Here is a 72,089-nt window from a genome sequence, read left to right as displayed (position 1 = left end):
TTTTTGTGAAAAAAAGTTAAATGTTCATTTTTTTTAAACATTCACAAAATTCCTGTGAAGCACCCGAAGGGTTAATAAACCTCTTGAATATGGTTTTGAGCACCTTGAGGGGTGCAGTTTTTAGAATGGTGTCGCTTTTGGGTATTTTCTATCATATAGACCCCTCAAAGTGACTTCCAATGTGATGTGGTCCGTAAAAATAAAATGGTGTTGCAAAAATGAGAAATCGCTGGTCACCTTTTGACCCTTATAACTTCCTAACAAAAAAAAATTTTGGTTCCAAAATTGTGCTAATGTAAGGTAAACATATGTGAAATGTTATTTTATTAATTTTTTTGTGTGCCATATCTCTGTGATTTAAGGGCATAAAAATTCAATTTTGGAAAATTGCAAAATTTTTAAAATTTTTGCCAAATTTCCATTTTTTTCACAAATAAACGCAAGTTATTTGAATGAATTTTTACCACTAACATGAAGTACAATATGTCACGAGAAAACAATGTCAGAATCACCTGGATCCAAGGAAGCGTTTCAGAGTTATTACCTCATAAAGGGACAGTGGTCAGAATTGTAAAAATTGGCCCGGTTATGAACGTGCAAACCACCCTTGGGAGTTAAGGGTAAAGCCCCCGTCGCACATAACGATGTCCCAGTGATCCCACCAACAATCCGACATGGATGCGATCTCTGGGACATCGTTAGGCTGATCGCTGTGAGCTGTCACATAGACAGCCCCAGCGATCAGTAGCAGCGACGCTGGACGCTGGTTTCTAACGTAAACATCAGGTATCTAGGAGCCGCGCGACTCCTGGATATCCGCTGTTTACCTTGGAAACTAGCTTGTATGCCGCGCCTCCTGGATACCCGACGTTTACATTAGAAACCAGGCCGCTGATCGCTGGTCTCTCGCTGCCACACGCAGCGATGCGTGCTGGGCAGTGGGAGACCAGCGATGGAAAAATGGCCCAGGCCGCTCGAGCACGATCAGCGATAACCAGCAGATGTTTTGTGATGTGTCACAAAATCAGCGATCTTGCTAGCGAGATCGCTGTGTGTGACGGGACCTTTAACTGTGATGGACATTGAAGATGTCAGTAATGTTGATAATGTGAATTGCCTGACAGTAGGGATAGCAAGAGCTAACGTTTGGAACTAGGCCAGGGTGGGTGAGATACATTGAAGGGAAAGTGACAGTTTCCTTGTAGTGAGTCAGATAGGATTCAGAGTCCATAGTAAAAAGACCTAAGGTGCAGAGTGAGCAGTGCTACAGTTCGTGGATGTCCCCTAGTCTTGAGAGGAAACCGAGAAATAGGGATAGTGTGATGAGGAAGAGAAACGAGAAGAGCAATTAAGAGACAGAGTGATTCTCCAAAGAAGGGTCCTGGGAGAGGACGCCTAGCAGTAAGGCATAGAATTTATAACTCCTGAAGGCAACAGGCCTAGACAGGACTGAGTAGGCAAGATGAATTGATTGCCCCTTGTGGGAGTTCAAGAGCATCATCATTAGAGAAGAAAGATGAAAAATAAAGAAAGTAAAGAGGAAGAAAATGAAACTGTGTGGAAAATGCTCTGTGTTGGAAGGGAAACGTTCATGAAATTGTGTGACTGCTATCTCCTGTATATATTCCTTACCAAGCTCCTATTCAGTAAAATGTTTATTTTTGCATGGTGGTCTCCCTCATTAAACTGTGAAACATCTGGTCCTAGCAAACCAGTGTCAATGGTTACATGTGGCCTGCCAGCCAGGTCCCGCACTTTCTTGTAATGTGCCACTGTGTATGAGATGAGTATGGGTCGCCCCTCACACCCAGGGCAGCGAGGTACTCGGTACCGGGCCGGTGTCAGGGGGATGTGTCACAGCAGCGGTGACCCGGTCCGTGGTCCTGAGCGCCCAGTATCAATGGCGGTGATGTCAATAGTGTTATAGCTTAGTTGAATAGTTCGTGACGCCACCCGTGGTGTTTGGCAAGTAAGATGTTGAGCCAACGCTGCATGCAGATCCACTCGGACTGATGGTGTGGTGCAGCAAAGATGGTGTAGCTCCCCACAGGTGGAGCTGTAGTCCCAGGGCAGTGTGGGTGCAATGGATGAGGAGAGGCGCAGAATGGTATAGATGCTGGTACCCAGATGTAGCGGTGCTGAAGGTGTTAGCGACGAATGAATGGAGGACACCAGGGCCTGTAGTTTCAAAGCTTTACTCACAGTTCGTGGTACCCACTGGTGCCCGCCTCCGTGCCGTGTCCTCCGGGGTAGAGACTCAATCAACCTCCCGGGCAAGTCAGGGTTCTCCTATCCAACACTCCGCCAACATGTGCCTTTCCTGAACGACTCCTCTATTGCGCCTTTTAATGTGAAGAGCTCCAGTACCGTAGTTCTCTGGAATTCCTCCTGTCAGATGTTCCTAGAACCTTACTTGTATGACAGACAGCTGTAGCCTCTATCGGGGACTCCTCTCAGAGTCCTGGCTCGCAAATCGGTTGCTGTTGTGTCCCAAGTCTTGGATGGGAGTAGTGCATTTACAGCCAACTATTCCACCAGTGTCTGCTGCAGAACCATAAGTGTCCATACAACCTCGGGGACCGGGCCCTGGCCTTGCGCTGAGAACCTATAGGCAAGGTACTCTCTCAACCCACAACTCCTCTCTGTTTTCCGACTCCTTCGTTCCGCGCTGTTCCTTCTCTCTCTTATGGAAGCTTAGGTTGCAGGTCTACGTCTTTCTCCTTCTCTTCTCTTTCCCGTGCCAGCTGGCTCAGATCACTGAGGCAGCTGCAGCACTCTCTTTCTAAACTGAACTCAAACTGAACTCAAAACTGAACTTCAGAACTGAACTTCTCTCGCCTGACCTACACTTCTCCACTTTCTTGCTCTTTTATACTAACTCCACCCACCTCCCAGCACATCTCGTGTTACGAAGCAGGGTTCCACGAAGGGTGCTCTGCTACCCCCAGCCTGAAGCTGCTAGGCGGACCTACTGAACTATCCTGTGTGTGGGATGCAGGTGTTGGAGTGTGGAAAGGAGTTCCCAACTTACCTAGTTGGTGGGGCACTACACCTTAGGAGAAGGTGCAGTACCTCTGTGGCGACTGAGCCTCGGGGGCGCCACAAGTACCTTGACCACAACTTTGCAGGCTGTCAATAAGGTGTGATTAAAACTAGTCAGTCCCTGCTGGACTTATCCTGTTTCAATATGATATTGGAAGGAGGTGGTGGGGACTCCTCTCTCCTAGTAGCTACTCAAAGGATTGCGTGCGGCACCTCTTTGTTTATTAATGTGAAATGTAAAGTTTATGTACTGTAATGTCATGTGTCTGTCAGGTACTGTGTATAGGCTTAGGGCTAGGATAGGATCTTAGATAGTATAGGACCGTAGGGGATTAGAATAGAGGGGTGCACATTAGAGATAGAGACTAGAATAGACAGGAGAGTTAGTGATGGGTCGTTCGTGAATGATTCCGTACAAAAAGCCGGCTCCCTCCTCTGAATGATGGGAGCCAGCACGTCAGTGAGAGCCACTAAATTTTCTGAATGGCTCTCACTGGGCATAAAATCCCAGTGTTCAGCAGACATAAATCCATCCACCCAAAAAACTCTACCCACTCAACAATTTCACTGGTTACTAGCAAGTGGGCGGAGTTTATGCTGTAGGTGGGCGGAATTTTGGATACATTATCGTCAGCATAAATATGTGTTCACCTATTTAATAGGGATCCATTCAGGATCCAAAAAGAGCCAGACTGCACATCACTAAGGAGTGTTAGCAAGATACAGGCAGCCTAGGGGTTAAGCAAATGGGAGCGGTCACAGAGCAGAGCAGCACAGAGGAGGGAAGTATAGAACGGGCACTTCCTGATTAGAGGCAGAAGCCCGGGCATCTTTGCCCAGGGCAGGGTACATACAGTATTGAGTCCGGACGGATTGCTGACTGTGGAGATAAAGCTGTGATGGTAGTAAAGGCCCCCAGGTGGAGAATAATGCAGTTGGGCACCAGCTCAACAGGACCATCCCCAAGAAGGATCCAGCGTCTAAGACCGGGGAGCAACTGAGATGGCACCTTTCCCAATTGGAACCAGACGAGGGGCTAGCAGGGAGCTGGTGACGTGGAAGGCACAGATGGGGCATGGACTGTCCAAAGAGACTGCTCATATGGCAGGGAAAAGGAAGGCACCAAAGGACAGAATGGAGTTTGACTAGAGGTACTGCAGCGAATGCCGGGAGGAAAGAAAAAGGTTACAGAAAGAATAGAGCCTGCCTGGAAGGCAGTGAAAGTGCAGAATACGTGACTCTGTGTGAATTGTGCTGCCCGTGTGATCAATATACTGCTGTCTAGTAAAGATAAGCTGTTGGAAAAAGACCTCGTCTCTGAAGTGGCTTGTGGAGCTCATGGATGAGGAGCGGACGTGACAGCAGCTGAGGGGAATCTGACAGAGCCTGTAAGTGTGCTGTAACACTGGCTGCATGTGCAGCAGAAAGGACTTTCCAGTTCATCTGTGGGGCTCCAGGGTGTGGGAACACTACAGCCTGCTGCCACGACTACCACCCTGGTCGCCTTACAATATCATATGTGGTGCTACAAAATAATAGTTAATTGCAGAGAGATTGAACTATTAGAAGGTTACATCAAGCACCTTGTTAGAATAAAGAAAGTGGCATGTACAGTCACAGTTGGGAACTGTCAGGGGACGTGAACCGTTAATGTTAAGGAATTGGCATTTTTTTTTTTTTTATTAATTCTCCAAAAAATTAGTAATAGATTTACAGGAAATATGACATTGAAAATAGTACAACAAAAGATTCCTAATCAGACAAAAGCACAGTTTAATTAACACACAAATTAAATGCAATGACGCATAGTGGATGTCTTCTCAGATTGTTGAAGATTGCTTGTTTCCTTTATCCAGCCCAAATTCTCATAGCAGCTTCATCAAGCACTGAATAGAATTTGTCCCGTGGGCATCTTTGGTTTCTCTTTTTTGCAGTCCATCTTCCCCTCTGGCTGGGTTCCTGCTCTGTCTCTATATGCTTATATAAGATGTAGGTCACTTTCTGCTCCAGCTACCAGAGAGATGTGGTCAGCGGGTAATTCCTTGAAACCCCTTTATTCTAATTTTCACCTGTTCTGAAATGTAAAACTCCTGCTTTTCCTTATATTTCTAATTCATAGTATTAAAATATGTATTTAATATAAAAATAACAAAATATATGTGAGCGTTCACAGTACATTGAAAGCTAGTACATAGTTGTTAACCTAAGATTTGGCCTGTAAGGTAAAAGTCTCCCAATTTTGCTTCCTAAAATCCGGTACATAACAATTCTGATACACATGAGCACATATCACATCTATACTCTAGATGCGGTTGTACAATATTTGCATTTCTGCATCGAATGTAAGATAAAATGCAACAGGCAAATAGTTAACCAATTGTTAATCATCACGTCTACAGTCGAAATGGTCATAATTATGAGGGGTACTTTATCAAAGGTATGAGCATGATTGCATCCATGGGGTATGGTTGTCATGGAAACTACACCTTCTGTCTAATGATAGAACTGAGTACCATCATGGCTACATGACAATGTGATTGAGATATGTAGAAGGCAGACCCCTCCTGGTGGCAAGCAAGTGACAGTGCAGCCATGAACTTTATTGCTCTTATCTCACTTATTCCATAATGTCCTCTCTTCCTCATTATTGACATAAACATCAGCTTAAGCTAAACCATTTTCATTCACATCTGAAAAATATGTAGTCAATTTCCAATTTTATTTACGCTTTTTCCAACCAATATTGTACAATACTTGTATATTTCTGAAATTCAAGATATAAAAGCAACCTGTCATGACATCAAATGCTACAACTCTGCATATATAGGGTTAATCTGCAAGTTAATATTCTTACAATTCTGTTTGGCTGCCTTATTGAAAGTGCGACTGCCTGGAGAAAATTAACTTTACTCTTCGTGAGGGCCGCCAGCTTTCAGTCATAGAGCAGCTACAGTCACTTGCCAGTGAGTGGCGGCTGTAAGCATGTCCTGGCAGTTTGATTGACAGTTTGCTGTGCAATGCATCTGTGCAGAGCAAGCTGTCAATCAAAGTTCAGGGGGCAAGTTTAAAGCTGTAACTCACAATGCTGTGAATGATCACTTTTTCCCAGTAGCCATACTTTCAGTAAGGCTACCAAAGAGCATTGTAATGCTATTAACCCTATATGTGAAGGTCAGTAGCATTTTGGGATAAAACACCTTCAACCACGTGATGTAAGGGGAAGAAAGGGGAAGAATTAAATGTCAGAGCAAAATAAAATCCATATGGTATGAGCTAGTGCCTCTGGGAACATTTTCCATCCTGATGCCAAGTGTTAATCAGGGTAAAAATATCTTGCATGCTCATCTTTTTATTAGCCTTTTTTGGTGTATTATTTGTTTTTTAAGGAATAATTTTTAGTCCTTCTAACTTTTGTCACTTCAGACTAATTATATGAAGTCAATTGGGTTTTTACATAATTATTTAAATAATGTCTGTAAAAAATTTAGAAAAATGCTTCCTAGGTGCAACACCTAATTATTAAAACAATGGGATGGGTTCCATCGCGGAGTCCTCTTTTTGTTGTGAACTGGGAAAGGCATAGCACTATCAGCTCTTCTCTTTTGCTAAACCCATTTTCATGCATAAATATTTATAATAATAAATGTATTTATACCTATAGCTATGACTGCTGTAGAAAATGCAGATCATTTCACACCTCAATTCACGTTAAAACTTAAAAATCTAAGGATGAAGACAAAATTCTTCTGAAACAGTTTAAACTGAGTCACATGATTGCGCACAAAAAAAGAGTATGGTAGAGAGGCAGAGTCTCTCAGAACAAAAGATGGTCAGAGGTTAATCATCTGAGAATAAATGTTCCTCAATTTAAAATTTCAAAGATTTTGAATATCTCATCATCTACACTATATAATATCAAAAGATTTATAGATCCTGGAGAAATCCATATGCACAAGAGACGGTCAATATTGGAAGCTGGTAATCTACGAGCCCTCAGGTGCCACTGCTTTAAAAACAGGCATGATTTGGTCATGCAGATCACTGCATAGGCTCAGGAATGCTGTCTGTGAACACAAGTTGCCATGCAATCCACAAGTGCAAGTTAAAGCTTTATCATGCAAAGAAGAAGTTTTATCTCAAGAGAATCTTCCCCAGTCCAAAGCTCTTTTAAAATGGGCTGACTCAAAATGAAAACTGTTCTGTGATCAGATGAATCAAAATATGAAAAACTTTATGGAAACCATGGATGCTATATCCTACAGTCCAAAAGGAAAAGGTACATACAGCTTGTTATCAATGCATAGTTCTAAAGCCTGCATCTCTGATGGTATGTAGTTGCATTAGTGCCTATGACATGGGCCGCTTTCACAGTTTGAGAGGCATCGAGGATTACATAGAGGTTTTAAAACAACATATGCTCCCATCCAGATAATGTCTACTTCAGAGAAAGCCTTGCATATTTCAGCAAGACAATATTAAACCACATAGCAGAAGAAAAGTTTAAGTGATGACCTGGCCTTCCTATATTCCAGAACTTTCATTGATAAATAATATTCAGTGCATTATGAAATGAAAAATCGAGCAACGTAGGCCCAGGATTGTTGAGCAGCCAGAATCTTACATCAGACAAAATGGGACTCCTCTCAAAAAACTACAGCAATTGGTCTCCTCATTTTCCAAATGTTTACAGACTGTTGTAAAAAGAAGTAAGCTACACAATGGTAGACATTGCCCTGTCTCAAGTTTTTTCAAATGTGTTGCTGCCATTGATTTCTTAAAGGAAATCTGTCAGCAGGTTTTTGATATGTAAGTTGAAGACAGCTAGAGGTAGGGGCTAAAACACAGATTTCAGTGATGCCTCTCTTATCAAGCTCCTGTAGTTTTGTTTGCTTGAGTGATTGTTTTAGCATCAAGAACTTATCTTTGCTAGGACACAGCAGTGCTGCATGGGAGTCCAACAATTCCCCTGACATAGGCACCTCACTGTCTATGGACAGTGTATATACAGAGTCTGGTGGGGCGGGGGCAGCTTCACCAGCTCTGCTGTATTGCTAAATCTAAAAATGCTGATTGTATCAGAACCGCTGCACACATTAATCTATGTGATACATCATTGGATTTGGCTTCTCTTTGCCTACATCAGGCTGCTTTTAGATAACGTAGCTTTTAGATAACGTAGCAAAAAAAGCTGACAGATTCCATTTAATTAGTTATTTTTTTTCAAATGAAATGGAAACTATAGAATGTTCTACTTCTGATCTGTGTCATATTTTCTGTGAATCAATTTGTCTATAAGAGATTTTCAAAAATTGCATTCTTATTTTATAATTTTACACAGCGATCCAACTTTGGAATTGGGGTTGTATTACTGGTATACATATTATATTTTTCAATAAGGTAAAATTTAGTAGAACATGTTGTACTTCACATGGGAATTTGGACATTTAGAATGTAAGGATATTTTGATTGGGAATTTTTTCTTAAAAATTACAGGTATTTAGAGTAGTGAAATAAAAATGTATAAAAATAAATATATCCAGCCTGAAAATGAAATGACTTGTGATTCTGCCTACATAGTGTGATTAGAGAAGATATGGGATATTACTTTGACCAGAAAAAGACTCTATGAAAAATATCAGTTAAGTTACTGTATCTTGATATTTGAGTCTGATTAATGGATTACACAATTACTGGGATCATTTTAAATGACTGCAGCATTGCCCAGGAGCTGTCTGCTCAATCACAGCTCTTTATCCCCTGATTAACTGATGCAGATTTATTCCCAGGCAACCTTGTATTACAGAAGATTAGCGAGCCACAAATCCAAGCAAGACACTTTGCAAGTTATTTATCAAGTGAGACAAAAAGGGCACTCAGAGCAAATGCTTCCTGGAAAATTTGCTTGCACTTGTCAATGACAATTTAACAATGTTCTTCTCACCACATTTATTTATGTACTGAAAAGGACAAATGGGAAATTATAAAATTCAGTGTAAACGTAAAGGAACTAAAATACCATAGCTTTAAAGTAGAAATATAAATAATGTGTATAAATACAAGCATATTGTATTCAGTGTTGCAATTGTGCCTGAACAAGAACACACAAGGTGTAATGGAAAAAAAGAATCACACAACTTCTAAAGCAATTTCTCTTTAGCATTGCCAAAATCCAAAATCCCATTTGTGTTCGAAAACAACTATTTGAACAACTCTTGAACAGCAAAGGAGCTGATGACATACAAGTAAAACTGGTGCCTGCACATTAGATGACTTCATGCTGCTGGTCTCTGATACCTCTGTGCAGGTGCGAGGCTTCAAGACATAAAAGGCGGTGTTTAAAGGGACCGGCTCGGTGCTGAGTCAGTTAAATGACAAACCTCCGATACCTCTGCCATTCCCCGGGCCCTTCTGCTCTGTCCCTCGGCCATTGGCGTCATCTTCCTGCAAAAAATAGCAGGCACATGCACAGTGCGTACGCTGAGATCTGCCAACTGGTATCTAGCAACAATATGGAATTTTTCCCATTGATTCCTTTCGATCATTGTGATAGATCCTATCACAGTGATCAAAATAAAAAAAAATAGAAAATCAAGCCTCCTTTGTAATCCCTTAATTACCGTATATCCTCGTGTATATGCTGACCCATGTATAAGCTGACCCCTAATTTTGCCACAAAAAACTGGGAAAACTTATTGACTCGTGTATAAGCCAAGGGTGGAATCCATAGACTATGCCCCCATATGCTGCTCCATAGTTTATGCCCCCATATGCTGCTCCATAGAATATGCCCCATATGCTGCCCCATAGAATATGCCCCCATATACTGCTCCATAGACTATGTCCTCATATACTGCTCCATAGAATATGCCCCCATATGCTGCTCCATAGAATATGCCCCCATATACTGCTCCATAGATTATGCCCTCATATGCTGCTCAATAGATTATGCTTCTCCATAGTTAATGCCCCCATATGCTGCCCCATAGACTATGCCCACATATACTGCTCCATAGACTATGCCCTCATATGCTCCCCCATAAAATATGCCCCCATATGCTGCCCCATAGAATATGCCCCCATATGCTGCCCCATAGAATATGCCCCATATGCTGCTCCATAGAATATGCCCCCATATACTGCTCCATAGACTATGCCCCCATATACTGCTCCATAGACTATGCCCCCACATGCTGCCCCATAGAATATGCCCCATAGGCTGCTCCATAGAATATGCCTCCCATATGCTGCCCCATAGACTATGCCCCCATATACTGCTCCATAGACTATGCCCCCATATGCTGCTCCACAGAATATGCCCCCATATGCTGCAAAAAAAAGCCATACTCACCTCTCCTGGGTCCATCGCCGCTGTCAGTGACTGTTCAGCCAGTAGAGGGGCGGCATGCAATAATCATGTCACCGTGCCCCGTGCTGCCTAAACGTCACTGACACAGGATGCAGCAGAGAAAGCGGTGAGCAGCGATGGACCGGTGGACAGGTGAATATTGCTATACTCACCCATCCTGCCGCGGTCTCTTCAGCCTCGCTCGCTTCTCCACTGTCTCCCTTCCCTTCCTATCTTCAGCGGTCACGTGGTACCGCTTATTACCACTCATGAATATGCGCATATTCATGAGTGGTAATGAGCGGCACCACGTGACCGATGAAGACAGGAAGGGAGACAGTGGAGAAGCGAGCCAGGCTGCAGAGACTGCAGCAGGACAGGTAAGTATGATCTCTGACACCCCCGCTCCCCCTCCACCGCCGACCCCCAGGTATATGACCCATGTATAAGCCGAGAGGGGGACTTTCAGCCCAAAAAAATGGCTGAAAATCTCGGCTTATGCACGAATATATATGGTAGATAAAAATTCTAAAATAAAAAATTGTAGTCAAGCAACAGAGGGGACTACAAGCCTCCCATGTGGCCGCCCCTCCCCCACAAGCCAGGGTTTTCAGCTGACTGGTAACTGACGCTCAATATCTGTGTGTAACCATCATGTATATAGTGTATTGTCTAGTGTGCTATTAAGGTGACTAAATATATAATTTAACCTACTGCTGCTCTTTTATCTCAATCCACACATCTGTTTCTCGGTTTAATATTATATGCTGCAGGGGTTGGTTTCTGGCCCGATATAACCCTTTTAATGGACCAGGCTTATATCAAATGAGAAACTGGTGGCAGTCCTACTTGGCTGAACGGGCATTGTTTCACTGGCGCTAGTGAAAGGGGCCTCTTAGCCTGTCAGGGTTGTGAGCGAGTGTGGTTCCACATCCTCTGACTTCCTGTGCTTCCCTGTGCATTGGGTGCTCAGGTATGCATAGAGTACCTTGGATCCCCACATGTTTTTTTTTTTGGTGTCTAAAACATGGTGTCGAAATATGCGCGGTAGGGACTTGAGCACCAGTAACATTTGGTGCATACCGAGCACCCGATGCAATGTGGAATAGTGAGCACTTGCTCTCAACATGATTCAATGTGACAACTAATGTTATCAAATTCTGTGCCGCACCTGTGGGTTCAGTATGCTCACTATACCCCTGGATAAAATCCATGAGGTGTATGGTTTCCAAAATGATGTCACCTGTGGGGGATTTCCACTGTTTAGGCACATCAGGAGCTCTCCAAATGCAGCATGGTGTCCGCTATCGATTCTAGCCAATTTTGCGCTCAAAAAGTCAAATGGTGCTCCTTCCCTTCTGAGCCATGCCGTGCTCCTAAACAATGGTTTTCCCCCACATATGGGGTATCGGCATACTCAGAAGAAATTGCACAACAAATTTTGTGGTCCAATTTCTCTTGTTACCCTAGTGAAAATAAAAAAGTTAGGTCTAAAATAATTTTTTTGTGAAAAAGTTAAATGTTCATTTTTTCCTTCCACATTGCTTCAGTTCCTGTTAAGCAACTGAAGGGTAAATAAACTCCTTGAATGTGGTTTTGAACACCTTTAGGGGTGCAGTTTTAATAATGGTGTCACCAGAGCATCTCATCTAGAAAAATCAGTTCTCATATTTTGCACGGACTAGGGTCAATAGCCAGAAACACCATGTCTGCAGATTGCAATTCTGATTTGACTTTTTTTTTATAAATACTTTATTTAAGAATGTTAATACAAAAATATTATCAAAGTACAATCAACATAATCAACATTCAGTTTTCTTAATAAGAGGGTTCAAGGGGAAGGTTATGAAAGGGAGTAGGGGAGTAAAAAACATGGTATCAGGAAAGGGGAGAGAAATGGAAGGGGTAGGGTTGGTAGTCCATTAGATGATAGCCTCTGTCTTTTTACTCACAATTATTAGGAGTAGAGCATATATAATCATATAAAGCATAAATAGTATACTATAATAAGGTTCCTTTCATTAGAGTTTAATATTATTTTGATATATAAACCATTGGTGCCATTTTTTTTGTAAGGCCTCTTTCACACATCCGGTTTTCAGCATCAGGCGCGATGCGGCGAAAAGTGTAAAAACCGGATCCGGCGCCGGTTGCCACCGGATCCGGTTTTTCCCCCATTCAGTTTCATTATTGCCGCATCGCGCCGGATACCTATGCGGCGTATCCGGTTTTTGCCTGATCCGGCAAAAACAGCCTGTCCGGCGTCTGGAAAAAACGTTCCATGTAACGTTTTTTTGCAGCGCCGGACCGGCTTTTTCCACAGCGCATGCCCGGACTCTGTGAATGTTAACCCCACAAGTGCCCGGCGAGAGAGAGAGAGAGATCACTCTCTGTCACCCGGACACTTGTGAGAGATCTCTCTCGCCGGGCACTTGTGGGGTTAACACTCACAGTGTCTGGGTGAGAGAGAGAGATCTCTCTGTGGGGTTAACCCCACAAGTGCCCAGCAAGAGAGAGAGATTCTCTTGCCTGGACACTAATATTAACCCCCCATGTCTCTCTCTCTCCACCCCCTCCCCTCTCCTCCCCTCCCCTCTCCTATCCTCCCCTCACCTCCCTTTCAGCAGCTGTCTCATTGGCTGCCTCTGTCCTGCGGCTCCTTTAATAATGTCCGAGCCGTATCATCTCGCCGCACACACATCCGGTGTCACGGCTGCAGGCCGGATCCGGCGGCCCGGCTTTTCGCCGCACGCCGCCGGACCCCACACACCGGATGTGTGAAAGTAGCCTAAGCTGTCCTGTTTATGGTGAACTAGGCAAATTTTTTCAATAGAGTATTCTGATATAGAAGGAGGATCGACATCTTTCCAATGTCTAGCGATGAGGGTTTTAGCTGCATTAACCCCTTCACCCCCAAGGGTGGTTTGCACGTTCATGACCGGGCCAATTTTTACAATTCTGACCACTGTACGTTTATGAGCTCATAAGTCTGGAACGCTTCCATGGATCCCGGTGATTCTGACATTGTTTTCTCGTGACATATTGTACTTCATGTTAGTGGTAAAATTTCATTCAAATAACTTGCGTTTATTTGTGGGAAAAACGGAAATTTGGCAAAAATTTTGAAAATTTCGCAATTTTCCAACTTTGAATTTTTATGCCCTTAAATCACAGAGATACAGCACACAAAAAACTTGATAAATAACATTTCCCACATGTTTACTTTACATCAGCACAATTTTGGAACCAACATTTTTTTTTGTTAGGAAGTTATAAGGGTTAAAAGTTGACCAGCGATTTCTCATTAATACAACACCATTTTATTTTTAGGACCACATCACTTTTGAGGTCACTTTGAGGGGTCTATATGATAGAAAATACCCAAAAGTGACACCATTCTAAACTGCACCCCTTAAGGTGCTCAAAACCACATTCAAGAAGTTTATTAACCCTTTAGGTGCATCACAGGAATTTTTTTGAATATTTAAAAAAAAATGAACATCTAACTTTTTTCACAAAAAAAATACTTCAGGTTCAATTTTTTTTATTTTACCAAGGGTAACAGGAGAAATTGGACTGCAAAAGTTATTGTGCAATTTGTCCTGAGTACGCTGATACCTGATATGTGGGGGGAACGACTGTTTCGGCGCATGGCAGAGCTCAGAATGGAAGGAGCGCCGTTTGACTTTTTCAATGCAAAATTGGCTGGAATTCAGATCGGACGCCATGTCACATTTGGAGAGTCCCTGATGTACCTAAACAGTGGAAACCCCCTACAAGTGACCCCATTTTGGAAACTAGACTCCCCAAGGAACTTATCTAGATATGTGGTGAGAACTTTGAATCCACAAGGGCTTTACAGAAGTTTATAACGTACAGTGGTACAATTAAAAAATCATATTTTTTCCACAAAAATGATCTTTTCACCTCAATTTTTATTTTCCCAAGGGTAACAGGACCCTAAAAGTTATTGTGCAATTTGTCCTGAGTACGCTGATACCCCACATGTGGGGGTAAACCACTATTTGGGCGCATGGCAGAGCTCGGAAGGGAAGCAGCGCCATTTGACGTTTTTGGCTGGAATTGAGATCGGACATCATGTCGCGATTGGAAAACCCCTGATGTACCAAAACAGTGGAAACCCCCCACAAATGACACCATTTTGGAAACTAGACCCCCTAAGGAACTTATCTAGATGTGTGGTGAGAACTTTGAACCCCTAAGGGCTTCACAGAAGTTTATAACATACAGCCGTACAATTAAAAAATCATATTTTTTCCACAAAAATGATCTTTTCACCCTCAATTCTTATTTTTCCAAGGGTAACAGGACCCTAAAAGTTATTGTGCAATTTGACCTGAGTACGCTGATACCCCACATGTGGGGGTAAACCACTATTTGGGCGCATGGCAGAGCTCGGAAGGGAAGCAGCGCCATTTGACGTTTTTGGCTGGAATTGAGATCGGACACCATGTCGCGATTGGAAAACCCCTGATGTACCAAAACAGTGGAAACCCCCCACAAATGACCCCATTTTGAAAACTAGACCCCCTAAGGAACTTATCTACATGTGAGGTGAGTACTTTGAACCCCCAAAGGCTTCACAGAAGTTTATAATGCCAGGGCATGAAAATAAAAAAATCGTATTTTTTCCACAAACATGATCAATTAGTCCCCAATTTTTTTATTTTCCCAAGGGTAACAGGAGAAATTGAACCCCAAAAGTTGTTGTCCAATTTGTCCTGAGTTCGCTGACACCCCATATGTGGGAGAAAACTACTGTATGGACACACGTCAGGGCTCGGAAGGGAAGTAGTGACGTTTTGGAATGCAGACTTTGATGGAATGGTCTGCGGGTGTCATGTTGCCTTTGGAGAGCCCCTAATGTACCTAAACAGTGTAAACCCCCACAAATGACCCCATTTTGGAAACGAGACCCCCTAAGGAACTTATCTAGATGTGTGGTGAGCACTTTGAACCCCCAAGAGCTTCACAGAAGTTTATAATGCCCGGGCATGAAAATAAAAAAATCGTATTTTTTCCACAAACATGATCAATTAGTACCCAATTTTTTATTTTCCTAAGGGTAACAGGAGAAATTGGACCCCAAAAATTGTTTTGCAATTTGACCTGAGTAGGCTGATACCCTACATGTGGGGGTAAAACACTGTTTGGGCGCATGGCAGAGCTTGGAAGGGAAGGAGCACCATTTGACTTTTTCAACTCAGAATTGGCTGGAATTGAGATCAGACGCCATGTTGCATTTGGAGATCCCCTGATGTGCCCAAACAGTGGAAACCCCCAATTCTAACTCCAACCCGAACCCCAACACACCCCTAGCCCTAATCTCAGCCCTAACCCTAGCCCTAACCCTAACCCTAGCCCTAACCCTACCCTAACCCTAACCCTAACCCTAACCCTAGCCCTAACCCTAACCCTAACCCTAATGGAAAAATGGAAATAAATACATTTTTTTATTTTATTATTTTTCCCTAACTAAGGGGGTGATAACGGGGGATTTGATTTACTATTTATGGGGGTTTTTATGTTTGGCAGCTGTCACACGCCAAAAGACGCTATTTATTGTAAAAATGGTTTTTGCATCACCACATATTGAGAGCTCTAATTTTTCCGTATTTTGACCCACCGAGTCATGTGAGGTCTTATTTTTTGCGGGACGAATTGACGTTTTTATTGGTACTATTTTCGGGCATTTCACATTTTTTGATCACTTTTTATTCCGATTTTTGGGTCGCAGAATGAACAAAAACCAGCGTTTCATGAATTTCTTTTGGGGGGGTGCGTTTACACCGTTCCGCGTGCGATAAAATTGATAAAGCGGTTTTATTCTTCAGGTCAGTGCGCTTACAGAAATACCTTATTTAGGTTTTTTTTATGTTTTGTCGGTTTTATGCAATGAAAACTATTTTATATAAAAAATAATTATTTTTGCATCGCTTTATTCTGCGAGCTATAACTTTTTTATTTTTTCGCTGATGATGCAGTATGGTGGCTCGTTTTTTGCGGGACAAGATGACGCTTTCAGCGGTACCATGGATATTTATATGCGTCTTTTTGATCGCGCGTTATTACACTTTTTGTTTGGCGGTATGATAATAAATCATTATTTTTTGCTTCGTTTTTTATTTTTATTTTTTAAGGGGTTCGCTAAAGGGGTTAACTAATGGGACAGTTTTATAGGGCGGGTCGTTACGGACGCGGCGATACCTAATATGTGTACTTTTATTGTATTTTTTTTATTTCTAAAAAATGGATTTATTTGGGGGAATATTTTTTTTTTTTTCTAATTTATTTGGCGAGTTTTTAAAATTTATTTTAACACTTTTTTTATTTTTTTTTTACTTTATTACATAGTCCCAGGTGGGACATCACTGTCCTGTGACAGATCGCTGATCTGTCACATCACAGATCACTGTGACAGATCAGCAATCTGTCACAGGCACTGCAGAAGGCTTCCTCATGCCTGCGCTTTGCAGGCACTGAGGAAGCCAGCTTCCTGCAGGCCCCCGAAGGCCCCCGTCGCCATCTTGGATTCGGGGGCCGGCAGGAAAGGAGCCCCCCCCGCAGCAGCGGTGGACATTGCTCAGGGAAGCAAGGAGGGAGCCCCCTCCCTGCCGATGCTTCCCTTTAACCCCCGGTACACCGCGATCATGTTTGATCGCGGTGTGCAAGGGGTTAACATGTCGGGGGCGGTCTGTGACCGCCCCTGACACATTGTGCCAGGTGTCAGCTGTGATAATCAGCTGACACCCGGCCGCGATCAGCGGCGCTCACCACGTGGGCGCCGCTGATCGCGGTAGACGTACTATCCCGTCCATGGGCATAGGGGCCCGGGTCCCATGGACGGGATAGTACGTCTCATGTCAGGAAGGGGTTAAGTAAGTGAGAGCTTACTATGTAATTGCCTACACAGCTGAGTCTAGGGCGTATATTCAGAAGAATTTGCTTTGGTGTCTAAGGGGGGGGTAATGTTTGGAAAATTTTCTTTATATGGCTATATATCATTTCCCAGAAGGGTACAATTTTGGTGCATTCATACCAAATATGAGTAGGCGTGCCTGGCAAGAGGTTACATCTCCAACAAAGAGAAGAACAGGATTTATCAAATCTATAAAGAGTATCTGGGATTTTATACCAACGAGAGATAATCTTATAATTTAATTCCTTGTATCTTGTTGAAGGAGAAATGGAGTGAATCTCTCTCCAGAGTCTGGAGATTTCTTCTGGTGATAATGATATGTTTAATTCTTTCTCCCATTTGCTGATGAAATTAGGAGGTTCTCCCGAATCACAAAGTATCTTATAAATTTTAGATATAATTTTTTTATTTATTTTAGATTCAAGAAGAGTTTCCCGAATGTATTATCAACAGATGCCGAAAAGGCCTTTGATCGAATTGACTGGGAATATATGGAAAAAACATTGATGAAATTTGGTTTTCCTGAGTTTTTCATAGGGAAAATTCTCGCCCTGTATTCCCACCCAACAGCTCAATTAAAAATTAACAATGACCTTTCTCCTAGCTTCATGATAAGGAAAGGGACAAGACAGGGATGCCCCCTTTCCCCTCTTCTATTTGTACTAATCATGGAAACCTTTTTACAAATAATTAGACAAAACCTCAAAATCCAAGGTGTAAGTTGTGGCGACAAAGAACATAAAATAGCTGCATTCGCAGACGATGTTCTTCTCTACTTAAAAGACCCCTGGCAATCCATTAAACCAGTGGTCCCCAACCTTTTTTGCACCAGGGACCGGCTTGAAGCAACACCATTCTTCCATGGCCCGGCAGGGCGGGGATGGAGGTGTGACAGGGGCAGGGCTTTGGTCATAAGGGGGCGGGGCTATGGACGTGGTTGTAGTTTAGCAGTGCATACTTATAATTTAATTATAACATTTTTAATGTGACTCAACTCACCATAGGTTTTGAATGAGTGGGAGCACCTGGCTTGTTTCTCTGTTTCAGTGGGAGCACTGGGCTACTTCTACTGATGACCGTCACTGCTAATGATGATTGGAACCTACAAGGAGCATTGAGCACTTAAGAAAAATTTGTACTGGACTACTGTACATGCTGATTATTTTCTAATCATCAGAAAATGTATGTGTGGTTCCCCCCGTCCTGTCCAGCTCTGTGTGGCTCCCCCTGTTGTATGCATGACTCCCCTGTCCCAACCTTGTATACATGGCTCTGCTCCCACCCTCCCATTCTGTATACATGGCTCCGCTCCCAGTCTCCCATCCTGTATACATGGCTCTGCTTCCACTCTCCCATCCTGTATGCATGGCTCCGCTCCCAGTCTCTCATCCTGTATACATGCCTCCGCTCCCACTCTCCCATCCTGTATACATGGCTCCGCTCGCAGTCTCCCATTATGTATACATGGCTCTGCTCCCACTCTCCCATCCTGTATACATGGCTCCGCTCCCAGTCTCCCATCCTGTATACATGGCTCTGCTCCCACTGTCCCTCCCATCCTGTATACATGGCTCAGCTTCCACTCTCCCATCCTGTATGCATGGCTCCGCTCCCAGTCTCTCATCCTGTATACATGGCTCCGCTCCCAGTCTCCCATCATGTATACATGGCTCTGCTTCCACTCTCCCATCCTGTATACATGGCTCTGCTCCCACCCTACCATCCTGTATACATGGCTCTGCTCCCACTCTTCCATCCTGTATACATGGCTCCCCTGTCCCATCCTGTATACATGGCTCCGCTCCCACTCTTCCATCCTGTATACATGGCTCCCCTGTCCCATCCTGTATACATGGGTCCACTCCCACTCTTTCTCCCCTGTATGCATGGCTCTGCTCCCACTCTCCCTCCCTTGTATATATGGCTCCGCTCCCACTCTCCCTCCCCTGTATACATGGCTTCACTCCCACTCTTTCTCCCCTGTATGCATGGCTCTGCTCCCACTCTCCCTCCCTTGTATATATGGCTCTGCTTCCACTCTCCCGGCCTCCCTTGTATATATGGCTCCGCTCCCTCTCTCCCTCCCTTGTATATATGGCTCCGCTCCCACTCTCCCTCCCTTGTATATATGGCTCCGCTCCCACTCTCCCTCCCCTGTATATATGGCTCCGCTCCCACTCTCCCTCCCCTGTATATATGGCTCCGCTCCCACTCTCCCTCCCCTGTATATATGGCTCCGCTCCCACTCTCCCTCCCCTGTATACATGGCTCCGCTCCCACTCTCCCTCCCCTGTATATATGGCTCCGCTCCCACTCTCCCTCCCCTGTATATATGGCTCCGCTCCCACTCTCCCTCCCCTGTATATGGCTCCGCTCCCACTCTCCCGGCCTCCCTTGTATATATGGCTCCGCTCCCATTCTCCTTCCCTTGTATATATGGCTCCGCTTCCACTCTCCCTCCCTTGTATATATGGCTCTGCTTCCACTCTCCCTCCCTTGTATATATGGCTCCGCTCCCACTCTCCCGGCCTCCCTTGTATATAAGGCTCCGTTCCCACCCTCCCTCCCCTGTATATATGGCTCCGCTCCCACTATCCCTCCCTTGTATATAAGGCTCCACTCGGCTCCCCCATCCTCCCCCATCATACTTACCCTCACGTCGCTGAACTTCCCTCATTGCTTCTCGCGGGGCTTCAGCTCCTGTGCGGAGCGGTCACATGCTACCGCTCATTAAGGTCATCCTGTATACATGGCTCCGCTCCCAGTCTCCCATCCTGTATACATGGCTCTGCTCCCACTGTCCCTCCCATCCTGTATACATGGCTCAGCTTCCACTCTCCCATCCTGTATGCATGGCTCCGCTCCCAGTCTCTCATCCTGTATACATGGCTCCGCTCCCAGTCTCCCATCATGTATACATGGCTCTGCTTCCACTCTCCCATCCTGTATACATGGCTCTGCTCCCACCCTACCATCCTGTATACATGGCTCTGCTCCCACTCTTCCATCCTGTATACATGGCTCCCCTGTCCCATCCTGTATACATGGCTCCGCTCCCACTCTTCCATCCTGTATACATGGCTCCCCTGTCCCATCCTGTATACATGGCTCCACTCCCACTCTTTCTCCCCTGTATGCATGGCTCTGCTCCCACTCTCCCTCCCTTGTATATATGGCTCCGCTCCCACTCTCCCTCCCCTGTATATATGGCTCCGCTCCCACTCTCCCTCCCTTGTATATATGGCTCTGCTTCCACTCTCCCGGCCTCCCTTGTATATATGGCTCCGCTCCCACTCTCCCTCCCTTGTATATATGGCTCCGCTCCCACTCTCCCTCCCTTGTATATATGGCTCCGCTCCCACTCTCCCTCCCCTGTATATATGGCTCCGCTCCCACTCTCCCTCCCCTGTATATATGGCTCCGCTCCCACTCTCCCTCCCCTGTATATATGGCTCCGCTCCCACTCTCCCTCCCCTGTATACATGGCTCCGCTCCCACTCTCCCTCCCCTGTATATATGGCTCCGCTCCCACTCTCCCTCCCCTGTATATGGCTCCGCTCCCACTCTCCCGGCCTCCCTTGTATATATGGCTCCGCTCCCATTCTCCTTCCCTTGTATATATGGCTCCGCTTCCACTCTCCCTCCCTTGTATATATGGCTCTGCTTCCACTCTCCCTCCCTTGTATATATGGCTCCGCTCCCACTCTCCCGGCCTCCCTTGTATATAAGGCTCCGTTCCCACCCTCCCTCCCCTGTATATATGGCTCCGCTCCCACTATCCCTCCCTTGTATATAAGGCTCCACTCGGCTCCCCCATCCTCCCCCATCATACTTACCCTCACGTCGCTGAACTTCCCTCATTGCTTCTCGCAGCGCTTCAGCTCCTGTGCGGAGCGGTCACGTGCTACCGCTCATTAAGGTCTATGAATATGGACGCCACGCCTATGGGAGATGAGTGGCGTCCATATTCATGACCTTAAATGAGCGGTAGCACGTGACCGCTCAGCGCTGGATGAAGCCGCCGCGGGATGCAGGGTGAGTATCAGCTGCTGCACCGCCGCCAGCTCCCCTTCTGTCCGCGGACCGGCAAGGGCACTACAACGGCCCGGTGCTGGGTCGCGGACCGGTGGTTGGGGACCCCTGCATTAAACCACTAATCGAAGAAATACGCGAATTCGGCCTAGTATCAAACTTCAAGATTAACTTCTCTAAGTCAGAAATGCTAAACATCAATGTCGATCAAGAAAACTGGTCTCAATTATCTAAAAAGTCCCCATTTAGAAATAATTGCTCTCATATCACATACTTGGGAACCAAGATAGACAACTCTATCTCTTCTCTATACAATCTTAATTTTATACCTTTAATCCGTAGCCTGGAACGGGATATTTCCTCTTGGAGGGAGCTACCTATTTCCTGGTTTGGTAGAATCAATATCATTAATTGATTACTCTACCTAAAATACTTTATTTCCTTCAAGTACTACCTATTGACATCCCACAATCCTTTTTCCAGAAAATCAAAACCCTAATTTCCAAATTTATTTGGCAAAATAAAAGTAGTAGGATCAAATATTCAACACTAATAAAAAGGAAATGCAAAGGAGGGCTGGGCTTGCCTGACTTTGAGAAATATAGACTCGCCTCACACTTGGCTAGAATAAGAGAAATAAGATTTTCTCCCCCTAGAAAGCTATGGGTTGACATTGAACTTAATCTCTTAATTAAAAATATTAACCATTATCTTTGGTCAACACCATACAATAAGCTTAAATACTGTGAGATTGAAAATGCTCTAACCAAATTATCAATATCTATCTGGAACAGAACTAATAAAAAATATGACCTTGTCCCTGATATTTGTAGTTATACCCCACTATTACACTTGATCCCAAATAGATATAGAGCCATAAAAAAGAAAATCAAAACCCTACGAACTCTTTCTTACGCACATATTGGCCACTTTATTCATAAAAATGATGTCGTTTCCGCAGAGGGGCTTGAGGACATATTTAGAGGTGCTAAAATGACAGACAGAGCTTAATTATTAAAGAATCAATTAGAATTCTGATTTGACTTTTTTCCTAAGACTGGAATCACACTAGCGAGAAATACGGACGAGTGCTATGCACAAAAACAACGAATTGCACTCGGACCAATGTTAATCTATGGGGCAGCTCCCATCAGCCAATTTTTTCTCGGCTGTATTACCGGGGATGAACTAATAAGCGTGGGAAAGTTTCACAACTTTTTCCCACACTGTCAGTTCACCTCCGGTCAGCCGGGACTCCGCGAAACCTCAGTGACATCAGCGGTAGTCAGTGAGGCTACGTGGAGTCCCCAGCTGACCTGAGGTGAACTCAGGAGCATGGGCAAAAGATCAGAAACTTTACCATGCTTATTAGTTTATCCCCAGTCAGGCGGTATGCCTGCGCAGACATGATTTCATACATTCTGCAGTGGATTACAGTGGGGCCGGTAGCATTAGCACCGGTCCCTGTTGTAAACTAGTTAACCCCTTGTGATGGATTGCAGCGGGGGACCTGACTGAATTGCGGAGAGGTAAGGATATTTTTGTTTTTTTTATTTTTTGTTTTTTTAAAGGACAACAAGGAATTCTGTTGGATTAGCAGAATAATAAATTTTGTCAAAAACTTTGTGTGATTATTTAATTAAAAGACAAAGTCTTTGCGCGCTCCGGCGCGCCGATGACACTGGAGCCCCACAGGCCCCGGCGGAGTCCTTGGACGGATGGGCCGCAATCCCTGGACTGGGGCAAGCAGCAGCGATGTGGGGTGGCAGATGACAGGCCACCTACACAGCTAACGGCTGCGACGAGGAGTCTGCAGTCAGCAGAGGCTCGGCCCCTGCTGCGGACTGGAGCGGGACAGTGGTGGCCGCTGATGGCACTGTACTTGCCGTGGCCACTGGTGAGAGCTGGGCGGCTGCGGGTGGTGGGGAGCGGGCCGCAGCCAAGAGCTGAAATGAGTCGGCCGCTGGCGACCGCAGGTAGGCCGCAGCCGCGGGCTGAGGTGAGGCGGCAGCGGCCGCGGGTCAAACTGGAGCCGCACTGGCCGCAGGCTGGATCGGGGCAGCAAGTCTTGGAGGATCACCTAGGCACCGTCCCTCTGGAGTCCTCAAGGAGCGTCTTCCCTGGAACTGGTAAGTTGCTCTAGCTTTAAGTCGTTCCCGCGGTCTCCCGCTGCCTCTGTCCCGGTCTGCTGACTCATTGTCCCGGGAATTCCCCGCCTCCTTTATACTGGTCCCTCCCCCAGCCCATCTGTCTGTCACAACGGTCCGTCCCCGAACTCTGTCCCCCGGGGACAGTTCCCCCCGGAACCCAGGTGACGGCTCCCTGGGTTCCAGCCCAGACACTCGACGGGAGCCATTCCTCCCACATTGCCATAGCGTACAAGTCCTCTTTCTGTCTGAAGAGGCAATTTGCATATTAAATTTCCCAGAGCAGCATTGCACGGTGAATAAACCTCCTTAACCTGACAAGCCAGAGCCGGTATGTCACTCTCCACAAGGAGAAACCTTACCCCTTATACCTCAGTCCAGAGCCTCTCACCTAGCCAAATCAGTTCTCATACTTTGCCAATAGCCCATAACACCGTGTTGGAAAATTGAGATTCTGATTTGGCTTTTATCCTAAGACATATTGCAAGACTCGTTAAAGGGTTGATAGTGACTTGTAGGATTGTCACTTCCAACAGGTGGGGCTATAGAGTTCAAGTCCTCTTTCTATCTCAAGAGGCAATTTGCATATTAAATTTCCCAGAGTATCATTGCACAGTGAATAAGCTTCCTTACCTTCACATGGAGAGCTAGTATGTCACTCTCCACAAGGAGAAACATTACCCCTTAGACCTAAAATAATTTGTGAATGACGCAGTTACACTCTTTGAGACAGTTTGTTGTCCGAGAAAAAAGCGAACAGCACTAGGGCATATCACATACCATATATACTCGTGTATAAGCTGAGATTTTCAGCCCATTTTTTAAGGCTGAAAGTCCCCTCTTGGCTTATACACAAGTCATATACCGGGGGTTGGTGGGGGAGGGGGAGCGGGGGTGTCAGAGACCATACTCACCTCCTCCTGGCACATCTCTGCAGCCCCCCTGCTTCTCCGTAGATCTCCTGTGCCTGTGTTCAGGGTTATGTGGTACCGCTCATTAAAGCCATGAATATGCACATTCATGACTTTAATGAGCAGTACCACGTGACCGCTGAACGCAGGAAGAAGACGACCGAGGGAGAAGCAGGGGCTGCAGAGAAGACCGTGCGCCAAGAGGGGGTGATTATGATGGGGGGCAGAGCAATATTCACCTGTCCCCATTCCGCCGCCGTGCACCAATTTGTCTCCCGGGTCCTCTGGCTGTGACATTCAGCATAGGACGCGATGATGTAGTCAGTGCACGCCCTCTGTGAACATCACTGCAGAGACCCGGGAGACAGAGCGATGCGCAGCGATGGATCGGGGACCGGTAAATATCACCACTGCCGGGGCCTGAGCAAGCGGCGACACCGGCACCTGGTCCCCAGAGACGATTGGTGAGTAGGTCATTTTTTTTTTAATTGCAGCAGCATATGGGGGGTATTTATGTCACATCTTCTTGGGCCAGCATTAACCCTTGTGCAGCAGCATATGGGGGATATTTATGGAGCATATTCTTTGGCCAACATTAACCCTTGTGCAGCAGCATATGGGAGGTATTTATAGAGCATCTTCTTGGGCCAGAATTAACCCTTGTGCAGCAGCATATGGGGGGTATTTATGGAGTATCTTCTTGGGCCTGAATTAACCCTTATGCAGCAGCATATGGGGGTATTTATGGAGCATCTTTTTGGGCCAGAAATAACCCTTGTACAGCAGCATATGGGGTTTTTTTTATCTATGGAGCATCTTGTTAGGCCACCATTAACCCTTGTGCAGCAATATATTGGGGGGTTTATCTATGGAGCATCTTCTTGGGCCACCATTAACCCTTGTGCAGCACCACCCTCGGCTTATACATGAGTCAATAAGTTTTCCCAGTTTTTTGTGGCAAAATTAGAGGGGTCGACTTATACTCGGGTTGGCTTATACATGATTATATACGGTAGATGTATGAATGTATCCTTAGTCTTATGATAGGTTCACACACAGCATTTTTGCTGCTTTTTTTCTGCTGCCAAACCTACTCTTGGCAGTAAAACTCTGTACTGAAAACATAATTTTTTGGGGGGCGAATTACATGTGTGCATTGTTAACAGTACATGTTTAATAAAGTTGGTTTTATTCACCAAAAATGTTTAAAAAATGTAGCAAAAACGTCCCAGGCAGTCCCTGCTGGAGTAAGATTTGTGGTGTAGCAAATGTCGCTGCTCATGATCAATTTGATGAGCAGCTGTCGTTATGCTCATATCCCACCTTAAAGGGAATCTGTCACCCATTTTTTGTGATATCAGGTAAAGATATCACTCAATTGTGCATTCCATAAGTATTCATAGCCCCTGACCCCCTACCTTTGATGCAAGAATACCTTTTTAATCTGTCTTTCGATGTATGCAAATTGCCATGGCCCGGTCTGATGGGCGGGGTTTATTCTCCCCCCCTCCTGTCTTGCCCTACGCACTTATTTCTTCTTAAGGCCGGGGTCACACTAACCGACGCAAAATACTGTCAGTATTTTACATGTGTAATACGGATGAATGGCCCCTAAACAGTGCTCCGTATGTCATCCATAATCAAGGTGTGGTCGCGTATTTTGCGCATGTAAGCATCCGTATGTAATCCGTATGGCGTGATTTTCTCGCAGGCTTGCAAAATGGACATATAATGGAGCCCTATGACAGGGTTTCTAAACAGAAACCAAAGAATAGATATAGACACATAGAATGTATATATATAGATATATATATATATATATATATGTATTCTATGTGTCTATATCTATTCTTTTGTTTCTTTATTAAAACTATCAGTGTGAGCTTACTGTATAGCGCACTGAATTGCCGGCTTTGCTAAAAGACACCGGGTGCGTATTTCTCGCAAGTCACATGTGTGGTCCGTGTGTAATGCGTATTTTGTGCGCACCCATAGACTTGCATTGGCGTACTGCGGGCGTAGTATGCTGACAATCGCAGCATGCTGCGATTGGCATGGAGCGTAGAATACGGATGAGAAATATACGCCTGGTGCGAGGGACCCCATAGAGAATCATTTGTCCATGTCCAATGCGTGCTTTTAGCGCCTCTCACTCGGCCGTATTCCTCGCCAGTGTGACCCCGGCCTAATACTGCGTTCAGGTAGGGCTTCCGCGCGTGCGCATTGAAAAGAATCCTCGCGCGTGCGCAGTATGCTTTGCCCAACTGTGGGCAAAGCATAAAATTAGTGCTGCGCATGCACCGGTATTTTCTATGCCCCGGAAGTCTTCCAAGTAGTGTTGAGCATTCCGATACTGCAAATATCGGGTATTGGACGATACTGCGAATATCGGGTATCGGCCGATATTCGCTGTATCGGAATTCCGATACCGAGTACCGATATTTTTACAATATTGCATACCGGAATTGGAAGTTCCCATAATGCAATGAGCCACTGTTGTGGCTGTGATTGGCTGCTGAAATGATGTCATCATGATGCGCGGTCTGTGCGCATCATGATGCGCGGTTTGTACGGGCCTGCCGGGGGTCTGTACGGGCCTGCCGGGGGTCTGTACGGGCCTGCCGGGGGGTCTATGCCGGCTGCCGGGGGTCTGTACGGGCCTGCCGGGGGTCTGTGCGGACTGCCGGGGGTCTGTACGGGCCTGCCGGGGGTCTGTGCCGGCTGCTGGGGGTCTGTGCGGACTGCCGGGGGTCTATACGGGCCTGCCAGGGGTCTGTGCAGGCCTGCCAGGGGTCTGTGCAGGCCTGCCGGGGGTCTGTGCCGGCTGCCGGGGGTCTGTGCGGGCCTGCCGGGGGTCTGTTCGGGCCTGCCGGGGGGTCTGTGCCGGCTGCCGGGGGTCTGTGCGGACTGCCAGGGGTCTGTACGGGCCTGCCGGGGGTCTGTGCGGGCCTGCCGGGGGTCTGTGCGGGCTGCCAGGGGTCTTTGTGTGTGTGTGCAGGCATCGTCTGATGGGACTACAAGTCCCATCGGGCTATGCCTGCTACAATGATAGTGATTGACACATTAGCCGATGATGGGACAGTAGTGGTCCCATCATCCGGCTAATGTGTTGAATGTAAAAAAAAAAAAATATATATATATATATATATATACACTCACTGGCCACTTTATTAGGTACACCTGTCCAACTGTGTGTTAAGACTTAATTTCTAATCAGCCAATCACATGGCGGCAACTCAGTGCATTTAAGCATGTAGACATGGTCAAGACAATCTCCTGCAGTTCAAACCGAGCATCAGTATGGGGAAGAAAGGTGATTTGAGTGCCTTTGAACGTGGCATGATTGTTGGTGCCAGAAGGGCTGGTCTGAGTATTTCAGAAACTGCTGATCTACTGGGATTTTCACGCACAACCATCTCTAGGGTTTACAGAGAATGGTCCGAAAAAGAAAAAAATCCAGTGAGCGGCAGTTCTGTGGCCGGAAATGCCTTGTTGATGCCAGAGGTCAGAGGAGAATGGGCAGACTGGTTCGAGCTGATAGAAAGGCAACAGTGACTCAAATTGCCACCCGTTACAACCAAGGTAGGCAGAAGAGCATCTCTGAACGCACAGTGCGTCGAACTTTGAGGCAGATGGGCTACAGCAGCAGAAGACCACACCGGGTACCACTCCTCTCAGCTAAGAACAGGAAACTGAGGCTACAATTTGCACAAGCTCATCGAAATTGGACAGTAGAAGATTGGAAAAACGTTGCCTGGTCTGATGAGTCTCGATTTCTGCTGCGACATTCGGATGGTAGGGTCAGAATTTGGCGTAAACAACATGAAAGCATGGATCCATCCTGCCTTGTATCAACGGTTCAGGCTGGTGGTGGTGGTGTCATGGTGTGGGGAATTTTTTCTTGGCACTCTTTGGGCCCCTTGGTACCAATTGAGCATCGTTGCAACGCCACAGCCTACCTGAGTATTGTTGCTGACCATGTCCATCCCTTTATGACCACAATGTACCCAACATCTGATGGCTACTTTCAGCAGGATAATGCGCCATGTCATAAAGCTCGAATCATCTCAGATTGGTTTCTTGAACATGACAATGAGTTCACTGTACTCAAATGGCCTCCTCAGTCACCAGATCTCAATCCAATAGAGCATCTTTGGGATGTGGTGGAACGGGAGATTCGCATCAGGGATGTGAAGCCGACAAATCTGCGCCAACTGTGTGATGCCATCATGCCAATATGGTCCAAAATCTCTGAGGAATGCTTCCAGCACCTTGTTGAATCTCTGCCACGAAGAATTGAGGCAGTTCTGAAGGCAAAAGGGGGTCCAACCCGTTACTAGCATGGTGTACCTAATAAAGTGGCCAGTGAGTGTATATACATACTACATACATACTACATATATACTACATATATACACCATTCATACAACATACATACTACATACATACTTCATATATATTACATTCATACAACATACATTCATACTACATACATACTACATATATACTACATTCATACAACATACATACTGTACATACTTCATATATACTACATTCATACAACATACATACATGCATACTGCATACTACATACATACTACATATATACTACATTCATACAACATACATACATACATAGTACATACTACATACATACAACATGCTACAGACATACAAAATACATACTACATACATACTTCTTACATACTACAGACATACTACATACAATACATTCATACATTCATACAATACATAAATATAGACATACAGTACATATAACATAGAGTACATACTCACCATCACTTGTCACTTTGTTCCCCGAAGCCAGTGTCATCTATAATAATAATAATAATAATACATTTTATTTTTATAGCGCCGACATATTCCGCAGCACTTTACATTTCAGAGGGGATTTGTACAGACAATAGACATTACAGCATAACAATAATCACATACAGTAGATTATAACAAATAACAAGAGGAGTGAGGGACCTGCTCGCAAGCTTACAGTCTATGAGGAAAGAGGTAGACACGAAAGGTGGGTGGTAACAGTTACTCTGATTGTATGGACCAGCCATAATGTTAAGTGTGTAACAGTACAGACACAGAGGGCTAATGGATGCATAAAGCATGTGGGAACATGATGCTGGGAACCTGGTTATGGTAAAACTTTTGGCTCTGCCACACAGGGATAGGTTAGGTTAATGTGTTAAGGCGATAGGCCAGTCTGAATAAATGCGTTTTCAGGACACGCTTAAAATTGTGGGGATTGGGGACTAATCGTATTGACCTGGGAAGTGCATTCCAAAGAATTGGCGCGGCACGTGTAAAGTCTTGGAGACGGGAGTGGGAGGTTCTGACTATTGAGGATACTAACCTCAGGTCATCAGCAGAACGGAGGGCGCGGGTAGGGTGGTATACTGAAACAAGGGAGGATATGTAGGGTGGTGCTGAGCCATGGAGGGCTTTGTGGGTGAGGGTAATAAGTTTATACTGAATTCTGGAGTGGATGGGTAGCCAGTGTAATGACTGGCACAAGGTAGAGGCATCGGTGTAACGATTGGTGAGGAATATGATCCTGGCTGCAGCATTCAAGACAGATTGGAGAGGGGAGAGTTTGGTAAGAGGGAGACCGATTAGAAGAGAGTTACAATAGTCGAGACGAGAATGAATAAGAGAAACAGTAAGAGTTTTTGCAGAGTCAAAAGTAAGAAAAGGTCGAATTCTAGAAATGTTTTTGAGGTGCAGATGACCAGAGCGAGCCAGTGATCGAATGTGGGGGGCAAAGGAAAGCTCTGAATCAAGTATGACCCCAAGACAGCGGGCATGTTGCTGGGGAGTAATAGTGGAACCACACACAGAAATAGCAATGTCGGGTATAGGTACATTAGTAGCGGGAGGAAACACCAGGAGTTCAGTCTTTGACAGGTTCAGTTTCAGATATAGTGAGGACATGATATTAGACACAGCGTTTAGACAATCGCCAGTGTTTTCTAGAAAGGCTGGCGTGATGTCAGGAGAAGAAGCGTATAATTGGGTGTCATCAGCATAGAGATGGTACTGGAAACCAAATCTACTGATTGTTTGACCAATAGGGGCAGTGTACAAGGAGAAGAGGAGGGGGCCTAGAACCGATCCTTGAGGAACTCCAACAGTAAGGGGAAGGTGAGAGGAGGAGGAACCGGCAAAAGAAACAGTAAAGGAGCGGTCGGAGAGATAGGAGGAGAACCAGGAGAGAACGGTGTCCTTGAGGCCAATGGAATGGAGCATAGTGAGGAGGAGCTGATGATCCACAGTGTCGAATGCTGCAGAGAGATCCAAGAGAATTAGCATGGAGTAATGACCATTTGATTTAGCTGTTAGCAGATCATTAGAGACTTTAGTGAGGGCAGTTTCAGTGGAGTGTAAAGAGCGGAAACCGGATTGGAGAGGGTCGAGAACAGAGTTTTCTGAGAGATGACCAGTCAGCTGCTGGGTTCGTGGGTGTGGCTACAGCCTTATAATGTGGCCTGCTCCTGAACCAGGGAGTTGTATGTGGGGAGGACTAAGCCTCCCATGTGTGCTGAGACTCCTGGTCTGAGTCTACAACCACGGACATTTGTGCTTTTTTGCCTGAGCTAAAGGTTCCTTTTTGGTGTTACGCTGCCTTGTGTGTTTATGACGTGAATAAACCACATGAACTTTGGAAGAACCTGTATCATATTTGTCTCCCGCTGCACCTAAGCGAGTCACATCCCTACAATTGGTGGAGAATGCGGGCAGCGGTCCCAGCAGAGACTTGAGACAGTTGCTGCATGTCCTGGGTGAAGTTTGCAGCGGGGCAACAAGCACAGCCTGGAATAATGGAGGACCTGCTGAAACACCTGCTCCAGTCCCAGGCACTGCAACAGGAAACCAACAAGCTGTTGTTACAGCAGATCCAGCAAAGCCAGCAGGAGCAGTGGCAGCAGTTCCAGCAGAGCCAGCAGGAGCAACGGCAGCAGATGCAGCTTCTGGCAACCGCCATCCAGGAGGGCAGGACAAGTGCCCCAACCCCAGGTCGAGCTGATGCCACCGACATCGAGAAGGCGGTAAGACGCGCATTACAAAAAATGACCCCTGAGGATGATGTGGAGGCCTTCCTGACGGTGTTTGAGAGGGTGGCTGAGAGGGAAAAACTTCAGCCAGAGCAGTGGGCGGAGGTACTGGCCCCATACCTAATGGGGGAGCCCCAGAAGGCATACTTTGACCTGACCGTACAAGATGCTAGAGAGTATCCCAAATTAAAAGCGGAAATTCTCGCACGCTTGGGGGTAACAATGACTACCAGGGCACAGCGAGTTCATCGCTGGGCCTATCACCGGGACAAACCCCCGCGCTCCCAAATGTTTGACCTGTTGCACCTGGTCCAGAAATGGCTGCAGCCAGAGTCGGCTTCCCCTGCACAGATGGTAGAGCGAGTTGTGATGGAATCATAGAATCATAGAATCATAGAATCGTAGAGTTGGAAGGGACCTCCTGGGCCATCTGGTCCAACCCCCTGCTCAAAGCAGGATTCGCTAAATCATCCCAGTTAGATGTCTGTCCAGCCTCTGTTTGAAGACTTCCATTGAAGGAGAACTCACCACTTCTCGTGGCAGCCTGTTCCACTCATTGATCACTCTAACTGTCAAAAAGTTTTTTCTAATATCTAATCTGTGTCTCCTCCCATTCAGCTTCATCCCATTGCTTCTAGTCTTTCCTTGTGCAAATGAGAATAAAGTTGATCCTTCTACAATGTGACAGCCCTTTAGATATTTGTAGACAGCTATTAAGTCTCCTCTCAGTCTTCTCTTTTGCAAACTAAACATTCCCAAATCCTGCAACCTTTCCTCATAAGACAGGGTTTGCAGACCGGTCACCATTCTGGTCGCTCTTTTCTGAACTTGCTCCAGTTTGTTGATGTCTTTTTTAAAATGTGGTGCCCAAAATTGGACACAATATTCCAGATGAGGTCTGACCAAAGAGGAGTAGAGGGAAATAATTACTTCACGTGATCTAGACTGTATGCTTCTGTTAATACATCCTAGAATTACATTTGCCTTTTTTGCTGCTGCATCACACTGTTGACTCATATTCAGTCTGTGATCTATTAGTATACCCAAGTCTTTTTCACATGTGCTGTCACTTAGCCCTATTCCTCCCATTCTATATATGCTTTTTTCATTTTTATTGCCCAGATGTAGTACTTTGCATTTCTCCCTGTTAAAAACCATTCTGTTAGTTGCTGCCCACTTCTCCAGTTTATTTAAATCTTTTTGAATCCTCTCTCTCTCTTCTCTAGTATTAGCTATCCCTCCTAGCTTTGTGTCATCAGCAAATTTAATCAGTTTACCCTCAATTCCTTCATCTAAATCGTTGATAAAGATGTTGAACAATACAGGGCCCAGGACAGAGCCCTGTGGTACCCCACTTGAGACATTCTTCCAACTGGATGTGCAGCCATTTACGACCACTCTTTGGGTCCGATCACTAAGCCAGTTATGAATCCACCTAACAGTTGCCTTGTCCATTCCATACTTAGTCATTTTTTCAATAAGGATTGTATGAGAGACTTTGTCAAATGCTTTGCTGAAGTCAAGATATACTATATCTACAGCATTTCCTTGATCCACCCAATCAGTAATACCATCATAGAAGGAAATTAAATTAGTCTGACATGACTTATTAGTTACAAACCCATGCTGACTCTGTTTAATCACTTCATTCTTATCCAGGTATTGACATACATGTTGTTTAATAATTTGTTCAAAGATCTTTCCTGGTATAGAAGTCAGACTCACCGGCCTATAGTTGCCTGGGTCCACCTTCTTCCCCTTTTTGAAGATAGGAACAACATTTGCTCTTCTCCAGTCTTCTGGCACTTCTCCTGTTCTCCAAGAATTTTCAAAGATTATGGAGAGGGGTTCAAAAATTTCTTCTGCTATCTCCTTCAGTACTCTGGGGTGTAATTCATCTGGACCTGGAGACTTGAATACATTTAGGTTAGCTAAGTGTTTCCTCACTATCTTTCTGTTTATAGATATCCTGGATTCTTCTATTCCCTTAATAGGACAGTGAATAACAGTTGATGTTACATTTCCTTTCTGAGAGAAAACAGATGCAAAATAGGAATTTAAAAGTTCAGCCTTCTCAACATCCTGTCTTACCATTTCATCATTTTCATCCTGTAAAAATCCTATAGCATCTTTGACTTTTCTTTTACTTTTGACATATCCCCAAAATCCTTTATTATTGCTTTATTATTATGGATCGGTTTGTGCATTCTCTGCCGAGACCTCTACAGACTTGGGTTGCCCAGGGTGATCCCCAAAATGCTGATGAACTGGTTGGGCTGGTCGAGAGATACCAGGGGATGGAAGGTTCCTTGGGGAAGCAGCCCATTCCGTATTGGGGGTCCCAGCAGGGGGAGGAGTCACAAAAAGGGGTGGTGCGTCCAAAGTCAAAAGGGACGGGGGAGGCGGTGCCCAAGGTCCCCTCGGGTGATGTTATTTGCTGGAAGTGTCACAGGCCAGGACATATAGCTGCCCGTTGTCCCCAGACCACCAAGCAGATGGACTACAGCATGTGCTTGCAGTGTGAACTCGCTACCTAACAATGGGCCACAAGCGTGTCCCGTGAAGGTGAGCGGTTGAGCAGTAATGGCGCTTCTGGACTTCGGGAGCTTGGTGACCCTTGTGAGGGCCAGTTTTCCTCTCAACATACTCCCGGGTAAAAAGATTGGTGTTCGGTGCATACATGGTGATGCAAAGGACTACCTTATGGCTAGGGTGAATATTGAAACGGCGCATGGCACCGAGTCGCATGAAGTTGGCGTTGTTCGAAACTTGTTGCACCCTATAATTATTGGCCGGGATTTCTGTCTGTTTTGGGATCTGTGGGGGATGGGTTCTGAGTGTGTTAGCAAGAGCAGGGAACCAATCCACTCCACTGAGGTATCGCCACCACCTGAGGCAGATGGGTTTCCTTTATGTGTCCTTGTTGGGGATGAAGAGGAAGGGTCCCCTGTACCTGACATCCCGGAGTTAGGGGTAGCCGGGGAGAATTTTGGGACTGCCCAACATAGGGACCCCACGCTAAGGGAAGCCTTTAACAATGTCACCGTCATTAATGGGGTTGCACAAGAGTCGGGAGCAGACACAAGGTTTCCCTATTTTATGTTGAGTTGGAAATTGTTGTACCGGGTCACGAAAATAAGGGAGGAGGGGGTAGAGCAGTTAATAGTAGCAGGCCCCTATAAACGGAAAGTGTTGGACATGGCCCATTCACACGTCTTGGGGGGGACACCTGGGGGTGGAAAAAACGCTGGAACGGATTGTACAGAGGTTCTATTGGCCTGGGTGTCACCGGGAAATAGCAAACTATTGCAGGTCCTGCCCGACATGTCAGTTAACTGCCCCCACATCTCATTTTCGGAACCCTCTTGTGCCACTGCCCATTATTGAGGTGCCATTTGAGAGAATTGCCATGGACTTGGTCAGTCCCTTAGTTAAATCAGCTCGGGGCCATCAGTATATATTAGTCATCCTGGACTATGCCACACGCTATCCTGAGGCCATTCCCCTGAGAAACTCCTCCGCGAAGAGTATAGCCCGCGAGCTGGTCTATGTGTTTTCCCGGACGGGTTTGCCGAAGGAGATCCTGACCGACCAGGGCACACCTTTTATGAGCAAGGTGATGAGAGAATTGTGCAGAGTCTTGCAAATTTCCCAGTTAAGGACTTCAGTGTACCATCCGCAGTCAGATGGCCTTGTTGAGAGGTTTAACAATTAACTGAAGAGCATGCTGAGAAAAGTCATAGAGGAAGATGGTAGAGACTGGGATTGTCTCTTACCGTATTTACTGTTTTCTAGCCGTGAAGTTCCCCAGGCCTCCACGGGGTTCTCGCCCTTCGAGCTTCTGTACTGCCGGCATCCGCGAGGTCTCCTTGATATAGCCAAGGAAACCTGAGAAGCTGAAGTCACACCCCACAGAAGCGTCATTGAGCATGTGGCACTGATGCAGCAGAGGGTTGCAAAGGTGATGCCCATTGTTAAAGAACATCTCCGCCAGGCACAAGAGGCTCAGGCCAGGGTCTACAACCGGTCAGCCAGAGTGAAGCAGTTCAATCCGGGAGACCGAGTTCTCGTGCTAATCCCGACGGTGGAGAGTAAGTTCTTGGCCAAGTGGCAAGGGCCAGATGAGGTGTGGAGAAGCTGGGAGACGTAAACTACAAGATCCACCAACCCAGAAGACGGAAGCCATACCAGGTTTACCATGTCAACCTCATCAAGCCGTGGCAAGATAGAGAGCCAGCGGTAACTCCGTGCTTGCTGGGCAACCTAGAAGGGGAGGTTGGAGCGGTTACCATAGCGGAGATGCTATCGAAGGCCCAGAAACAGCAGTGCCAGGAGTTACTCCAGAAAAACAGGGACCTGTTCTCAGAGGTGCCGGGGTGCACGAAGGTGCTGGAGCACGAAGTTCTGACCGAGCCACATGTGCGGGTGAACGTGAAACCGTATCGTATTCCTGAGGCCCGGCGAGAGGTAATCTCCAAGGAGGTGCAGCGTATGATGCAATTCGGGGTCATTGAGGAATCCAAGAGCGGCTGGTCGAGCCCGATTGTCCTGGTCCCAAAACCTGATGGTGAATGGAGGTTCTGCAATGATTACCGGAAGCTGAATGAGGTCTCCAAGTTCCCATGCCACGCGTTAATGAGCTCATCGAGAGACTTGGGCCGGCCAGGTACATGACCACTTTGGATCTGACAAAGGAATATTGGCAGATCCCCATGGCACAGGAAGCCAAGGAGAAGACAGCATTCTCCACACCAGACGGGTGCTTCCAGTATGTCAGGATGCCGTTTGGCCTACAGGGAGCTCCGGCAACCTTCCAGAGGGCGATGGATAGAATCCTTGCGCTTCATAAACTATATGCTGCCGCATACCTGGATGATATCGTCATCTTTACCCCGGACTGGGAGACTCACCTGGAAAAGGTCCAAGCAGTGTTTGGCACTCTAAGAGAGGCGGGGTTTACAATAAACCCGAAGAAGTGTGCCTTGGGGAGAGAAGAAGCCAAGTACCTCGGATATGTAGTGGGGCGTGGCGAGATCAAACCCCAAATCAATAAAGTGGAGGCAATTCAAACATGGCCGAGACCTCTGTCAAAGAAGCAAGTTAAAGCCTTCCTGGGGATTGTGGAATATTACAGGAGGTTCATCCCAAACTTCGCCACAATGGCTGCACCTCTAACTGATCTGCTTAAGAGGACAAAGTCAGTGATGGTCAGCTGGTCCGAAGAAGCAGAGTCAGCCTTCCAAGAAATGAAGGGAGCTCTTTGTAAGCAACACATTTTGGTGGCCCCAGACTTTAAACGTGAATTTGTCCTCCAGACAGATGCCTCAGATGTCGGGGTAGGAGCAGTCCTCTCCCAAGAGATACATGGGGAGGAGCATCCTGTTCTCTACTTGAGTAGGAAGTTGACTTCTTGTGAGAGAAATTACTCAGTTGTAGAGGAGTGTTTGGCCATAAAATGGGCAGTGGACACATTACGGTACTACCTAGTGGGACGGAAGTTTAGGTTAATATCCGACCATGCCCCACTCAGGTGGATGAGGGAAACAAAGTGCAAGAATGCTAGGGTCACCCGCTGGTTCTTAGCCCTACAAGACTTCAGCTTCCATGTAGAGCATAGGGCCGGGAAGCTACATGGGAATGCCGATGTCCTCTCCAGAATCCCTTGCCTGGTAGGTGAAAGTGCCAAGCCCCACGGCTTTAGGCAGAGGGGGGAGGTATGTGGCAGGGCTAAAGGTCGTGTAATCAATGGGAGATATATGTCTCATAAATGGCTTGTCTCTATAATGTAAGGCATAAGTAAAGCATACCAGATATTGTTGTTGTTTGAAGGACCTGTGGTGAGGTCACAGTCATGTGACCAGTCAGCTGCTGGGTTCGTGGGTGTGGCTACAGCCTTATAATGTGGCCTGCTCCTGAACCAGGGAGTTGTGTGTGGGGAGGACTAAGCCTCCCATGTGTGCTGAGACTCCTGGTCTGAGTCTACAACCACGGACATTTGTGCTTTTTGCCTGAGCTAAAGGTTCCTTTTTGGTGTTACGCTGCCTTGTGTGTTTATGACGTGAATAATCCACATGAACTTTGGAAGAACCTGTATCATATTTGTCTCCCACTGCACCTAAGCGAGTCACATCCCTACAATATTTAGTATGTATGTATGCTGTATGAATGTAGTATATATGTAGTATGTATGTAGTATGAATGTATGTTGTATGAATGTAGTATATATGAAGTATGTATGTAGTATATATGTATGTTGTATGAATGTTGTATATAATTAGTATGTATGTAGTATTTTTTTTTTTTTTTTACATTCAACACATTAGCCAGATGATGGGACTACTACTGTCCCATCATTGGCTAATGTGTCAATCACTGTCATTGTAGCAGGCATCGCCCGATGGGACTTGTAGTCCCATCGGATGATGCCTGCACACACACACAACCCCCGGCAAGCCCGTACAGACCCCCGGCAATCCGCACAGACCCCCGGGAGGCGGCACAGACCCCCGGCAGGCCCGCACAGACCCCCGGCAGTCCGCGCAAACCCCCGGCAGCCGGCACAGACCCCCGGCAGGCCCGTACAGACCCCCGGCAGGTCCGCACAGACCCCCGGCAGTCCGCACAGACCCCCAGCAGCCGGCACAGACCCCCTGCAGTTTGTACAGACCCCCGGCAGTTCGTACAGACCCCCGGCAGTTCGCACAGACCCCCGGCAGGCCCGCACAGACCCCCGGCAGGCCCGTACAGACTCCCGGCAGGCCCGCACAGACCCCGCCCGCACACACAGACAAGCACAGTGTCCGCCCACGCACCGTCCACACTCTTCCCCCCTCCCGAACTGGATGTGCAAGTAAAGAAAGGGTTTTTTTAATTGCGATATTTCTGTCCCATTGACTTGAATGGGACTTCCGGTATCGGAATCGGCGATACCCAATCCTTTTTTGGTATCGGCCGATCCAATCCGATCCGATATTTCTCAATATCAGATGGTATCGCTCAACACTACTTCCAAGGCAAGCTGTCTGTTTCTGGACGCTGGAAATCTTACTGAAGCTCTGTAGAGAGAAGTTGCCGCTGCTGAAGCTGAGACCGGGGTCTGTGCTGTCATCGGGATGGACTGTATGTGAGAGACTGAACCGGTGGCAGCATTACCATGGACCAGCAGCTTCCCAGCACTTCCTGTCTGCATATACCGGGCTCTTTGGGGAAAGATTTAGTGCTCTCCGATGCTGCACTGGCTTTTACGTCTGGTTAGGATGGTTCTACAGCAAGTAACCCACCACATGGAATCGGCACTTTGGTAAGAAAAATCTTATGGTTCTGTCATGATCCCAGTGTAGGTTTTGACCTGCACGTCAGGGGTTAATTATTGTGGCCTCTCTTTGGTTCAGGGAGAGCTTCTTATAGCCCTGAGAAACTCCAATCCCTGTCAGTTATACTTTTGCCTTTGGCCGAGTGTGTTGACCCCTGTGTGCCTGTGCCTGTTCGTTGTCTTCCAGTTTGCTTATATGGTTCTGACCCGGTTCTGTCCCCATTGTGAGTTTGCCTGTTGATTCTGTACTGTGCTACCATCTCTGTGTATGACTCCTTGCCTGTGACCTGACTATTCTTTGCTCGCCTCTGTTGTACTTTGCAGCTATCTCCGTGTATGACTCATTGGCTACGTCCTGACTCCCCGTTCTGTCTATCTTCTGGTTTTGTCATGCTATCCCGTGCTTTGACCCCAGCCTGTCTATGCCACTTGGTATCTTTGTCCCGTAGTTACCCTGCTAGGAGGTTTTCTGCAGCTCCTAGCTCTCTGAGGTTTAGGCCACGCCCCCAGCAGTCACATGCTTTAGGTCCTGCTGGTCTGAAGCACGCACCTTCTCTGTTGCTGCCCTCTCCACAGGTATCGCTGAGCACAGTTTGTCTTACTCAGGACACGCGCACTGGTTCAGTGAGCAAGTGCAGTGCGGTGTTCCTGACAGGTTCATCTCGAAGTATAGTCTGAAAAATTGGCTCCATCCTTCCCATCATACAGTCCCCGAGAGTTCATTTCCAGCTTATACCATAACCTGTAGCACTGAAATTGACCAGAAGCTGCAAGAAATAATTAAGCAGACAGGGTATCTAGTCATTGATGGGCAGAAATACCAGGCGGATATAAATGACTTGGAAAATTTGGGTTAAATTGGCAGCGGGACTTGCGGACAAGTCTGGAAGATGAGGTTTAAGAAGACTGGACATATCATTGCTGTGAAGCAAATGCGACGTTCCAGTAACAAGGAAGAGAATAAAAGGATCTTGATGAATTTTAATGTTGTACTGAAGAGCCACAACTGCCCCTACATCGTCCAGTGTTATGGCACCTTCACCACAAATACAGATGTGTTCATAGCCATGGAGCTGATGGGAATATGTGCAGAAAAACTGAAGAAGAGGATTCAGGGTCCCATCCCAGAGCGAATCCTAGGAAAGATGACTGTAGCGATTGTGAATGCTTTGTTCTATCTGAAGGAGAAACATGGCGTTATACATTGGGATGTCAAGCCTTCCAATATATTGCTGGATGCCAGTGGGCAGATTAAGCTTTGTGACTTTGGAATAAGTGGCCGCCTTGTGGACTCCAAAGCCAAAACCAGAAGTGCGGGTTGTGCTGCGTACATGGCGCCTGAAAGGATCGATCCTCCAGATCCAACCAAACCAGACTATGACATTCGAGCAGATGTGTGGAGTCTCGGGATCTCATTGGTGGAGCTGGCAACAGGACAGTTTCCCTACAAGAACTGCAAGACAGACTTTGAGGTTCTCACCAAAGTCCTTCAAGAAGAACCTCCAGTTTCCCTCATTGTATGGGTACCCAGTAAGAGATAATATACCTGAGGAGACCTAGAAATCCCTTCTCCGACAATTTGGAGAATAAGCCCCGCCCATCAGACAGAACAGCGGCTATTTGCATACATCTAAAGACAGATTAAAAAGGTATTTTTGCATCAAAGGTGGGGGGGTCAGGCGCTATGAAAGGTACTACTAGAATACTTATGGGATGCACATTTGGATGATATCTTTACCTGATATCACAAAAAATGGGTGAGAGATTCCCTTTAACTCCATCCACTTTATCTGAGTTGGGCAAAAATGGAGTGAGAATGCCAAAAGTTTCATAAGTTTACCGCAGCTTTGAATTTCACAAAAATTTTGAAACTTTTCAAAATAACTTAATAAGTTTTATGATACAATGTTAAGGGGAAGGTAAAGGTAATATGGTTTTTTGAGAGAGGTATACATTGCTTTATTAAAGACATACAAAGGGTAAAAAGAAGGAAAGAAAGGGGGAAAATATAACAGTTACGTTACATTTCAGAGCAAAGATATGTATATACATATATTTATCCATAACAGTAGGATATTACCTTATTATAATGCGGAGAAAAATTAACTTCGTCACATGGAGCTATGCAAAAAGAATATGTGGATGAAACCTTCGGACCCAAAAAAAGGACCTTTATACTAAAGATCATGGCGTAAATTTGGCCCAAGTGTCCCATCTTTTGCTAAACTTATCAAAATAATTATTCGCGATTGCGTGCTAATTTTCATAAGAATGATGTAACGACATCTTATCTAGAATGTCATTCACTCTGGGAACCGAATTTTCCCCACATAATGTAGCAATTGCATTTTTCGTTATCAGAAATACAGTAGATGAATGACTATATACCTTTGAGAAGGGTGAATACTTTCTAAATCTAAAGATAGCAAAGGCCATTTGTGGTGTCAAAACTACCTTTTGTTTAAGAATCCTGTTTATTATATTCGAGATTTCTAACCAAAGCGGACCAATTTTTGGTCAGTCCCAAAATAGATGCAGCAAGCATCCCATAAAACCACAGCCCCTCCAGCAGTCTGACGATTTGCTTGGGAAAATTCTAGCCATTTTGGCAGATGTATAGTACCATCTGGAGGTAATTTTATAATAAGATTTGTGTAATGAGGCACAGATGCTTGAAGAGTAGGTTGTCTTAAAGGCCCTCCGCCAATCCTCCTGAGATATTGGTATACCAAGATCTCTTTCCCAATTTACCATAAAGAGGGATTTTCCCTTATCCTCATCTCCATTGAAAAAAATCATAGATACCTCTAGACCTCCAGTGAACCTTATTATTTGGGTTACATAATAATAAAGAAGTAAACTCTGTGATTAATGACTTTTTCTTCATAAGCTTAACTATAAATTTTTTTAGCGATTTAACTAGTTTTAAGTCTTGAGAAGAAAATTTATTATGGGTTTGTAATGTTTCGTTATTTATGAATTTTTCACCATCATAGAGGTCATTAATTGTTTTGATGTTGGTTGTTTTCCAATTTACTGGAATATCTTTTTCCAATATTATTCCTAAGAATTTTATAGAAATAACCCCTGACTGGATCAATCTTGTATTTTTCCTTTGAATTTGAAGACTAGCTAGTCGTTTCCACGCTTGTAGGGTAGCAAAAATTGTTGGTGATTTTCGTGGCGCAACTACAGGACCGGAGGTCAGGAGGAAATCCACAACCACTCTCAGGAGAGATGTATTATTGCGGTAAAATTTTTCTAATTTCTACCCAAAGAGGAGTATCAACAGGGCTAACCCAACTTAAAGATTGTTTAATGAGGGTAGTGAAATAGTAATTGACCAAATTCGGGAGAGACAAACTTCCATTCTTTTTGTTTTTCATGAGGGTGGTTGATGCAATTCTGGCTCTTTTTTTGTTCCAAACAAAAGAGTTTAATATTGTTTGTAAATGTCTAAGATACTTTAGTGTAATGGGTAGTGGAACTGCTCTAAATATGTACAATATATTTCATGTCCATGAAATATCAAATTTAGATAAATTGCTTATTTCATTTTGTGTATTTTTAATAACATTTTGCATGTTAGTCTCAACGGTCATACGGTAATCCCTGGTAATAAATATTCCTAAGTAATTAAGAGCATCTCTTTCCCAACGAAAACCAGCAATCTCCTTAATTTTTGCGGTAGTCTCATCATTGAGATAAAAATCCAAAATTTGCGATTTAGTTTCATTAACTTTATAGAAAGAGACTTTAGAGAAATCTTCCAATATAGAAATAACTTCCCTGATTGATTCAAAGGGTTTAGTAAGACTCAGAATGATATCGTCTGCGAACAGACAAATCTTGTAGCTATTGCTTCCTGTCTGTACTCCTTTAATTTTTTGGCTCATTCTTATGGTTTCGGCCAATGGTTCCATGATCAAGGCAAATAGCAAGGGGGATAGAGGGCACCCCTGTCTAGTGCCATTAGATATCAAGATCTGTCTAGATAATTTATTATTAGCGAAGACATTCACTGAGGGGTTAGAATATAATGTCATAATCATTTTTATAAAATTACTTGTAAAGCCAAATTTAGATAAGCTAGCAGTTAAAAAAATACCAGTTTATCCTATCAAAAGCCTTCTCTGCATCTAAAGGCCCCGTCACACACAGCGATCTCGCTAGCGAGATCGCTGATTTTGTGATGCATCAGCAATCTCTTCAGCGAGATCGCTGTGTGTGATGGGGATCAGCGACCAGCCCCCCTGCCAGTTATCGCTGATCGTGCTTGATCGGCCAGGGCTGTTTTTCGATCGCTGGTCTCCCGCTGCCCAGTACGCATCGCTGCGTGTGGCAGCGAGAGACCAGCGATCAGCGACGCTGCACGCTGGTTTCTAATGTAAACATCGGGTATCCAGGAGCCGATGGTGAACCAGCTCACCAGCGATCATCCTAACAATGTCCCAGCGATCCCATCATGTCGGATTGTTGGTGGGATCGCTGGTTCATCGTTACGTGTAACAGGGCCTTAAGGCTAGTAGCAGAGAAGGACTTTTGTTGCGTTTAATATGGTTAACTAAATTTAAGACTCTTCTAGTGCCATCGCTAGTTTGTCAAGACTTAATAAAGCCTAATTGATCCTTATGGATAATATCAGGTAAGATTTTATCCAATCTCTTTGCAATAATTTTAGAATATATTTTGATGTCTGAATTTATCAGAGAGATGGGTCTGTAGTTCTTAACTATTTCTAAGTCTCCTTTCGGCTTGGGTATTAAAGTAATGATACCTAACATCTCCCGTCGCTATTGCCTTAATAAAGACCCTTGTGAGATGTGGAACCAGAATAGGAGTAAAAGCTTGAAAGTACTCATTTGAGTATCCATCTGGGCCTGGTGATTTTTTAGTTTTAAGATTTTTAATAGCGTCAAAAACTTCAGATTTCGCAATAGGTGTTTCAAGTAAGGATGATTGTTGGCTAGTAATTTTTAGAAGCTCCAAACAGGAAAGAAAAGTCTCGATAGATTGCTTGTTAGGTTGACTTATATCTTTGTCTAGTTTCAAATTTTATAAAGCGGAGTAATAATCCGTGAATGCATCTACTATTTTTTTGGGATGTTCTACTAGAGAGTCATTGTGCCTAATTCTATGGATTCTGTTTTTAACTCTGATCATTCTGAATTTCTGGGCCATCAATTTAGTTGGTTTACCAAATGAGGAATAATAGTAATATTTTATGGCTTTAGCGTATATATTATATTCATAGAAAAGGGCCTCTCTTAATTTGATTCTAATGTCATTAATCTCTGAATGCAATTTAGAAGACGGACAGGGCAGTATTAATTGGGCATCTTCTTTTTTTTGAGAGCTAATTGTAATGACCGTATTTTTTTCCTTTTCCATTTTTTTCTTAAGGAACATAGAATGTGTCATTACGCCTCTGATGACAGCTTTATGAGCGTTCCAGACTATGAAGGGACACATATCTCCTTTGTTGTTATCTAGAAAATAATTAGAGATAGCTGTTTTTAAGTCTTTTTTTATTTTAGGAGTGTGTAAAAGTGAAGAATTGCATCTCCAAATATAGTCTGCATTAACTGATCTACCTAACTGAACCTCACATATGACAGGTGAATGATCTGAGAATGATTTTGGCAAAATTCCAATTTTTTTGAATCTTAAATAGAGATGAAGTCAGTAAGGAACAAGTCAATTCTCGAAAATGTTTTGTGGACTTCCGAATAGTGGGTGTACTCTATAGACGAGGTATTTAGACATCTAAAGATATCCAAATATTCATGTGTTTGGAGCCAGTTTCCTAGCATCGGAAAAGAAGATCTGGTTGGAGAAGTAGAGTCTAACGCACTATTTGTTACAATATTAAAGTCTCCAATTAGGATAACACACCCTTTTCCTGTATTTTTTCATCTAATTCGTTAAAGAAACGCATCTGTGCATTATTTGGTGCGTAAATATTCACTAATGTAGTTAGTTGGTTGTCAATTTTACAAACTAGAATAAAGTATCTGCCCTCTGAGTCTGTGTATTCATTAACAAGTTCAAAGGATATAGTATTTTTAATTAGTGTAATCACTCCATCTTTTTTCCTACTATTTAAAGATTTGTATATGTGCGGGAAATTTTTATATTCAATTTTGGGATGGCCTTCTCTTGCCAATTTAACTTCTTGAAGTCATATTATGTCTGCTTTACTCTTCCTAATTTCTCTCCATGTGACGAATCTCTTAACAGGGCTATTCAAGCCTCTGACAATAAATGATAAAATTTTAACCTATAAAAAAAACCAAATGACAATAAAATAAAAAGTAACCAGTACCAAAGGAGAATCCAATACTTCTTGGATAAATCTCCTATATGGGAAAAGTTCATGACAAAGCTTAGAAGAACTTCTGCTTTTTTGAAGCAAGACATAGTCTCCATTTTTTCAGTTTCAACCTGGCGTTTTCTTCTCTTTATTCAGTGTAGAAATAAAAGACATTCCATCCTGAGGAGATAATATTGTAATCATTTTACCCCAATAGTTAATTAGGAGTTTCGTTGGACAGCCCCATCTGTATGCCACACCTTTTTTCCTAAGCATTAAGGTGACTTCGTTGAAATTTTTCCTGGCTTGGTCTGTATCCTTTAAAAGGTCTGCAAAGACCTTCATATGATCATATGGGTGGGGAAGTACGTTTTTGGCTTTCATATAGTTTAGAAATTTTTCTTTAGTAGTATAGAAGTGAAATCTTAGTATGACATCTCTTGGCACCTTATCTGAAATAAATTTATTGCGGGGAAGCCTATGTATTCTATCTACCATGAGCTCTATATCTGGAACAGAGGGTAGAGCTTTATTCAGGATTTCTAAGAAGTATTTTTGAAGATTATTTTGGTTCACTTTTTCTGATACTCCTCTGAGTTTAACGTTGTTGCGTCTGCTGCGGTCTTCAAGATCCGCAACTTTGCTATGCAGGAATTGCACCTCTTTTTGGATATCTGTCTGTTGTTTTTGCAAAGAGGCAGATTTATTTTCCAGTACCTCTATTTTTTTTTTTCGTTTTTATCAATTCTGAGGTTAAATGAATCCAATTTGGTTTTCATTGAATTGGTTTGTTTGTCTATTTTAGACTCGAAGTTTCTATTTAAAGCCATTATTAGATCACTTTATTATGGGTGTCTGAGACCTCAGATAATAGGTTTTCATCTAACCTTGGCTTATTTTTTTCAGGGCTTTGTGAGGGGAATGCCTCGTAGAATTCCTCCTCTGAGTCTGAAATAATTGTTTGTTTTCCCAATTTTTTTTCAATTCTTTTTGTTTTTTTGCTTGAGTTTAATGGAGGAGACGTATCAATCTCGGTCTGAACAGTAATAATATTATGGAGTTCTTTAATCATCTGAGGTGTTGTTTCGTCTTTACTTCCCTCTTTGTAACTGGATTTAAGACTACCTATTATAGTTGTAGAAGGAGGACTGATACAATCAGCCGTGCCAAGTTCCACGATTTTGAAACTTTTCAAAGCGTTTTAGACCAGAAAACTGGCTTAAAACTTTTGCTGAATAAGGCACATTATACGTTAAACCCTGATTTTGTCCTTTCGTACATATATCCTTAATTTACTGACTACATTGTTGACATATTGCATGATTGAACAGTTTACAAAAACATCTAAGTCAGCTGAATGCTTTAGCAAAGGAACATTGTATTTTTGGTCATAGTAGGTGGGAAAATTGAAGACTAACTGCAAAATCTGTTATTAGTTCGTGTAGGAAATGAAGGATAATTGAGCTAGAGTGTAGCACAGCTGCTTTCAGAAGATTTCATTACAGTTTCAGAGCAGCCGCTGTCCTATCTCATTGCCGGTCATTTAGTTGCCGTTATTGTCCTGAGAAAACCCATTAATGGCCTAGGTTTATTTTTTTTCGTTTAGTTATAATAATGGCATCTTGTTCCACAATTGTCAGGTTGAAGATCCACTGCCGCTTTTTTTATTTCAACGACTGAGTGGTATCACTAAAGCATGAGTAGTAAAATACTTACCAGTCACTATCTTCTTTTGTTCTCGGTGCCACTCCAGTCGTTTTCTGCTACTTCTGCTAGCAGTGTTTGCTGGGCAAACCGGAGGTTACTTCGCAATGTAAGGCTAAAGAGAGCCAGAACGAAGCTCTAATGGACTCACATTGAGAGTTTGTAACTGATACATCTAACTCAGGAGCTGAGGTCACAAGCTGGGGTAACGGGATCAGCAGTGCCAGAAAGAGCAGAAGATGGCAGCTGGTAAGTATTTTATTAGGGGCGTAGAACAGACATTAGTGATACAACTCTGGTGGTCAAATAAAAACAAAACACTGGAGTGATGCCTTATGGAGATTGAATGAGCTGACCTGTGATACCAGACATAGCTGATGGGTGGTGTATTCTCTGATCTGAAGCAACCCCACTAGATGATGCTCATTTAAAGAGTGATGTCAGTTTGGAAGACATAGTACCCTTAGAATTGGCACCATCCTCTCCATCACATGGTGGTTGGAATTTGTGCAGGACTTCTCTTTTCAAAGAACTTGCTTTATTAGCAGACAAAAGGGTATGGGAATTGGCCACAAATTCTTAAAAAACATATGGAGGGGGTAACAAAAACAAGGCCCTTGTTTCCTGAGTTGCAAATTCAGCTATATTGTCACGATCCATTTTTGGATCTGTGACAGATCTAGATTCTCGCATATAAACTTTTTTCCTTTCTGGGCCATCGGGGGTTAATGTCTGTTATACCCCCCGGTGGTCGCTTGTGTATTTACATTGCTGGTGAGTTTGCTGATGCAGGTGGTGACCACCCCCACCATCCTTTAAAAGGTCACCTAATGCATCAGCTGGCTGTTGGTTATACAGGTCCTTTTGGATACCAACCGTGCTGAAGACAGGAGGTTGCTGGTTCAGTGGTGCTTCAGCTGAATGCTGTTATCTGGTGCCTTACACTGCTGTGCGGTGCATTGCAGCACAGAGAGTTAAGTGTGGTTTTTGTTACCCTTTTCCTTTTGCTGTCTGTCTATCCTTACCTTGTGTTGTATTAGTGCAGCGGTGGGACCAGTGTCTTCACTTGCCAATTCTCTACTTAGGGATAGGTGCAGGGCAAGTGAGGTCTAAGGTATCCTGCTCGGTGACAAGTTGAAAGAACCTGTATAGGGACGCAAGAGCAGGGCAAATCATCAGGAGAGTGCTGGAGGTGTCCTTTTCCCTGTTCCCTATCGCAGGGCCCACCATTTTAATTGTTTCCCCGGTGATCCCTTGTTTGTTTTACCGTTTAGTGACCGACCGATTGTTGGGTCGTATCACACAGGGCCAGTCACTTCGTGACATTGTAACCAACCAAACATTTTTTTGTTCTGGTGAGCCATGGCCCAAATGCAGGTTTTTGCGCAACTGCTTCATAGAGTCATAGAATCATAGAATCGTAGAGTTGGAAGGGACCTCCTGGGCCATCTGGTCCAACCCCCTGCTCAAAGCAGGATTCGCTAAATCATCCCAGTCAGATGTCTGTCCAGCCTCTGTTTGAAGACTTCCATTGAAGGAGAACTTCAGACCCTCACCGATGAGCTAAGAGTGGTGCGTGGTGAGGTGGTGCAGCTGCTACAGACATTGGTAGGGTTCGGGGCCTCAGCTCAGGTGCAGGCTCATCCAGAACCTAATATATCTCTCCCAGACAGGTTTTCTGGTGGCAGAGATAAATTTTTGTTTTTCAGGAGGCCTGCAAGTTGTACTTCAGGCTCCCTCCTCGTTCATCAGGGAGTGAGGAACAATGGGTGGGATTCATCATATCCCTTCTTAAGGGTGATCCCCAATCCTGGGCCTTCTCCTTGCCGGCCGATTCACCATCTCTATGGTCAGTGGATGAGTTTTTCTCTGCTTTGGCGAATATGCCCCCTGTAGTCCTTACTGGGGCAGAGGAATACATGCAGGTGGGAGGAATTTGTTCCCAAATAGTGCTGTCTGCAGTTCGTCGTGGTGTGGGGCATGTTTTTACTGTGGGCAGACGGGGCACTTTATCGGGGTCTACCCGACGCGCGCCAAATTATCTGTACCATCTAAAAAGCCGCGTCCCCTTGGTCGTGTGAATGGAGGTGACCAGGGAGTGTATATTTCCTCTGTCTTTCTACAACCTACCCCTTCTTCTCCGGTGGGGGCAGCAGAGGTGCTGCCAGGGAGTAGGGGCAAGTCTCAACCCTCACCACAAGCTAACCCAGAGTGTCAGAGATCTCTTAGGAGGAGGGGTCAGAGAAGGGTGGTGGTTCCCTCTGTGCATTGTGGGGGTGTGAGTGTGACAACACAGGGGGAAGCCTCTGTTGTTGGTTCTGTAAAGAGTTCACCATCTTGTGGCAAACATGTGCGTGGCAATAAAAGTTCAGGTCCGGACCTGTGTGTGAATGAGTACGTATGGGTGTCCACCAAAAACATCCGGTGGAAGTGAGATGCTGGGGCCTGGAATTCTCAGGTGATCGAGCAGTATCGGGTGTCAGTCATTCTTGGCCCGGGGACTTACCAGCTGGAGTTACCCCCAGTAATGGCCGTACACAACTCATTCCCCAGGTCGGCGCTCTGGATATTTGTGGCACCTCCTGAGCATATGTTGTCACTTACATCAGTCCGCGTTTGCCATAACCATGCCGAAGTGAACTCTGATGGATCAAGGCATCATCACTGTAGGTTGCTTTCAGTTGAGGTCTGGTGTTGAGGGTCCAGAGACCCCTCATTGAGGGAGGGGTACTGTCACAATCCATTTTTGGATCTGTGGCAGAAGTGGATTCTCGCATATAAACTTTTTTTCCTTTCTGGCCATCGGGGGTTAATGTCTGTTTTTCCCACTGGTGTTATTACATTGCTGGTGAGTTTGCTGATGCAGGTGGTGACCATTCCCACCATCCTTTAAAAGGTCATCTGATGCATCAGCTGACTGTTGATTATACAGGTCATTTTGGAGCTTGCTGGTGCAGTGGTGCTTCAGCTGAATGCTGTTATGGCTCAGGTATCCTGCTCAGCAACAGGTTGAAAATACCTGTATAGGGATGCTAGTAAGAGCAGGGCACATATTTTGCAGCGGTTTTGCAGCCACTAACCATGCGTGGATTGCTTGCCAATCACAGTAATGCCATAGCCATGTTGGCTACAACTCCAGCTTCAACTGCTTAACTGTAACACACATCACAAGAAGAATCTGCAATAGCAACAATGAACTCCTATTCAGCACAGCGTCTCCTAAGAGCAATGAAGCAGAGCTTTCACTGGCAGGACAGAGAGGGTCTGGCCTGGTTTTATAGAAAGCGTTAACGACTAGTGATGGGCGAGCACTAAAATGCTCAGATGCTCGTTGCTCGGGTCGAGCAAATTGGAATACTCAGGTACTCGGACAGAACAACGAGCCCAATGTAAGTCTATGGGAGACCCGAGCATTTTTACCGTGATCCCCTCCCGGGAGTCCTTTTAAGGTCTAAAAACATCTGAAAATGGTAGAAACACTACTCAAATGACACGGGGATATAATGGGGATCACCCCTGGAAGCATTCCTGACTCCTAGTTCACAGCTTTAATCAATGTTGTCAGAGTTTCATGCCATTTTTACTGGTGCACTAAAAAACATACCAAAACTAAACCAAAACGGATTTTGATGGGAAATATGTTAAGGTACATCCTTTCCAGGTTAATAACTTGTATATAAGGCAAAATAATTAACCCCAGACCAAAATGTTCCTCCACCACTTGGGCTATGTTCAGACGTAGCGTTTTTGAAGCGTTTTTCAACTTTAACATTGCTTTCAACCAATACAAATGCATTTACTGGGAAATGTCATTGTAACATTTGCCAACCCTAGCTGGCCATGTGGTGTGTGACACATAAGCAGACACATCTTTTCACATTTATGAAGGAGGGACTTTTAAAGTCACAGAGCCTATTTTTACAGGGGCATCAGGCAGCATTAATCTTCTTAATGGGCCATTATTAAACATTGGGTATCCTAAACTGTTATAGCCTCTGCAATGAGTGGATGGGCTGCCAAGTATTACGACGCACCTCAATACCCCTTTCACGAGATGTCCAGGAGGGCTTCCATAAAAAGTTTTGCATTGAATGCAAGGCCTGCCCTGCTACCAAGTCATATGCACCCCAATATGCCTTTGAACCCAAGTACTGGATGGGCCCAGGAAAATCCACTTCACATTATTCATTTTGTTCTCCCATTCTGTTTTCTTATGCATCGACTGCAAGGCCTGCCCTTCTACCAAGTCATATGCACCTCAATAACCCCAATCCCCCCTTGGAAGAAACAGGGAGGAGGGCCTCTTAACAAAAAATGTCTCATTAAAAAGGAGTGGGTCTCATAGACTTGTAATGCCCATACACTTAGTGTATGGGTTGGCAAGCATTTCCCATGTGGGGTACACCTCAACCTTTTTCAGAACAAGTATTTTACGCACAGCCTAACCACCCACCCTTGTTAATGATTCGACACTGGCTGTAGCTGCGCGGAACACGTAAACCCTTTTGATCTAGTGCCAGTGGATGATGAGACTAGGAGGAAGGCCTGATTAAAAAATAGGCCCAATTTCTAGGAGCGGGTTTCATAGACTTTGGAATGCCCATACACTTAGTGTATGGGCTGACAAACATTTCCCCTTGGGGGTGTACATATTTTTTGTATTTTGGTGGCGGGCATCATAACACCCTTGCCAAAACATAGAGTGGCCGGAGCATGACTGAATACGTTCTCCCTGGTGTTCAAGTGGTGTTGCACGGTGAGGATGAGGAGAAGGAGGAGGACACCAAATAGCCAAAATCAGGAAGTGTACTGTATATCCATGTTTGGTTGTGAAGAGGTGCATGGGAATACACCTCCCAAAAAACACTACATTGGAGTGTATGCTTCACTGTCATCATTTGGTGGTGTCAAGATACTTTCTACTGAGTGAATAAAGAATATTTTTCACTACATCGTGGATCTGGACAAAGTTTTTTGTCTCGTCCAGCTTGGATACCCAATTATTAAAAGGCATAGAGGATGTCAGGGTCCTGACAGCGCCGGCGTACAGCCTCCACTAAGCAGGGACTCACCCGCACCGTAGGGACCCCTGGGGACAAGAACAGCCGGAAAATAAAGATGCACAGGACCTGAATGTAGAAGTTTAGCAAGCCGGCACAGGACCTACGGTCATGTGAACGGTCATGTGACTGCAAGGGGGCGGGGCGTAGCGTCCTGCTTTCAAAGAAGGTAGAAAACTCAAAGTCGGGCAAAGCGGGGGTCATGCACAGTACAGGCAAGCGAGGTACAGGAGGGATAAACAGACGGGAGGTCAGACAAAGTCAAAGGTCATACACAAGATATCAGTAAAGTACCAGGGATGAGACAAAACGGATAGTCAGAGCCAAGCAGAGATCAAAACCAAACAGACATAGAAGGTACCAAGCAGAATCAAAAGCAATATCCAGAGAACAGACTGAGTCATACACAGAGAATCATGCAACCAGAACACAGCACTAACACACTCAGGGGTCACCACAATAGGTCCCAGGTGTGCAGGTGAGAGTCTGCACTGAGGTCAGAACATTAACCCCAGCAGTGCCGGTCACCCAGCACTGGTATCATGACAGTACCCCCCTCTCCTCTCAACAGGGGGCCTCTGGACCCCCAGGCTTGCCTAGGTATCTAGCATGGAAAGCCCGAACCAGACGATCCGCATGCATCAACCGGGCCGGCACCCAGGACCTGTCCTCTGGCCCATACCCCTTCCAATGAACTAGGTACTGTACTGACCGCCGTACCAACCTAGAATCTACGATGTGACCAATCTCATATTCCACATGTCCCTCAACCGAAACCGGAGGAGCAGCGTACTCGGATTCTCCCCAGACTGCTTCAAACGGTTTCAGTAGAGATCTATGGAAGACGTTAGGGATCTTGAAAGAGGGTGGAAGGCACAGTCTGTACACTACTGGGTTGATTTTTTCCACAATCTTGTATGGGCCAATGAATTTGGGGCCCAACTTGGCTGACGGACTCTTTAACTTAATGTTTCGCGTGCAGAGCCAAACTTTCTCTCCAACCTGAAACATGGGGCCAGGTGTTCGTTTCCTGTCTGCGAAAAACTTATACCTGCCTTGAGACCTAGATATACGCCGCTGGACTTCTGCCCATGTATTTTTTAACCGCTGCACAGAGTCCTCAGCCCCGGGGCACCCCATATCCAGACGAAAAAAAACTCACCAAAATGAGGACTGAACCCATAGTTGATCAAGAAAGGGGACATACCAGTGGATTGACTCACCCAACTATTGAAGGCAAATTCAGCCAACGGCAGTATATCACACCAGTCATTCTGTCTAGCAGAAGTCAGACATCTGAGGATCTGTTCCAGAGACTGATTAGTGCGTTCCGTCTGACCATTACTCTCAGGATGGTATGCAGACAAAAAGGACAGAGATATCCCTAATTTTTTGCTGAAAGCACGCCAAAACTTAGCCACAAACTGCACACCACGATCAGACACCACATTCAGGGGTACCCCATGCAAGCGGACCACATGCTGCACAAACAATCTAGATAAGGTCTCAGCAGAAGGTAATGCGGACAGGGGTACAAAATGAGCCTGCTTTGAAAATCTGTCCACCACTACCCATACCACCGTATTACCCCTGGAAGAGGGAAGATTGGCAATAAAATCCATGGACAGATGGGTCCACGGTCTTTCGGGAACTTCCAAGGGCATCAGCTCCCCCACCGGCCGGCTATGGGAGATTTTAGAACGAGCGCAGACCCCACAACCATAAATGAATTTCTTTATATCAGAACCAAGGGTAGGCCACCAGAGGATCCTAGCCACTGCCAGTCGCGTGGCTGATATACCAGGGTGAGCACACAACTTGGACTCTTGCAAGAGTATAAGGCGAAGTTGCTCTGGGACAAACAACTTGCCCCCTGGCTTGGCCGCAGGAGCCAGCGACTGGGCCCCCTCAATTTCCTGTTCCAATTCAGACGAGATCCCTGCTAACACCACCCAAGGGTGCAGGATGGAGAACGGTGGCTCAGGGGCAGACACAGGGTGAAAACTACGAGATAAGGCGTCAGCCTTGACATTCTTTGACCCTGGACGAAATGTAATAGTAAACTGGAAACGAGAAAAAAAAGTGACCAACTGACCTGTCTGGGCGTTACTTTTTAAGCAGACTCAATGTATGACAAATTTTTGTGATCAGTGATCACAGTAACCGGGTGACTGGCCCCTCCAAAAAGTGCCTCCATTCCTCAAACGCCAACTTGACCGCAAGAAGCTCTCTATTGCCTACATCATAATTTCTTTCAGCAGCAGAGAACTTCCTGGAAAAGAAAGCACATGGCCTGAGGTTGGTTAGAGTGGCAGACCCTTGGGATAACACTGCCCCCACCCCCACCTCGGAGGCATCCACCTCCACCACAAATGGTTTGGAAGGATCTGGCTGTACCAAGACAGGAGCAGACATAAAACAATTTTTCCAGGTCACCACCTGACAGCAAACCTGGAGGACGTCCTACTCATCCGCAGTGGGACAGGAAGCCACAAGAGTTTAAAGGGATTCTCCCCTTACCATCCCACAGTGTTTTTCCTGTCCCACTGCGGATAGGAACGACGAGAAGCGGTATGCTGGGCCCTGCAGTGTAAGAACCGGATACCACCTCCGGACCACTTACACGTTCTGGTGTCTCCGCAGGCGGCCACAGAGAACCTTATCTATTTAAAGATGGAGGACCAGGAGAAGACGGAGACAGGCACGGAGAGCCAGGGTCACGTGAGTAACCTCATATGAGGTCATGGCAGGGCCCCAGTAAGACAGACCCCATAGAACACGTACTTTATGTGTTCCAGGGGGGAACCTCCACCTCAGAAAGGAAGAAGAAGGATAAGAAGTGTCTAGTCTGCTCTAAGAAGCTAAAGGACACATGGCAAAAAACCCTCTGCGATGCATGTACAAAGCGTATAATGGGGGAAGAACAGGCTACGCTCATGTCGAACATGAGGGCAATGATTAGAGAGGAAGTACAGGCCTCGGTATCTGGAGCCATGTCCCAAGTCCCGCAGATGAACCCTCAGGCATCCTGAAAGAGGCAGAGGGAGTCGGGCACGTCTTCTGAGGACATCCGGTCCGAATCAGACGCAGAGGAGGAGGAGGAGATCAGAGAGCACCCGGAGAGGGGAAGAAAGTACCTCTTTGCATCCGGAGATACGGACGAGCTATTAGGGGCAGTCTGCCAGACTATGCAGATAGAGGAACCCCCGACTACCCTCTCGATACAAGATGAGATGTTCGGGGGGCTGCGCTCCCAGACCTCAATGGTCTTCTCAGTAAATACCCATATACGGGCCATGATATTGGATGAATGGGAGGAAGCAGAGAAAAAATTGTCTATTCCCTGAGACTTTAGGCTTCGCCTGCCGTTTGACCCTGAAGAGGTCAAGATCTGGGAAGAGGTCCCTAAAATCGATATCCCAGTAGCAAGGGTATCAAAAAAGACAGCCATTCCGTTCGAGGACTCCTCAAGTTTAAAGGAGCCCCTAGATCGGAAGGCAGACGGGCTCTTGAAAAGAGCCTGGGAAAGTTCAGCGGCAGTCATAAAGACAAATATAGCCGCGACATCGGTTGCACGCTCCACGCATCTATGGATAGACGATTTAGAGGAGCATTTATCAGATAGAACTCCGAGGGAAACTATTCTAAAATCCCTTCCCTTGCTAAAATTAGCCACAGGGTTTTTGGCTGACGCCTCAACAGAGTCCGTAAGATTTACGGCCAGAACCCAATCATTGTCCAACACAGCCAGAAGAGCTATCTGGCTTAAAAGTTGGGCGGGTGACATGCAGTCAAAGAATAAGCTGTGCTCAATTCCCTTCTCGGGAGGTAGAGTCTTCGGACCTGTGCTTGACGAGATCTTAGAGAAGGCGTCAGATGAAAAAAAGGGGTTCCCTGAAGAAAAACGTAAAAGGTATCAGCCCTTTCGTAGACCCCGTTACAGCCAGAGAACGGACTACAGAGGGAAGGGGAAGTCAGGTCGATGGAGCTACCCCAAAGGGGGTGAGAATAGAAATAGGAGCAGAGATACCATCTTCTCCAGCCCAGGGTCTAGCTCCCGGAAGAAATGACGCCACCAATGTAGGGGGCCGACTGCTCAGGTTCAGTGAAGAATGGCGAGAGGTTACCACCAGCCCCTGGGTACTGCAAGTAATTTCTCAGGGATACAAGATAGAATTCGATTCGCTACCCCCAAACAGGTTCCTAGTAACCAGCTCTCGACTTGGTCCGGCCTCCCCAATGTGGTTAGATATCCAGGACCTCCTAGAGATGGAGGCAATCATACCAGTTACCACGCAAGAAGAGGGAAGGGGACACTACTCGAGCCTCTTCGCGATAAAAAAACCGTCAGGGGAGACCAGGACCATAATAAATCTCAAACCCTTAAACAAGAGGGTATTATACAAACGCTTCAAGATGGAATCAATAAGATTCACGATTCCACTCCTGGGAGAAGCGGTGGTAATGTGCACGTTAGATCTAAAAAGCGCATATTACCATGTCCCCATCCATCCAGACCACCAAAGATACCTCAGGTTCGCGGTCGAGAAGGAGGGCAGGGTTCACCACTACCAGTTTCGCTGTCTCCCCTTTGGCCTAGCATCAGCCCCAAGAGTTTTCACGATGGTAATGGTAGAAGTCGTGGCCTACCTAAGAGCCCAAAACATCATGGTGGTCCCATACTTAGACGACTTCCTGATCGTAGCAGACTCAGCAGCCCAGCTCAGAGTCGACTGTCAATCCTCAATCGCCACACTGCAAAGGTTGGGTTGGATAATAAACTGGTCAAAATCAGATCTTGTACCCAAGCCCAGAATAAAATTTTTAGGGGTCATGCTAGATTCGGAAAGAAGAATGTCCTATCTTCCAGAAGAAAAGCAGACCAGCATACCAAAAAAGATCTGCCAGTTCTCAAAGAACCGGGTGTCGATCAGAGACGCAATGAGGATTCTGGGGCTGATGACTTCGTGTATCTCCTGTGTCAGGTGGAGTCAGTTCCACTCCCGCAGACTACAACAGGCAGTCCTAGCATCCTGGGACAGAAGACAGGGCTCGCTAGACAGGAAGATACAATTAATTCCCCAGGTCAGAAGGTTGCTGCTGTGGTGGACCATCAAGAGAAACCTAAATACCGGTGTCTCATGGATTCAGTCCCCAGAGATCGTAGTAACCACAGACGCAAGTCTATATGGCTGGGGGGGACATATCGGAGGAGGTACTATCAGGGGCGATGGAGTCGGGAGAACAGCAACAGGTCCTCCAACTTCAGAGAGCTAGTGGCGGTCTGGAAGGTACTACTCGCTGCTTGGCCTCAGGTGAAAAACAAGCATGTCAAAATATTTTCGGACAATATCATGACAGTAGCCTTTCTCCGCCATCAGGGCGGACCGAAACACCTGGCACTACAGGGCTTGGCGGAGCAGATCTTCAGATGGGCGAAAAGAGAGGTCCTCTCTGTCTCAGCAGTACATCTGGAGGGCACCAGCAACCAGGTGGTGGACTTTCTCAGTAGAAGAAGAATAACCGCAACGGACTGGGAACTCAACGAAGAAGTGTTCAGCAGCCTGTGCGATCGCTGGGGACAACCAGAAGTAGATCTGTTTGCGGACAAGGGGAATGCAAAGGTCAAAGCCGTCTACTCCCTAAACCCAGCAGGAAACCCGACAGGGATAGATGCTCTATCGCAGTCCTGGAACAGGGGCCTACTGTACGCTTTCCCGCCTCTAGCTCTCATCCCAAAGGTCCTCAGGAAGATCTACGAGGACAGAGCCAGGGTCATATTGGTGGTTCCCTATTGGCCAAGAAGAAGCTGGTTTCCTCTGCTCAGAAAGATATCACGGGAAGATCCCATTCTTCTGCCAAAAAGAGAAGACCTTCTTCACCAAGGTCCGGTCTTCCACAAAAGGCCAGAAGCCCTCAAGCTATCAGCCTGGATCCTGAGCGGCAGGTCTTAAGAACAAAGGGTCTATCGGATGAAGTTATATCCACTCTACAAGCAAGTAGGAAGCCCGTAACGGCAGCAATATATAACAAAAATTGGAAAAAATTTTGCAGCTTTTGTGGAGAGGCGACAGTCGATACTGACCGACCCCAGATCCCGAAGATCCTTGACTTCTTACAGGCAGGGTTCAAGAAGGGCCTCAGACCCAACACCCTGAGAGTGCAGATTTCAGCCTTAAGCGTGTTCTATGACACAACCCTATCGGCTCACCACTGGATAGCCCGGTTTTCAAGGGCTGTGCAGAGACTTAAGCCCTTGATAAGAAGGACCGTCCCTCCTTGGGACCTTAACCTAGTCCTTAACGCGCTATGTAGACAGCCATACCAGCTAGGGGTAGAAATATCTATTGGTAACCTCTCTCTGAAGACAGCATTTTTAGTGGCAGTTACGTCAGCCAAAAGATTAGGGGAACTTCAGGCCCTATTGGTTCAAGATCCCTACTTACAAATATTCGACGACCGGTTGTCCTAAAACTCGACCCGGCTTTTCTCCCCAAGGTGATCTCAGACTCGAACATGAATCAGGAGGTAGTGCTCCCCTCGTTTTGTCAGTTTCCTAAAAATAGCAAGGAGAAAGCTTACCATAACCTGGATGTCAGGGAAACAGTGCTCAGGTACCTGGACGCAACCAGGCCCTGGAGGCAGGATAGTAACCTCTTTGTCCAGTTTAGAGGCCCTAATAAGGGTAAAAAGGCATCAAAATCCACAATAGCAAGGTGGATTAAATCCGTTATTAGCACAACGTATAGAGCACAGGGTCAGAGCCCCCCGGGGAGTCTTAGAGCCCACTCAACTAGGGCCATGGCCACATCATGGGCAGAGAGGGGTGGAGCCTCGGCAGAACAAATCTGCAGAGCCGCATCTTGGGCCAGTCTCAGTACGTTCTCTAAACACTATAAATTAGACGTGGCCTCCGCACAATTGGCATTTGGGAGAAAGGTACTCCATGCGGTAGTCCCACCCGAAGACCAATATTCTTTGGTACTACTCCAGGTGTGCTGTCAGGTGGTGACCTGGAAAACGGTAATTAGACCTACCGGTAATTGTGTTTCCAGGAATCCATCCTGACAGCACTATTAGTTCCCTCCCTGACAAACGCATCCATGCAATTGTGATGTAACATGTGTATGGAGAATGTTGATTTAAATAAAATTTTTTGTTTGAATCCATCCAGAGGTGTTACTTTGTGAAATCACTGTGGGATGGTAAGAGGAGGATCCCTTTAAACTCTTGTGGTTTCCTGTCCCACTGCGGATGAGAAGGACATCCTCCAGGTGTGCTGTCAGGATGGATTCCTGGAAACACAATTACCGGTAGGTCTAATTACCGTTTTCAGCATCGCAAAGGCCTCTTTTGCGAGTGAGGACCAATTTCTCACATTCGCACCTTTGCATGTTAGATCCGTGAGAGGTTTGACCACTTGCGAAAACCCCCGGATAAATTTGCGGTAATAATTGGCGAACCCCAAGAAGCGCTGAAGACCCTTAAGATCTCGGGGTTGCACCCAATCCGCAATGGCCTGCACCTTCTTGGGGTCCATGCGAAAACCCTCACCGGATACAATTAATCCCAAAAAAGACAATTCTTGCACACAGAATACACATTTCTCCAATTTGGCATACAGATGATTTTCTCTCAGTCTTTGGAGAACAGTTCGTGCATGTTCCAAATGAGAATGCTTGTCGGAAGAGTATATCAAAATATCATCTAAGTAGATAGCGACAAAACTACCAATGAGATCTGAGAATACCACGTTGATGAAATTCTTAAATATGGCGGGGGAGTTGGTAAGACCAAATGGCATGACTAAATTTTCAAACAGTCCCTCGGTTGTGAGGAACGTGGTTTTCCATTCCATTTTCCATTCATCCCCCTCTCGGACGCTTATCAAATTATATGCCCCCTGAAGATCCAGTTTAGAAAACCACTTTGCCCCTGATAGTTGGTTACACAAATCGGGAATCAACGGAAGGGGGTACGTATTCCGTACCGTAATCTGATTAAGCTCCCGAAAATCGAGACAGGGACGTAACCCGCCATCTTTTTTCTTTACAAAAAAGAAACCTGCCGCCACAGGTGAGACTGAAGGATGTATGTGTCCTTTGCGCAGACTTTCAGCAATGTACTCCTTCATAGCCAAGCGCTCAGGACCGGACAAATTAAACAGACGGGCTTTAGGTAATTTAGCTCCCGGGACCAGCTCAATAGCGCAGTCAAAGGGTCTATGTGGCGGTAACGTCTCGGCCTCGCTTTCGGAGAATGCATCTTCGAAGTCCTTCAGGCATTCCGGAATACCTTCCAGCACGACAGATGATACAGACACAGATTTAACAGGTTCAACCAGCAGTGCGGATTTATCACATAACTTAAAATCATTATACCCCCATTGAACAATCTCCCCCGTTTTTCAGTTAATAACTGGGTTATGACGTTGTAACCAGGGCATGCCCAACACCAACCCTGCAGGTAGATTGTCCAGAACAAAACAACTTATGTTTTCCACATGAGTAGCGCCCACTCTGAGCGAAAACAAGTCAGACATAAAGAGAATTCCCTCCTTAGTGAGGGGAGAGGAGTCAATGGCCATCACCTTGATCGGAACCTTGAGCCTAACTGTCCCTATCTTACAATGTGTGACCAATTGGGAGTCAATGAGGTTAATAGATGATCCGCAGTCCACGAAGGCTGTAGAGGAAAAAGTATTACCGTCCACAAACAGTTCCACATGCAGTAACACTTTAGAAAACAAGGAAAAGGGTACCTGAGGGTCTGAGTAGTCTCCCCGTTGACTACCCAGACCTAGTCGTTTCCCGCCGACCGGGTTGAAGACTGGCAATCAGGACACTCCCTTTTCCAATGTCCCATTTTACCGCAGTAAAAACATAACTGCTTGTCCTTCCAGCGTTTCCTCTCTTCAGGGAGAGGGCGCCTACATCCATGAGCTCAGGGGCAGTCTCTTTTCCACTGGGAAACAATGGAGTTTCCACCTTCATCACCCCTCTGGCCTGGGTCATGGCGTCCTCAAGAGAGTCAGGTGGGGGATGTAACGCCAAGGCATCCTGCAGCCGCTCGGACAAGCCTCTGCGAAAGAGTCCTCGGAGTGCGGCGTCGTTCCAAGAGAAGTCTGCAGCCCAGCAGCGGAATTCAGTACAAAACCACTCAGCTGATTGTTTCCCCTGACAGACGCTCATCACCATGTCCTCTGCCAATCGCACTCGGTCAGGCTCATCATAAACGTGCCCGAGGGCCTCAAAGAATGCATTCACAGACACTCTCTCAGGGGCAGTGGGAGGAAGGGAGAAAGCCCAAGCTTGTGGGGACCCTCTTAACAGAATCATAATGACCCCAACCCTCTGACTTTCGTCCCCAGAGGAACATGGTCTCAAATTAAAAAAAGGTTTGCACCCCTCCATGAAGACCCTGAACTACTTTTTGTTTCCAGAAAAAAAGTCAGGCAGTTTAACAGGTGGTTCTGGGGACACCAAAACAGCATCACTCGCCCCAGCCCCCAGAGACCCAGCAGCTAGAGCTCCCCGCACTGTTTCAGAAACCTGCTGCTGAGAACGAGCCAGAGCTTGCTGCTCCAGGGATGAACCCTGGAACATCTGACTCAGACTTTTCATCTGGTCAGCCAGAGACTGTATGGGATCCATAACTCTCTGCATAAAAAAACCCAAAAAACTTAATGGTCAGTTATAATGTCAGGGTCCTGACAGCGCCGGCATACAGCCTCCGCTAAGCAGGGACTCACCCGCACCGTAGGGACCCTTGGGGACAAGAACAGCTGGAAAATAAAGATGCACAGGACCTGACTGTAGAAGTTTAGCAAGCCGGCAGAGGACCTACGGTCATGTGAACGGTCATGTGACTGCAAGGGGGCGGGGCTTAGCATCCTGCTTTCAAAGAAGGAAGAAAACTCAAAGTCGGGCAAAGCAGGGGTCATGCACAGTACAGGCAAGCGAGGTACAGGAGGGATAAACAGACGGGAGGTCAGACAAAGCCAAAGGTCATACACAAGATATCAGTAAAGTACCAGGGATGAGACAGAACGGATAGTCAGTGCCAAGCAGAGATCAAAACCAAAAGCAGAATACAAAGCAATATCCAGAGAACAGACCGAGTCATACACAGAGAATCATGCAACCAAAACACAGCACTAACACACTCAGGGGTCACCACAATAGGTCCCAGGTGTGCAGGTGAGAGTCTTCACTGAGGTCAGAACATTAACCACAGCAGTGCCGGTCACCCAGCACTGGTATCAGGACAGGAATCACGGAGGACGTTCGTATGATCAGCAAGGTACTCCCTCAGCATCTTAGAAAAGATTTCATTCCTTGTGAGATTACCCCGTGCCTCAGTGCATGGGTGATGGGAGGGTCTAAGAAAACTGTCTCAGAACTTTGCCAGTGTTCCCCTGCCTCTGCTGGAGTGGACTTGTGTCTGTCTTGCCTGTCCTGGGTTGGCCAACGAACTGTTATCTCTGCCGCCAGCGTTTTGAGATGGGAATTTTTTTTAATAATTCTGCAACAATTGCACTATGGTACTGCACCATTTTGGTACACCTGTCTGCCTCTGGAACAAGAGATTGAAAGTTATCCTTGTACGGTGGGTCTAAAAGTGTCACTAGCCAGTAATGACTGGTTCCCAATATTTTGACAATACGAGGGTCACGGGAATGGCAGCGCAACATAAAGTCAGCCATGCGTGCCAGACTGGTAACAGGCAAGCCTTCCGTGTCCTCAAGAACAGGACGACTGACCAAGGGATTACACGAGGCTGGGCTATGTGTAATCACCCTGTATGGTTTCTTGATCCATGTCCTCGTGCTCCGCCTGCATTGCCTCCTCTTTCATTGTGAGCAAAGAGCTTTTCAGAATGCAGATGGGAGGGATGGTGACGCTAATTATGGCGTCATCGCCGCTCACCATCTTGGTGGACTCCTCAAAGTTTTGGAGGATGCTACATATGTCTGACATCCATGTCCACTCCTGGGGTCTTATGTGTGGAGTCAAACCTGAAAAACGACGGCCTTGTTGATGCTGGTATTCAGCAACTGCCCGCTTCTGCTCACTAATCATTTCTAACATATGCAGTGTAGAGTTCCAATGCACGGGGACATCACACACCAGTCGGTGAGCCAGAATCTGCAATAGCTGCTGAAGCACAGCAAGAGCGGCTGAAGCTGTAGCTGACTTTCTAAAATGTGCACACAGGTGGCGTACTTTAATAGCAGATCTGGCAGCTCCAGATAGCTTTTATAGAAAACGTTGAACAACGTGGTTCAGCACATGGGCCAGACATGGTACGTGTGTCAGTTTGCCTCGCACACACACCACCATGCCTGGCTAGAGATTCAGCCATGTCAGCCACACATCTGCCTGCTCTTTCAGAGCTGTCAACAACTATTCAGCATTGTGAGGTTTGTCACCTAAGCAAATTAGCTTCAGCACAGACTGTTGCTGCTTTGCTTTGGCAGTGCTGCAGTGCTTCCAGCTTGCTCATTTCGGACATGGAGGCTGAGGAGGAGGAGGAGGAGGTGCAGGAGCTCTACACAGGGGGGGCAACCCTGATTGACGTAGGGCCCGCAATCTTTGGCGTTGGGAGGACGTGTTCCATCCCAAGGTCTGACTGGGTCCCGGCTTCTACTATGTTAACCCAGTGTGCCGTCAGCAAGATATACCGTCCTTGGCCATAAGCTCTTGTCAACGTGTCTGTGGTTAGGTGTACTTTCCCAGTAACTGCATTGTTGAGGGCACGGATAATGTTGTAAGATTCGTGCTTGTGTAATGCCGGGACGGTACAGCGGGAGAAATAGTGGGGGGTGGGGACAGAGTACCTTTGGATGGCCGCCGCCATCAGGTCGCGGAAAGTTTCCGTCTCCATGAGCCTAAAAGGCAACATTTCGACCGCAAGCAGAGGAGAAATATGAGAATTTAGTGCTGTTGTCTGTGGGGCGCTGGCTGCGTATTTCCGCATACGTTCCAATGACTGGGGTATGGACAACTGAAGGCTGCGGTGGGACAATGACGTGGGCGTTATTGATGATGGTGCTATTTGACTGTGGGCAACGGCAGGTGCAGGGCTGGAGGCATCTTCGCATGCACCATGGACAGGGGATTGGATTGAATGCACAACACTGGAAGAAGCTGTGGTGTCACCCGCAGACACTGTTCCTGCAGCATGGGTTTGGGTCCACAAAGTCGGGTGCTTTGCTGTCATGTTCCTGTTCATGCTGGTGGTGGTAAGGCTGGTAGTTTTGCTACCCTTGCTGATGCTGGCATGACAGGTGTTGCAAATGGCCTGTTTTAGTTATCGGCAGAGTCTTTAAAAAATAACCAGACTTGGGAAGACCTAACAGTTGGACTGACAACTTCCGTCAGGTTGGTGTTACGGGGAACGGTTGCACGCCTTCTGTCTGCAGCCTCCACACTCCTTCTACGATGCCTACCTCCCCCTGTGTGCTGCTGTCCTCGCTTTGCATATCCTCCTGCCAGGTTGGGTCTGCTACTACATCATCCACCACCTCATCTTCCACTTCCCCACCCTGGTCCTCCTCCTGACTTTCCGGCAATTGTGTCTCATAATTGTCCACCTCTTGTGACCGTGGCTGCTCAAAGATTTGTGCATCGCCACATGGAATATCATCTTGCCCCAATTCAAGTGGACCGGGCGAGAGGCACAAATCTCCAAATGGAAAACTGAACAGCTCTTCGGAGTGTCCGAGTGTGGGATCAGTTGTCTCAGGGCACTCAGCATGGTGGGAGGAAGGAGGATCCGGGTCAGGAATATGCGGTTCGGATTCACGGCTACTGTGACTTGACCATGTTGGAGACAGGGTGCTGGTAGTATTGGATAAGTAACTGGAAGTATTATCCGCTATCCAATTAACAACCTTTTCACACTGCTCGGGCTTCAATAGTGCTGTCTTGCCGCAGTCCCCTAGGACGTCGGATACTAAGGTCCAGCTAGAAGATGTGGGTGTTTTGGTGAGCCAATTTCAGCTTGCCCATGGCCTCGGCCTGCACCATCACATCTACTTCCCTGTCCCTTGCCACGCGCCTTGCCCATTGTAAATGGACTAGAATATTATACACGTTCACTACAAAAGGCTGATTTGGGAAGCAACTTGTATGCGATACGTGTGCTGGAAAAAAATTTTTTGTACCTATCTGGACTTTTAGGTAAAAATGTGTTTTGCCTTATCAGATTTAATAAGTATGTTAACAGACTGCAAAACAAATACAATGTGTAAGCCTAAAATGGCCAAATTTTTGACAATGATAAATGAGGCTTGTTAGGGAGATACCACAACGACAAATGTGTGGCCTTTTTTTTTTTTCATTTTTTTGCCCAATACTGCCTTTAAGTACAGTGACACCCAGGCCAAAAAAAGAAAACCGCCGAAAACTGCCCAAAGTTTGAGCACATACAGATTTCAGCTGGCCTGGAGATACCACACCGAAAAATGTATGGCCTGTATTTTTGGGGGGGCTAAATACTGCTGTATATAAGTACAGTGCCAGACAGCAAAAAAAAAATTGATTTAGGGCTAAAAAGAGCAAAATTTTTAGCAGACAGATGGATGAGGCGTTTCACAGATATACCACACTGTAAAATATGTGGCCTGTATGTTTTTTTGGGGAGGGGAAGTTCAGCAAAATATTGTCAAGAAATTGACACTTGCCAAAAAATTTTTCAAAGCCATTTACAACTGGGGCTAGGTATATACGGCCAATATATCCTACAGGTAGCAGCAGCACCAGAACACAGGAAGGGAATGGCCCCTCTTGATGTATGCAATGATCTATGTACACACATACAGTGCCTGCAGGCCTTGCACTGATGTGTATAGAGCGACGTACACTACCCTGCCTACCTAACACTGGAACCTATATACAGTACTCCCTAATTAGTCCTTAGAAGGACTGTTGGTTTATCTGGATTTGAGTAGTTGACACTGGTAGACCCCACACTAACTAATAAATCCCCATTTCTGACCCTATCTCGGCAGCAGCTCTCCCTACACTATCTAAATCCGTTGCTGAATGCGCCGAGCAGGGCGGCGTCCGATCTCTTATACCCCTGATGATGCTGTGTGGCCAGCCAATCACTGCATGACCACAACAAAGATGGCTGCAGAGTTTTATTGCCTGGCAGACAATCCCTGCATCGTGATTGGGTCTCTAAAGTCTGCCAAAAAACCTGGGTGGAGAACCGAGTTCCCGCCAAGTAATCCCGGATATGCTTGGTGCTCGCCGAGTACACTGAGTACAGTGATACCACTGGCACCATGTGACAAAAATACAGCAAGCTAATCTTGCCCTAAGAATTTATCACAGGGGGTTATTTTGGATGCCCCACCACTGCTAACAACCTTCCAAGAACTGCGGGGATTTAAGGATATCCCACTTTCTCACTTCCACTTTGGAACTCGCAGCTCTCCTGTGCCCCCCCTTTTCCTCAGGTCAGTCAGGGAACTACACCAAGGATAATTGGTCGCCGGCCAGCTGCTTGTTGTGCACAGGCGATTAGACCGCTGCAGTAGGGGAATTATCAATGCTTTGGCCTCAGCCACCCGATCAGCATATAAGACCCTTCCGTACTGCCAGCTAGCCCAACCAACGAAGCACACCACACTGCCACCAGCTACGATTCACTTAATCAATGATTTAATTAAGAGGGTCCGTAGCAAACCCCCAAATTAGTAGCAATTATCTAAAAAAGGCGCATAGTTCGTTTCTTAGAGTATGGAGGCAGGCTAATAGTTTTATGATTTATTCCCCAAAGGGGGGCAGTGATTACATAGATAAAAGTTGTTACAAAGTTGAGACATAAGATATGTACATTGCAAATATAAAATAACAGGGATGAAAACAGAAATTACACTTACAATTGCGTAATTGTCTTTAGGCAGCTATGTGCTAGGGGCATGGGCAGCAGCCATACATCCCCAGACATCTGGTAGGTCCTTTCAGCATGAAAACTCCAGCTCAACTGAAGAATTTTAAGGGAGGGATATCTTATAGCCTAGGGTCGGTTACATCACGAAAGGGGCAGTCTGGAGAAGTTCAGCCCCCCCTTTCTCCAAGTTGCAATTTCACTGTAAAATTTATAATAACTATTAGTGTTGAGCATTCCGATACCGCAAGTATCGGGTATCGGCCGATATTAGCTGTATCGGAATTCCGATACTTAGTTCCGATACTTTTTTCATATCGAATACCGGAATCGGAAGTTCCCATAATGCTAGGAGCCCGCTCGATTTGATTCAGCCAATGGGGATCCTCAGAAGTGTGGGCACATCCTGTTAGGCATGTAGGCATGTTAACTACTGGCATGGCTGTGATTGGCTGCTGAAATGATGTCATGATGCACTATAAAAACCGCTGCAGCCGCCATTTCTGGTCACTCTGCTGTGAATTCAGTTAGGGACAGGCTGCTGTTGAAGACTGTGAGGGACAGTTAGAAATAGCGATTCTAAAAACAATATTGTGCTTTTTCCAGGCTACATAAACCACCACTGTAGCTTTCTTTTGCCTAGCAGCAGTGTTCACAGCTGTCTGCAAGGGCTGTGTGAGTGCAGACCCACGCTGTGTAGTGTGTCCTGCAGGCACGTCTGCTTGTAGGCCGCCCAGCGTGTGTCTCTGCCTCATACACATTTTTCTTTTATTGCTGCTTTTTTTTTCTCCTGTATAGTGTGCTTCCATACGTATCCTTATACGTTGGTTGCAAACACTAAAGGAGTGGACAGCGGAGCCTTTCAGCAGCCTTTCAGTGCTATAGCCCATTTCTCTGCACTGTTTTTGGCTGTCTGATAGGTCTCTCTGTGTGTGAGTGCAGCTCACGTTGCAGTGTGTTCTACAGCCACCGCTAGCTGTAGTCCGCTCAGCGTGCGTCACTGCCTCATACATAGTCCTTTTTTTGCAGCTAATTTAGCCAGATTTTTGCTCCTATATTAGTGTACTTCCAACCGCATCCATTGTCATTGGTTGGTTGCAAACACTATATAGGATTAGATAGAGGAGCCTTTTTGCTGGCTTGTGCCCTTCAGGGCCAGCCAGACTAGTATCACCCTATATTTTGGAGCCTCATCAATTGCATTGTAGGTTAGCTTCCTGCATTGTAATCGCTCCAAAAAGTTTGTGATACTATAGCTTTCAAACTTTGGTCACATCCTTTTCTTTCCCCCCCCCCCAAAAAAAAGGAAATAAAGTTCACCAAACACTCCACTTTACAGTTGTCTAGGCCACATTAGATCAGTGTAGTACACACACTCTTAGCCAAATTAGTGTTTCTTATACTGGTTAGCAGGTGTTCAGGAATAAGAACACTAAGCCACCCCTTTTTTACTTTTCTGCCTATCTTTATCAGTCTACCAAGATGAAGAAGGCAGGGAGTAAGGCACGTGGTCGTGGCCGTGGAGTTTCAGCAGGGAGAGGACGGGGGGATTCAGCAGGGAGAGGACGTGGGGATTCGGTGTCTGCTGCGGCCACCAGTGACCCGGCATCCCCCACTTTTACCAGGCAACAGTCCTTCATGCGCAGCTTTGTAGGACCTCGCCGTACCCCACTGCTGCGTGATGAACAAATTGAAGCCGTTGTCGGATGGATGGCAGCTAACGCATCCACTTCAATGACTTCCGCATCCTCCCAAGGCCAGAGCACTGAAGAGCAACCATCTGTCTCTTCACCACCTGCCAAATTGCCCAGGCAGTCTGAGAGCCCTGGACAGGAGCCATCTCAATCTTTACTTCTGTTCTCAGAATCTGTTGGCTTGGAAAGAGGTGGCCAGCCAAGCAGCATTCTAGAGCGTGAAGAAGAGGGAGTATGCAGTGATGCGCAACTGCTTTGTCCCTCTGAATCTGAAGAGGCGGGTGGGCCAGTGCCTATTGTCAGCACACCTCAGTGCTCATCTGATGATGATGAGACTCAGTTGCCAATTTCTGGTGCGTACGGTGCTGGCGAGACAACCCAGGACCAGCCGGTGCTTGAAGAGGGGAGTGGAGATGATGAGGTCCTTGACCCATCATGGCGTCAGCCACAAGAAGGTGGTGGGAGCAGCTCTGAGGAAGAGATTCCCCGAACGTCCAAAAGAGGAGGGAGAGGGCGGGGGCAGACTTGGTTGCCTGTAGCCTCCACTTTGGCACCCGTGAGGAGCAATCCTCTTCCAAAACACAAAACGGGCGCTCCCAGGACTTGCAGTGCGTGGTCTTTTTTTGACACAGTTGCAGATGACATTTGCTTTGTCAAATGCAAGCTGTGTCATCAGAAAGTGAAATGAGGGAAAAATGTGAGCAACCTCAATACCACAAATATGTGGAAACATGTGCGTACCAAGCATGAGGTGGAGTTACACAGACACACTGAAGATGTAGGCCAACCTTCAGCAGCACCTACCACCTCTTCAGCTCGTGTTGGGGCCTCTTCCTCCAGCTCACACACAGCTGGTTCGGCTTCCTCACTGGAACGCCATGGAAGAACCACTGCCACTGTTGTCCAGAGACCCAGTGAAATTCCACCCACTGAACCACGTTCGCAGTCATCAGCACACTCCCAGGCCACTCACCAGCAATCGGTAGCACAGGCATGGGAGAAAAAGCGGCCATACTCGGCAAACCATCCCCGAGCACTGGCTCTGAATGCCGGCATTGCCAAACTACTGGCCCTTGAGATGCTGTCATTCAGGCTGGTGGAGACTGACACCTTCCGGAACTTTATGTCATTGGCAGTTCCACAATACAATGTGCCCAGCCGCTTTTATTTCAGCAGGCAAGCCGTCCCTGCCCTGCAAAAGCATGTGGAGGGAAAAATTAAAAATGCGCTACTAAATGCCGTCAGTAGCAAGGTCCACCTGACCACCGATATGTGGACCAGTAGCCATGGACAGGGACGATACCTTTCCCTCACTGCCCATTGGGTCAATGTTGTGGAGCCGGGTACAGATCTGGAGAGTGGCTCTGTACGTATTCTGCCAACTCCAAGGATTGCAGGAATGCAGTCTGTACATATTGAGTCCTCCTCCTACTCTAGTTCCTCGGAATCAGCACTGCGTGAGCCTGTTAGGCCAGATATGAGCACAGGTGTGGCCAAACGTCAACAGGCCGTCCTTAAATTAATTTCTTTGGGGAATCGGAGCCACACAGCACAGGAGCTCTGGAATGCCATCAAGCAGGAGAGCGATGTGTGGTTTGTGCCAGCGAATCTCCAGCCAGGTTTGGTAGTGAGTGACAATGGCCGAAATCTAGTGGCAGCTCTGGGCCTAGGCAACCTCACTCACATACCATGTCTGGCACACGTGCTCAATTTGGTCATGCAGAGCTTTCTGAGGGACTATCCGGATCTTGATGCACTGCTGCACAAGGTTCGCCTAGAGTGTGCTCACTTGCGGCGTTCCAGCATGGCAAGATCGCGCATTGCATCTCTGCAACGACGATTCCGCCTGCCAGAACATCGCATCATATGTGACCTCCCCACCAGGTGGAATTCAACGTTACATATGTTGGAGCAGTTGTGTGAGCAGCAGGCAGCAGTAATGGAGTACCAGCTGCATCAGGCGCAAACAAGTCGCACTGTGCGCCGGACACACTTCAACACCACTGAGTGGGCCACTATGAGGGACATCTGCCAAGTTTTGCGTGCCTTCGATGACTCCACGCGGATGGCCAGTGCAGATGATGCACTAATCAGCATGACTGTCCCCCTCATCTGTCTGCTTCAAAAAACCTTACAAGCACTAAGTGAGGAGGTTTTTGAAGAGGTCGAGGATGAGCAGTCAGAAATGCCATCTGCTTCTGGCAAATCTGCGCAACGTGCTTCCACACAAAGGCCCAGGCAGGGGACACTTAGTGAGGAGGATGACGAGGAGTCAATGCAGGAGGAGGAACACATCTCTCCAGAGGAGGGAGGTACACAAGGCTCTAGTAGTCAGTGTGTACAGCGAGGGTGGGGTGATGCTGAGCAGGCAGAGATGCTGCCTCAAGCTGGGGACAGCGTTTCCGGTCCAGTTGGCAGTCTGCAGCACATGGTTGATTTCATGCTGCAGTGCTTGTTAAATGACCGCCGCATCGCCAACATTCTCCACACGGCTGATTATTGGGTGTACACCCTCCTAGATCCTCGCTACCGGGACAACTTACAAAGCCTCATACCACAGTTGAACCGGGAGCGAAAAATGCGGGAGTACCAAGAAACACTTGTGCAGGCCATCATGTTCTCCATTCCCCCCGCAAGTGTTGCTGGTAGTGCTTTTCAAAGCAGCCATGTGGGTAGAGGCAGTGGAGGAAGCTCTGCACAAAGAGGTAGCAGAGGCAGTGCCGCAGGACAAGGCAAGGCCAGTATGGCCCAAATGTGGAAAAGTTTTGTGGGACCGCCACAAACGGCTACACCATCACAGACGGCTCCAGTCAGCAGGAGGCAACGTTTCCGTCAGATGGTGACAGACTACTTGCCGTGCCCTATTAGTGTTCTCCCAGACGGCTCTTCCCCGTTCAAGTATTGGGTCTCTAAGCTGGATACATGGCCAGAGCTTAGCCAGTATGCATTGGAGGTGCTGGCTTGCCCTGCTGCCAGTGTATTATCGGAACGTGTCTTTAGTGCTGCAGGTGGTGTGGTAACAGACCGTCGCACGCGACTATCCGCCGATAATGTTGACCGGCTTACTTTTGTGAAAATGAACAAGGCCTGGATCTCACCTGAATTTGCCAATCCTCTTCCAGAATAAATAATTGGCTGGCAACAGGATCCAGGTCTCCTGTTGTGTTCATGTTTCTATGACCTGAACTTTATTTCCTGGGCTACAGCAACGCCCTTGCTCAGAAGTGCTGTCCGCACAGACAAAACACTCGCTCATGTGTAAGTGGGGTTCGGTAACGTCAGCTGATCTCCTGCTGTGTGTATGGCAAAGTGTCCTGCTCCCTCCACAGTCAAACAACCTCAGATTTACACCTGGCTCCAAGTAGGCCTCGGGCTACTACCTGATTTTCCCTGGGCTCCGACACCGCCAGTTGGTGCTCAGAAGTGCTGTGCGCACAGACAAAACACTCGCTCATGTGTAAGTGGGGTTCGGTAACGTCAGCTGATTCCCTGCTGTGTGTACGGCAAACTCTCCTGCTGCCTACAACTTCTGACTACCTCTGATTTAATATGTTCTCTGATTTGCCCTCTGTCTCCACTCTGTTTTGAGTATTTCCTCCGGCCTACAACACT

General features: G+C 46.2%; 1 protein-coding gene across 1 annotated transcript; it reads left to right on the top strand.

The window, feature by feature from the left end:
* The first annotated feature begins 39,557 nt into the window (after positions 1-39,557).
* LOC141069543 (dual specificity mitogen-activated protein kinase kinase 7-like) lies at positions 39,558-40,346 on the top strand. The gene has a single exon (XM_073559196.1). It carries the CDS (start codon positions 39,696-39,698, stop codon positions 40,344-40,346), a length of 651 nt encoding a protein of 216 aa, XP_073415297.1. The 5' UTR covers positions 39,558-39,695.
* Positions 40,347-72,089: the final 31,743 nt, after the last annotated feature.

Source organism: Dendrobates tinctorius, unplaced genomic scaffold, assembly GCF_039654945.1.
Source record: "Dendrobates tinctorius isolate UK_male_01 unplaced genomic scaffold, ASM3965494v1 ptg000265l, whole genome shotgun sequence".
NCBI lineage: Eukaryota > Metazoa > Chordata > Amphibia > Anura > Dendrobatidae > Dendrobates > Dendrobates tinctorius.
Note: the sequence above shows the minus strand (reverse complement) of the source record. Positions and strands in the feature narration are given on the sequence as shown.

Excerpts from the sequence above, each read along its gene's own strand:
- LOC141069543 (XM_073559196.1), top strand. The coding sequence starts at position 39,696 with ATGAGGTTTAAGAAGACTGGACATATCATTGCTGTGAAGCAAATGCGA.